Genomic DNA, 51,512 nt, shown 5'->3' with positions numbered 1-51,512 from the left:
ATAATTAAGCAAAAAGATTAATCAATAGTCTTTTCTAAAGTATGTATTTAATGTTATAAATTTCCCCCTAAGCACTGCTTTTACTGCATCCCCCAAATTTGATAATTGTATTTGCACTTTCGTTTAGCTCAAAATATTTTAAAATTTCTCAAGACTTCTTTGAGCCATGTGCGATTTAGAAGTATATTGTTTAATATCTAAATAGTTTGAGATTTTCTAGTTGTCTTTCTGTTATTGATTTCTAACTAATTCCATTGTGGTCTATAAGCAAACTTTGTATGATTTCTATTCTTTCAAAATTTTAAGGTGTGTTTATGGCCCAGAATGTAGTCTGTCTTGGTGAATGTTCCATGTGAACTTCACAAGGATGTGAATTCCGCTGCTGTTAAGTATTTTGTAAACATCAGTAAGATCTAGTCGATCATTGGTGCTATTCAGTTCAACTATATCCTTACTGATTTTCTGCCTGCTGGATCTGTCAATTACTGATTGAGAGGTGTTGATATCTCCAACTCTAACAGTGGACTCATCTGTTTCTCTTTACAGTCCTATCAGTTTTTGCCTTGCATATTCTTTCTTGCTCTGTTGTTAAGTGCATACAAATTAAGGATTTTTATTGCTTCTTATAGAATGACTCCATCATTATGTAATGCCCCTCTCTATCCCTGATAATTTTCCTTGCTCTGGTCTGCTTTGTCTGAAATTAATATAGCTACTCCAGATTTCCTTTGATTGATGTTGGCATGGTATATCCTTCTCCATCCCTTTACTTTTTAATCCATGTGTGTCTTTATAAAGTGGGTTTCCCGTAGAAAACATAGTTGGGTCTTGTTTTTTTCATACACGCTGACAATGGATTTGAATTGATCTTTTAGTTAGTGTATTTAAACCATTCACATTTAAAGTAATTATTGCTATTACTGTTTTGTAACTGTTTTCTATTCATTCGGCTTTTCTTTGTTTTCTTTTTTCTTTTAAAAATGTCCCCTCGGGCTTCCCTGGTGGCGCAGTGGTTGAGAGTCCGCCTGCCGATGCAGGGGACACGGGTTCGTGCCCCGGTCCGGGAGGATCCCACATGCCGCGGAGCGGCTGTGCCCGTGAGCCGTGGCCGCTGAGCCTGTGCGTCCGGAGCTTGTGCTCCACAACGGGAGAGGCCACAGCAGTGAGAGGCCCGCGTACCGTTAAAAAAAAAAAAAAAAAAAAAAAAGTCCCCTCTTTTCCTGACTTTCTCTGGGTTTTAATTTTATGATTCCATTTTCTCCTCTCAATTACGTCTTTAAAAAAGTTGTTAACGGTTTCCGTAGAGTGTGCAATATATGTTTGCAAATAATCTAAGTCCACTTTCTTTTATGTTTTTAATTAGTGAGGTACAACTGACATATAACATTATATTACCTGAAAGGTGTATAACATAATGATTTGATATTTTTTTATAAGTCCACTTTCAAATAACACTATACCACTTCATGGGTATACAGTACAGGTGCCTTATAACAGTGTATTCCCAATTCCTCCCTCTCATCCCTTGTAACATTGCTGCCATTCATCTCACTTTCCATATGCTATAATCACCCAGTTCATTCTTGCTATTATTACTTTGGACAAATGATTATCTCTAAGATTAGGTAGGTATACAAGCAACAAAGATTTTATTTTACCTTCATTTCTTCCTTCTCTGATACTCTTCCTTCCTTAGGTAGATCTGAGTTTCCAACCTGTATCATTTTCCTTCTCTCTGAAGAACTTCTTTTAACATTTCTTGCAAGGCAGGTCTACTTAGCACAAATTCCTTCACTTTTTTGTTTGAGAAAGAATTTGTTTTTCCATTTTTGAATAATTTTGCTGGATACAACATTCTAGGTTGGTGGTTATTTTCTTTCAGCACTTGGATATCTCACTCCACTCTATTCTTGTTTGCATGGTTTCTGATGAGAAAGTCCAGTGTAATTTTCATCCTTGTTCCTCTGCAAGTAAGATGTCCCCCTGACCCTATGGCTTCTTTCAAGGTTTTCTCTTGTCTTTGGTTTCCTGTAGTTTGAATATGACATGCTTAGTTGTAGATTTTTTGGTATTTATCCTGCTTGGTATTTTTTGAGCTTCCTGGCTTTGTAGACTGGTGTCTATCATTAATTTTGGAAAATGGTAAGTCATTACTACTTCAGATATGTCTTCTGCTTCTTTCTCTCTTCTTCTCGTTTTCTCATTATGTGTATGTTATACCTTTTGTAAATGTCCCACAATTCATAGATATTCTGTTCTAGATTTTTTCCACTTTGCATTTTTTCCAGCTTTATTGAGATATAGTTGATGTATAACATTGTGTAAGTTTAAGGTATACAATGTGATGATTTGATACACTTATGTATTGCAAAATGATTACCACAGTAGCATTAGTTAATACCTCCATCACTTCACAGAACTACCATTTCTTTTTTTTGTGGTGAAAACATTCTTAGTAACTTTCAAGTACATAATACAGTATTGTTAACTATAGTCACCATGCAGTACTTTAGATCTCAAAATTTATTCATCTTACAACTGGAAGTTTGCACCCTTTGACCAGTATCTCCCAGTTTCCTCCATCTCCAGCCCCTGGAATCCACCATTCTACTGTCTGTCTCTATGAATTTGGCTTTTAGTGCATACTATTTTTGGACTGTTATGTCTTCTCAGTTTGGGGTTCACTCAGCTTCTTAAATCTGAAGGTTATTATGTTCTTTTGCCAAATTTGGGGATTTTCCAGTTATTATTTGTTTGTATGTTTTCTGCACTGCACTCTTTCTCTTCTCCTCTGGGACTCCAATGATGTAAGTATTGGCGGATTGGGTATTGTTCCACAGGCTCCTAAAGTTCTGTTTGTTTTTCTCATCTATTATTTCTTTGTTCAGGTTATATAATTTGTATTGGTACATCTTCAGGTTCACTGCTTCTTTCCTCTGTCATCTCCATTCTGCCACTGTGTCCATCCAACGAGTTTTTTATTTTTGTATTTTTTAGTTCTAAAATTTCCATTTGGTTTTCCTTTATATCTTGTATTTCTGTTTCAAGGGTGTTAATAGTTGCTTGTTGATCCTTATCCTTTTCCTTTTCCTTTCTCCCCCTCCCCTCTTCCTTTTTTCTTATGATGGCTGCTTTAAAATCCTTGTCAGATGACCCCAACATCTGTGTCATCTTGATATTGGCATCTGTTGATTGCCTTTTCTCATTCCAGTTCAGACTGGTAATATTTGATTTTATCCTGGACTTTTTGGGTATTATGTTACAAGACTCTGTTCCCTTTTAAAACCTTCCATTTTAGCATGCATTCAACCTGTTTCAGTTCAGAATGCATATCACGGCTCACTTTTGTGGTCTGTGTGTTTGAAGGTCAATTTAGTTACAAATTCAGGGCTATTTTGGTCTGCCTCGCTTGTGTGCTACCCAGAGGCCAATCTGAAACCACGCAGTATTCCACTTCACAGTTCAGTTCTCAGCGATTTCAGTATGTTAATTCTGGTGGGTTTCACGCATAAGACACTTTAGTGTGTGCCCAGGACTTCATACACCAACTGAAAGAATCTCTTTCTGCAGCTCCCCCTTCTCTGTAACCCTCCCCACACACTCTGGCTGTGAGGGGGTGGGTGCTGCCCCTTTGTCACCTTTGCTTAGTGCAGAGCATGGAGAATGACAGGGCTCCACCCTGCACTGTCCATAGCACAATGTGGAGTGTGTGTGTGGGGGAGGGGTGTCCCCCTGCCCCCCCCCCCCATCACATTAGTGCAGGGTGGAGCTGAGACCACCATGCCGTGAAGAGGCCTGGGCATGTCTACTGGAGGACAAGAGGCCACATGAGAAGATATCTAAAAGTGATAGGTCGAGACACAGCAATGTAATGTAAAATTCTTAGAGTAGCTTAATGTTATTTTCTACTAAATTGCCTTTTTCTTTAGAATTATTTATATATTTAGGGTATGAGGTTTTTGTTATATTTTGCAAAAATTTTCTCTCCATTATGGCTCTCTTGCTTATGGTATTCTTTATGATGCAGAAGTTTTGTTCTTTATTTCATTTTTAGGTGGTCACATCTGTCAATAATTTCCCTTGTGTCTCTGAGATTCTGTTTCTTGATTAAGCAGGCTCTTTCCAAAGATTTACTTTAATCTTATATTCTTCAACAACAACAACAGTATAAGCAATTGGTGCAACATGGTGGTAACTGTAGAAGAGAGAGTGAGGAGTTTGAACTAGTTGTCTCTATGGACTGGCTGGGGTAAGGGCCAGGCAGGAAAGGAGGACTCCTTCCCTCACAGTCCAGCCTGAAAATCACACTGATAAAGTGTGTCCTGAACCTGACCGCTTCCTTACTACCCTCGCTCCTACCAGTCGGGTCAAGGCCTCCTTCATCTCTGGCTGAAGCAACCCCAACAGCCAGCTCCTTGGTGTGTGCTTCCCTCCTTACCCCCGTTTCAATTATCCATGGCTGTGAAATAAACCACTTTGAAACCCGGGTCTTAAGTCTCACAGTTCTGTGGTTTCCCTGAGCTGAGGTGGTTGTTCGTTTATGTGCTGTTCCATTATCCTAGAACAGTTTTCCTCCCAGCCTTCAGCTGGCTACTTCGCCACTCTCCTCACTGCCATCACACTCTGGATACCTGACATTATTTATTTGTGCATGTTTTGGAACTCCACTAGAACGGAAGGTCCTTGCGGGTGGCACCTTTCTCTTTCCTATCCTGTGCTCACTTCTAACACCTAGAACAGCACTGATCACAGGGATGGCATACCATAATATATATACTCTGTGGTTAACTGAATTTATTTCCCTAAATCTTGGGAATCTATTGCTTTGAGAAATATACAAATTAATTCTAAACTAGGAAAAACTACAGTGGCATTTGGCAGACAGATCCAACAATATATCAGACCTACACACTCACTAGCAAATATTTCCACCTTCCTAATAAAAGCTGACAGCTGTTTTCCCGTGTACTCTAAAGGGCAGCTGCTGCAAAGCCTGGCTTCTGATGGTTTGTAATCAATCTGCCCGATGCATGTAGGGAACTCGGGGAACTCAGAAGACCCACTCTGGGCAGAAGCCAGGGGAGTGCTGCCCTTGGCATTTTAATTTTAATGCATTTTTGCTGTCAGCTGTCTCTTATTAATTCACTGAATTTAATTAGAGAGCTGAACAAGAATCCCTCAACTCTGCTTTCTCGGTGGTTCCTAAGAACACGGTTCAGTCCAAGGCTGTCAACCAAAGTGAACCCACATTTATCCAGGAAGCAGGTGCATGCTGAGGGCAGAATTCTTACAGACACACATCCCACATGTGTCAAAGACAAATCTAAGTTCAAGATAAAGTTAATAAAGCCTGTTTATTCAGAAACTTGCAGCATGGGAACTCTTTTGCTGTCACCTTTGCTTCAGCAGCAGTTCAAAGGTGTCAGGGAGTATATTTTATTGAATAAAAAGGAAATACCGACGCGGTATCTCATTGGAAAACGTTCCCGTAAGGCAGGATTTGTGGAACGAGGGACAGACTAACCAGTCAAGTACATTTGGCCATCCTCGGTTAGCTGCAAGGGGCCAGGCAGTTTCGGGACATTTCAAAAGAGGAAGGGGCAGAGGGTGTGTGGCCAGCCCTTTCCTGGAACAAACAGGGGTCAGTAGAACGCTTTTTTGTAGTCAAAACTGTCATCCTGGTTATTGGGGGGCAGGGGAGGTGTGTGGCCACATGATAATTACAGTTTTAGAGCTGGAAGTTATCTTAAAGTTCACCTGGTCACTCTGACCTACGATGCATGCCCCAGCCCCCACCCCGAATCCATTCAACAAATGGAAACACTCAGAAACAGGGTAGTTCAGTGCCTAAGCTGTAGCAAAGGTCAGAAGCAGAATTAGAGTTCTCCTGAATCTTAGGACTGTGAATATAACTGTCATGCTTCTCAAAAATAAAACAAAAACGAAGAAAAGGAAAATAAAGTCAGTAGATCCTGGATACCGTTCTGGGGCTCAGAGGCGCTGGGCTTCAGGGGAGCCAGCACTGGGGAAGGGGTGATGTATCTCTGGTCCAGATCAGTCAATTCTCCACAGATTTAATTCTGACCAAGGACCATGAGGGAAAAGTGGGTGGGTGGATGGGTGGGTGGGTGTCTCGAAAAAGAAAGTGCTTGTTTTTTAAGGAGACCATGGAAGAGACAACCCATTTTCTACCATGCGACGTAGGTGGGGTTTGTTTTCGGTGTGTGGGAAGAGGCTTATACAACTTGGCAACACGAACTGAAAGTCATAAAAATCTTTTGACCCTACAGCCCTCCTTCTAGTGTTTTATCCTATAGAATCAAGATATTTAGGAAAGAAAAAAACTACATGTTTAAAGATGTATACTGACTTTTTAATAAAAGCAAAAGATTGGAAATAACCTAAGTAACCAACAATAGGGTGTCAGGAAACGTGAAAGACTTTGAAAGAGCTTCCCTCCCTCCCCATTTACCCATCCACCCTCCACCCTTCTGGGTTGTCTCCACCTTTCACTCTCTTTAAGCTACCTTACAATGATGTACATTGAGGGAAACTGATAATGCAGACGATTCTTGTGCAGAGAAATGCAGATTTCATCCAGTGGAATTTAACTGATTGTCTGTGGATACTGGCCAATTTTGCCAGTTTTGTATATATTAAGCAAATTCATTTCAGCATTCCTACTGGACTTAATTATTAAAACGTCTTACTGGTTCTCTCATTAATTAATGAGTTAACTAAAGTCTTTAACATGTTCATTTTGTATTTGAGTCATGGTTTTACTTCCTAAAAACATTTGTCCTTTAACAAGGTGGTTAAGGGAAATTCCCTGGCGGTCCAGTGGTTAGGACTTGGCGCTTTCACTGCCGGGGCCCAGGTTCAAACCCTGGTCGGGGAACTAAGATCCTGCAAGCCATGGACAAAAAAAAAAGGCAGTTAAATTTAGTGTATTCATTTGATTTTATTTACAGCCCTCTTAAGATAGTTATAAAGACCTTACAGCAACAAGAACAAATATTCTTAATCAAAAACATTCAGTGGAGAAAAAACCAGAATGCAAAATTTATACTAGGCTGTGTGACTAAAACTAAAAATGGCAGGTGCCTAGGGCAAGAACTAGAGGGGAAGAAGCAGAAAAAAACTGAAGTCTGATTTGTTAGAGCTGTAGAATCCTGGAGATTTTTAAAAAATCCTGATCTGTTATTTTTCTGTTCTGTTATACATTAAAAGAAACAAAGACTCTGTACCAGTTTCCTCTTGCTCAAATTGCCACTGTAACAAATCGCCACAAACTTAGTGGCTTAAAATAACACAGATTTATCATCTTACAGTTCTGGAGGTCAGAAGTCCAAAATGGCTCTCACAGGGCTAAAATCCAAGTGTTGGCAGGGTTGGTTCTTTCAGGCCCTAGGGGAGGATTCTTCTCCTCACCTTGTCCAGCTCCTAGAGACTGCCAGCATTCCTTGGCTCGTGGCCCCTTCCTCCATCTTCAAAGGCAGCAGCATGGCATCTTCAGATGTCTTTCCGTCCTCACATCTCTGACTCATTTAAGGACCCTTGTGATTACACTAGACCCACCAATGTCATCCATGACAGTCTCCCCACATCAAGGTCCTTAATGTAATGACATCTGCAAAATCTCTTTTGCCATGTAAGGTTCTCACAGGCTCTGGGAATCAGGATGTGTGCATCTTTGGGGCCCATGGTTCTGCCTGTCAGATACCTGACCCTGATCCAGACGATTTCTTTGAACTTTTAAGTTCAGTGAGAACTAAAAGCTTCCCTATGTGTCTGAGTGAAGGAAGACATAGCATTTAAGATTATACTGAAATTAAATTCTGTAACAGGCAACACTATGGTAGAAAAAGCAAAACAACTGTTGCCTCTGGGGGTGGGCTGGGGACTGACTGGGAAAGGGCATAAGGGAACTTTCTGAGATGATTTTCTGTATTTTGATAGGGTTTTAGGGTACAAAAGTGTAAACAAATATTAAATTCTAATGGTATCTAGGGGAAATTGTAGCGATGTCTGCTGTTTATTCTGAAATGTAACATAAAGGGACAGAGGGATGAATAAATATGTGATAAATAGGTGTACAGTAACATGTTTATGGCAGAATCTAGGTGGTGGGTATATGGATATTCATGAGAAAAATCTTTTATTTGTTGCTTGGCAATTTTTATAAAAGAATTTTGGGGAAAATAAGGCATAACCCTGAAATGATACTCTGGTGACTTAAATTAATAGAAGGATGGATTTGGAAAATCATTAAGCAAGTCTTTAAACCATCTCTCTATTTAAAATCAAAGGCTCTCAACCAGGGAAATTGTGGAAGGTGTCTAGAAAGGTGTGGGACACCACAATTTTTGGTGTCCGTGACCAGAGGAGGGGAATATGACTAGCATATACAGGGTAGGGCCAGGGAAGCTACTGCAACCAAACCGTCCACGTGACAAAAAGCCTCCACACCAAGTGTCACCAAGGAACACGTATTTAAAACCCAAATCTTCCCCTTCGTAACATTTCATCAATTTGCTGGTAACACATCCCCAAATGGGTGGTGGCTCGGTTCTGCTGCTGGTTGCATCCCCGACTTCTTGGCAACCACAGAGAACCCAGCATAGAACTCTACCCAGACCACACATTTAGTGAACATCTGACGGTGGGCAAGGGGGTGGGGCTCCCTGACGACCCCAGCCTGACCTCCACAAAGTTCCCTCCATGGGTGAAGATGCAGATCTACTGCCCCCCATCCCATCTCCCAAGAGGGCAACGGGGAAGGACGTTCCTGCTGCAGTTCTTCTGCTAAGACACAGCCTCCAGCACTGCACCCCCACTGCCACGCCCCAACCCCATCCCCTTGCACCAAAGGGCAGGGGGAGGCACCTGAAAGTAACCACCATCACACAGAGCTGAGAAAAGCCAGCATAAAGCACTTTTATTGCAATAATAAAACTTGAAACTCATATGTAGTGCAGGGGGTGGGGTGGGGGTGGGCGAGAAGGCAGCAATTTCTCTCACCAAATCACTACACAGGACAGCAGAGGGTGAGAGGGAGGAAGGAGAAGCCAGGAAACTCTGAGATCAGCAGGGGGAGCTGAGCATCAAAAAACAGGAGATGCTGAAGCTGTGATGACCAGCATCATTTTCTTAAGACAACACTCAGGGATTTGTCATGATGGCTGGGCTTTCATGGGTGTTAAGTGTCTACAAACAGCACCTTCAATTTAACTTTCGATTAAAGTTCTTAAAATTTAGGAAGTGGGGCCTGGATAGCTATGAGATTACAAAAGTCCTAAATATCCATTAGAAAAACCACAGGATGGAAAAAAAAAAAAAAAAAAAAAAAAGCCAGGCCATGAAGAAGGCTTCAGAGGTCCCTGCTGGCCCGGTGACACACACCTGTAGTGTCCAACATCTCAGTGAAAATGATCTGCTTTCAAAAGGCAGAGGGTTAAGGGGAGGGTGGGGGTGGGGCAGTGGAGGCAAAGGCTCTCCCCTTCCCACTTTAGTTTTGGGTAGGGCTTTTAATTCAACCCGAGGACATCTCTCAACTTGGAGAATAATTCGGCCCTCAAAAGCGCCTCAAATCTGCTATGGCTTTGCAGCGCAGCAGCAAGAATGTTTAATATATAATAGATAAAACTTTCATCCAAAAAAAAAATAAAATAAAATAAAGATTCTTGCACTCCCCCCAACACCAATTCCTATTCTAAAGTTAACCCATTATTTGTGCTGTTAATACTTGACTAGTACTTAACTGGAAACCTAGATCCAAAGGATTGAAACTCAATCTTCACCCCAAAACGAAAACAAACTAAAATGGGTAACTTGAGGTTTATGGCATATAGTTCAGGTCAACACACATACGAGGAGAAAGGGGAAGAGCAAAGCCGGTGACAGAACACATTCAGTCAGGGAAGATGTTTATACAAAGAGTGTAGTGGAACATCAGGAAAAGCTCCGTACGGACTCGCTGTGCGCATCTGGAGGCGCCAGATCCTTCCATGGCACATCTGTTGGGGACAGAAAGTTGGTGAGTTCCAGCAACTCAGTGCTTTTTGGGTGCAGTAGGGACAGCCACAGGCTGCTGCCACACCAAGTCCCTTCCCTAACAGCTGTGAGGTCTGACTTGGCCCTCGCCCCTTCTGCTCCAGCTGGGGAGGGCCCACTGGGCTCGGGCTGGATTCCCAGGTGAGCAGCCTCTTTCTGCTCACCTTGGTTGTGTTTTTTTAAACCTAAGGTCACATTTCTGTTGCTGAGGATAGCAGGAGAGGCAAAGTCCACCAATGCAGCTGACAATACGGTTTCCCATTATCAATGAGTCTCCAACCTGGCTGCATATAGGAATCACCTGGGGGCTTTAAAAAACCTGAACACTTGGACCCCACTCCCAGTGGTGGCGGTTAACTGGTCTGGGGGGTAGCCTGAGCATCAAGAGAGTCTTTAAAGCTTCCCAGGGGCTTTAATGTGCACAGCCCGAAGCTGGTTTTCCTCATGTTGAACAGACCGAGAAAATGTCTGCAGTCTTCATTCACTCACTCGAACCTGTAACTTTCTGGGTTTGCCCTTGGGCTTTCCCTCAAGACCCTTTCGAGAAGCTCTGAGCTGTGCTTTGGCAGTGTAGGGGGAGGCTTAGGCCAGGGTGACTCATAGCCATTCAGCCCTCTCTCCCCTCTTTCTCCCCTTCCTCTGTCCTTCCAGATTTCCAGAAAGCCTGTTCCCAAATCAGGGTAACTCCAAGGCTTCCTCAAGTACATTATGTTCAAAGGACTCAGCTTTCCAGGGTGAGGACTAGGTGTAGACCTCTGGGCAGAGAGAGGCTCTATAAAGTGTCAGAATTCCCTCCCGGCAGGAATGACAAGTGGAGCAGCCAGCGTCCTCAAACCTGACCAGGCCTGGATGACCCAGGTGTTTAGGGATCAAACCACTGGGAGGAAATAGCTAATAATAAAAAAGGCTCCTCTATTTTAAAAAGTCCATAGTAGGACAAAGGTACTCCATAACAGGCTGGCTGCCACTTGCTACCATTTTCAAACAAAAGCATTCTCACCCAGCCCCTGGCTGTGACCCTCTGGTTCCAGGGGCGGGAGGGGAGCAAATGCAGAGGTCTGGGGCCATGTGGAAAGAAGATGACAGACATTCATGTGTTTTATGATTCTAATACCCACATGAAAAGTTAGACGCCATTAGGATATTGAGTTTGGTTGCCTAGAAATGAGGGTAGAGGAAGGAAAAAAAGGTCCAGGAAGGAGATGCAGAAAAGGGTTCTGTCCTAATTTGCCACTGTCTGGATGTGACCTTGAGTAAGACCTCTCTCTCTCTGGGCCTCAGTCTCCTCACCTGTTGCATAGAAAGGCTTAGGTCCCTAAGAGCCTCTCCTAGACTGAGAGCATCCTTTACACTTCATAAGCATCCTTAGGCCTCACCTTTCAACCCACTGATAACAAGCTGGCCTGCTGTCTGTCCTCGTGTGTCCTGGGCTTGCTCCCCGAGGCAGGTGGCCCAGGTGGTAATGCCTCTCTCATATCCTCTAACAGGCAGTAACCACAGACTGTATGGATGAGGGAGCTGCAGAAACTAGGCAGGGCAAACAAAGTCAGTCATCCCAATCTTACCTCTAAAGAACTAAAATGCTGGCACTAAAAATCTGGCCTATATTTCCAGTTCCCAACTCAGTTTTAGTTTATAGGCTACATATAAAAATGCTTAATTTAAACAGCTACCATCAGCTCCCCATCCCCACGAGTTCTTTCAAGAGCACATGCCATTCCTTTCCAAGGTGTACACTTAAAACTGAAAGGATAGCCAATAGAGGAAGAATGTAAAGGGAAAAAAACCCATGGCATTTTTGGTTCTCTCCGATGCTCATCAAACACTGTGCCTGACTTGGGAGGAGCAAAGGGAGTTAAAGGAAGGTCCTTCAGCACTAAGATCCTTACCCAAGAATGGGGAGATCAGGGAGGAGGCCATTCCTGTCATTCCAGTTTTAGAAGCTCCACATCAAAGACGAGAGTGGCATTTGGTGGGATGATGCCTGGGTGCCCAGTGGCGCCATAGGCATAGTCTGGGGAGATAGTCAGCTTGGCTCTCTGACCCACACTCATCTGTGAAAAGAGCAAGGAAGAATGAATGAGCTGAGGCACCCCCCAAATATCTCCTTAAGAAGCAGAGCTGTGGTTACCTGCCAGGACGGTGTGACTAGGACATTCCAGTGACTGCACGGCTGCCTGGGCAGCGGGCACACCCTCTATGGGATGTGGAGGTAGGCGATCAGGCTGGATGAGCCCTATATCTGGCTCCAAGGTAGCCGACAGCAGATAAAATTCCCTCTCGCCTCCCAGAACCATCAGGCTCTCAAGCTTTCTGTCCAGGTCCCACCGATCTGACTCTGGGCAGCCATCACTCTAGAAGTGTCACCACCTAATCCTTCAGTGGCCTGTCACTAGAGGCATCTATACTCTTCAAAAAGGAGTGCTTTGATCAAAACTTTGCTTTAAAAGAAAACACACAGAAAGTAATATTTGAGGCAGTATACTTTTCTATACTTTCTAGATTTATACTTGTACTCAGAAATACAGAAAAACTAAAAAGGACAGTATGATTTTCTGGGGTACCAACTACACTGTACAAAGCAGCATGCTACCAACTGTGTGGAAAAGAGGAAAGTATATATTTATACCTGCCTGTATAAACAGAAAACATCTTTGGAAGGACACAAATAATACCATCATTTCTCTATGGGGAGAACAGAGGGTGGAGGGAAATTTTTCACTTATTAAAATGTATTTGTAGTTTTTCATTTTCTAATCAAATACACAAGCTTAAGTACTTATTTTCTGAACAGTGAACAGGTTCTCTGCTCTATTCCCACCCTTTACCTATCTTTTTTAAGTCTCCATGTGTGCGTTCCTGGCTCTCTGACCCAGAACAAGAGATGGTGACTGAAGAGAAAGCTTCAGGCTTACTTCCTACAGCTCCCTTCAGAAACTGGGACATGTTGGACCAAGGTAGTAAGGATAGTTGAAAGCATATGGCTTAATCTAATAAAATTCAAAACAATCATATCCTTTTACCCAGCAATTCCACTTCCAGAATCTGCTAGCAACCCAAATGCCCACTGCAAGGGGAGTGGTTTCACAGCACATGTGCACCACGGGTTAGCCAACAGAAAGAATACAGTGGCCTTAATTATACTAACATGGAAAGACGTCCAAGACACATCGTTAGATGAAAAAAGCAAGCTGCCAAAATAGTACATGTGGCAGGATTGCAGACCTGTAAACACAGAAAACCAGAACACAACATCAAGAGAATAGGAAAAGGGGCACAAGACAACCTCCCTTCTTCCTGTGCTTTTAACTTAGTTGCTAAATAAATATTCTACAGAGGCATTTAAAAGAAGATGCTCTATGTAGGTCTCAGACCACCCAGACTTCTCACAAGTAACAGAGCTGTGACTGACCCAAAGAACCCTGGGTGCAGGGGGAGACTGGGCATCTCCCCAACACCCCACCATGCCTCACCAAGCCTGGGATGTGAAATAGACTGGTAACACTATCTTGGTGGCAGCTATGGCTCCTGGAACACACAACACAATGATTGTTCCAGTGCTGGAACAGCCACAGAAGATGAGTTGTGGGGTGGACAATGGTTGGCATGGGAGATGGGGGATGGGCTACAGACGCAAGAGCCTGCCAGACTTCTGGGGTGGGAACAGGACAGGACAGAAAGGTATAGTTGAAGAGGTTTCCAAAGGGAAGTAAGCCACAAAGATCCTCTCCTTTTTGTACTGCCAACCCTCAGTCATGCTGGAACAAAAATCTAGACACCTGGGAATAGGATAGCTTAAAGTTTCTGAAAGTTAAGCAGTTTATTTGGAGATAAATCAGTGATATTTTATAGAGGAAGTAGAGCAAAGTGTATTCTGGAAAAGAGAAAGACAAATCCTTCTCTCCACACTGGTTAAATCTCCAATTCTCTTTGGTGAGAGGAAATAGACTAATTTATCCATCGTGGCAGGGCCTATTATAAAGCTCGCTGGGTCTTATGCCACCGTAAACATCCCTTTACCTGGTTAGTGCCAAGAAGAAAATTCCTGGGCTTAGTGGAAGGATAAAATCCAACTGAAATTTGGCAACCCTGGGTCCCCTACTATCTACTGGGAATTTTGAAGAGTTGGCAGAACAAAAGCTGTTTACACAAATTGGGAGGTGAGAGGTGAAGAAACACACTTAAGACAAGCAAAATGACTTTCTCCGTGAGTCTGACCTCTCAGAAGTGGTCCGACACAACATGGTCAATAGTAAGACAAACACAAATTAAAATGATACCGAGATAACATTTTTCACTCATTATATTGTCCTGAAGCCAAAAGTTTTTAACAACACACTGTGCTGGAGGGCCTGGGAGGAGCAGGCACCTTCACAGCCCGCTGGTGGCAACTCAGTGTAATCCCCACAGATGGCAACCTGGCAGTAGGTCAAAATCCAGTGCGCACAGCCACTGAACCACTCACTCCACTTTTAAGAATCTGCCTATGGCAACACTTGCACAAATGTAAAATAAAGTCCATTCAAGATTAGTCACTGAAGTATTGTTTACAATATCGAAATACTGGAAATGACCCAAATGGCCATCAATAGGGTACTTGTCAAATAAATTACAGCACACCCAAGGGAATCCAGGGAATACAGGCATACCTCATTTTACTGTGCTTCACAGATACTGTGTTTTTTACAGATTGAAGGTTTGTGGCAACCCTCTGTTGAGTAAATCTACTGGTGCCATTTTTTCCATAGCATTTGCTCACTTCATGTCTGCCACATTTTGGTAATTCACTCAGTATTTCCAACCTTTTCATTATTATTATTTGGATGGCGATCTGTGATCTTTGATGTTACTACTGCAAAAAGATTATGACTTGTTGAAGGCTCAGATGATGGTTAGCATTTTTGTGCAATAAAGTATTTTTAAATTAAGGTATGTACAGTTGACCCTTGAACAACACGGGTTTGAACTATGTGGGTTCACTTACACGTGAATTTTTTTCAATACTAAATACTACGTGATCCGTGGTTGGCTGAGTCCCTGGATGAGGAACTGCAGACACAGAGGGCCGACTGTAAAGTTATACGTGGATTTTCAACTGTTCAGGGGGCGGGGGAGGGATGCCCCTACCCCCACATTGTTCAAAGGTAAACTGTCCATTGTTTTTTTAGACATGATGCTATTGCACACTTAACAGACTATAGTACAGTGTAAACATAACTTTAATATGCCCTCGGAAACCAAAAACTTCACGTGACTTGTTTTATTGCAAGATTTGCTTTATTGTGGTGGTCTGGAACCGAACCTGCAATATCTCTGAGGTCTGCCTACACTGTGTAGCTCTATGAGGAGGAGAGCTTCCTCCTCTTTTATATCCTGCTATATAAAGTATCAGATATGGATTAAGTGAAAAAGCAAAGCACAGAACAATGTGTGTGTGTGTCTAAGAGAAAAAAGGGGGGGCACTTAAAGAAATTCTACAAGAAACATTAATAAAAGGAGTTACTTGGGTGACAGAGCTAGGAGTGAAATTTTTCCCACCTATAAACGTAATTTAAGAAATAGACACTAGGAAACACAAAGAAACAACGGAGAGCATACCTGGGCAACCCCTTCTTCCCAGCCTCGGATCACCTCCTGCTTACCCAGCACAAACTTAAAGGGCTTGTTTCTGTCCCGGGAGGAATCGAATTTCTTTCCATCTTCAAGCATCCCTGTGGAAAAGGGCAGTTGTAACATGAGCAACGAGGAGTAATGACATGAGGCAAGTCAGAGTCAGCAGCAGAGTGCCAGTCCCACGGGCCAGCACTGGAGGGCCTGGCAGGGTGTCCTAGGAGGATTTCCTGTGTCCTCAGTGGGCCTCTGAGGAGCTGGGGTAGTCCTTCTACTCCAGGCTTGTGAACGCTCTTCCCCAGCTCCAAGCAGTAAGTTGATACAGAGGCAGGCAGTAGTCTACCTTGTTCTGGAGAATGGGGAAGTGGACACACTCCTAGCAGGAATTCCCAGCACCCTGTGGGTTTCCTCCCAGACAGAGTAACTGTGGGCCCTTTAGGCACACAGAACAGCTCAAAGTCACTCCATGTGCAAGAAGCCATATTCCTTCCTCAATTCATTCGTCACCTTTTACAGAGATGTGGGTAGTGTCAGAACTTAACTGAACTGGAGGATACCAGTTGGTGTCGGAGAATCAGAGAAGTGGCACTGGAAGACACCAAAAACCTTTCACCAGTGAACTGCTAACGACTCTGAACTGTGGGCAGTGTTTCTACTACGAGTCAGAGACTGGGCTAGGCACTCTCCACATATGAACTTATTCAATCCTTCTCACAGCACTGTCCCCATTTCACAGAACGGAGGCAGAGAGAAGTGAACTTGTAAAGCTAGGCTATAAATCCAGAAACCATGTTCATTCTACTATTCCAGCTTCCCAGAAGCGAGACAACCCATAATGGCAACCTCAACTAAATGGGGGCATTCCAGAGATGGAGATGCCAGAGGGTGAGTGCCACGACAAAAGACGAATAGACACCTGCAACTCCTTGCTCAAAAAAGACCATCACATTGGTTTCTCCGGAAGCCAGTATCAGCCAATTGTGATAGCTGTCACTGAGGTCCTGAAAACTCACACCAGGATCCTAGACTGGAAGGGGCCAGCCAGTTGCTGACATGTAACTAACACAAAGCTGATTTCATCGGAGGCGGAGATTGGGCAGCCACCATGGTTCTAAGTTAAGCAACACTCAGAAGACCCAGCAAAACACAGAAGTCTGTTGTGTTTGTATGTTTTCAGAGGTGGAGGGAAATCCCAGCCTAAAAAACAATGTCAACACTGGTAGGTGGAATGGGGAAGCAGAGACCAATTGACAGCTTTATCACAGCCACCAGACTTTCTGTATTTTGACAAAATAGGAAACGGGGTGGGGGAGGCGGGAAGGAACTGCTGTCCTAACAGAATAGGAGGGAGAGACAGATGTCCTGGGCGCAGAGTGGGTGCTGACACTGCCTGAAGCCTGGAGCTGAGGGCTGAGAGGGAGACGGGAGGATGGAGATCTACCCATGCCAAGTCAGTGCAGAGCTAGGAACTGGCACCCCAGAACTAACAAGCTGGGGTGTGCATGTAGCTCCTCCTTTACCAGAACACAATCACTACCTGATAAAAGGAATGATAAACGGCAGGACTTGAATAGTTTTTTATAAATGAGAAACTGGGAGAAGACTAGGTCTCCACCTTCCATAATACTACGGACGTTCCCTTTAACCCATTTCAGGTTCTTCATACACTGAACCCACCCCAACTGAACTCAGCCATTAAGGGTGAGAGGAGACTGAAGACCAGAACTAGTCTCTTCCTGGTCTATGCTCTTTAGAGCAGACCCTGAGTAGAGCCCCAGGGCTTCCTGAGCAACCACGGTAGACAGGTAACTACTAGGTGAGGAAGCCACGTGGGAAAAGAGCCGAGGATGGGAGGGTGGTCCCTGGCCTCTAAGTCCTGACTATCTGCAAAGGCTGGCTGGACAAAACTCAAAGAGAAAACCTGCCCAGAGGGGCACCTGAAACACAGGCTGTAGCACATTCCAGACCTTTGGAAAACCCAGACGCAGCACCCCCACCCCCCATTCTAACAACATCAAATTTCCAGGAGCAGCAACAGCCTGGCCCAGGAGACGAACTGGAATCAATCCAAGCCTTCCTCCTATGCCAGAGTTGGTGTGAGGTGGCTGTATGGGCCAGTATGGGCACTTGGACCAACTGTGAAATCTACTAGAATCTTGCAGGAAAGACCTGCCTCATTGGTTAAAAAAAGAAACACATCCAGGAGGAAAGCTCCTGCCCTCCCTTCCTGTTGCATGCTGTCATGTAAGGATGTGATGTCTGGAGCCATGGCAGCCACCTTGTAACCACAAAGTCAGCCAGGAACCCCAGAATGGTAGTCCCATTGCTCTGAACCAGCCCCAAACCACCTCCTTTAAGACCTGCATTCTGAGGTGATTAAAAATCTGCTTTGCCTTAAGTCAGATTTCTAGTTACTTGCAACTGAAAGTAACCTAATTGGAATGAGGTAAATATTTTATTTGACATTTACTTAGTACACCCCACTGCAGCGCTGCCATGAGAGAAGTAACAAAGAAATGGAACTCAACAACCCACATCAGTAAGAGCTATCACTGTGACAACAGACCAGTGTGTTATTGCAGGAACCAGTACACACATAAATGTGTATAAATGAAGCAAAATTTACATGTAAGTTACTATGTGGCATGCACTTCTCATTTTTAAAAAGACTGCTGATTTTGACTGCCTAGATTTATTTCATGATACATTAATGGGTTGCAACTCACAGTTTAAAAAAATACAGTATACCTACAAAAGAATTATACTATTTCCTACCAAATTTGAACATGCACCCAATCAGAGCAAGATCGTATTTTAACTGCAATAAAAACCACTGGGTACTGAGACAGACTCCCTACACTTTCCTTTTATTCCTGATCAAACGTATTGCCAAGCAACTTCTAGATGTTACATGCATCCATCCTGCTTTGCCTGAAGGTGAGATGTTTCAACTGTCTGACTGGTACCAGGCTGGAGGCACAGGTGAGACTCAGCCTCTACCTGCTGCTGAGCCAAACTGGAGAAGTGGATGCTCTTCAGTGCAGAGACTGTGGGTCTGGGAAAACGTCCCCCTTAAGCTTTTCTGGGACACTGAGGGGCAAAAAGAAAACATTAAAGCCAAGATACAGGATTTCTAAGTAAAGGGGCTTTAAGCAGGAGCTTTGCCAAGGATCCTTATTCTCCTACCCTATTTCAGATGAGCTGTTGTCCCTGGGAAGAGGACATGAGCCTCTCTCCAGAACTTGAGAGCATGGTCATCCTCTGTCAATCTCACCTACTTCCTCGGAGAAGAAATCTTCACAGTGACGGTTAGGTGGTGGTGTTGGTAATGGGTTCCTTATATGTGAAGAGGGAATTTCCTATAATCTAAGTCCAAAGGGTAAACGATATCCAAAGATCTGAGCAGGATGTCACACAACTGGCAAAGGCTAAAGGGGCCAGGAGGTGCTAGAAAAAAGACTTCTCCAACGCGGAGGAAGAGACCACCTTCTATATGGCTATAATTTGCAGGGTGAGGAAGGAGGTGATGCAAGAGAGGAAGCAATGTCCATTAAGAAGCAGGAATGAATGTGCATACAATGCTTTCTGGAGTGGGAATTAGGTTTGTCGGTACTGAATACAGAACGTAAGAGAAGCTGTAACATCAAAACCAGTAGTTTTGGCCAAGATGGAGGAAAAGGGATCAGATTTACCCTCCTAACTAAACAACCAAAAATTAAAACAAAAACAAAAAGACAACAAACTAACAAAAGAAAATAAGCGAAATGAAATGAAAAGAAGAGAGAGAAACAACCCTGACAATAGTTAAACACTTAAGACACTGGACACTGCAATGAAAAACTGTGATCCCTGAGAGATGGGAAACTAACAAGGCGAGCCCTATGACTGCCCCAGCTTATATCCTTGGGAGTTTCCAGGGAGAAGAAAGTGGGACGGAGCTCAAGCCCACAGGACAAGTACCAGGGAGGAGAGAGCTGTAGAGGAAGACCCCCAGAGGTATACAGAGGGTCCCCCTTGGGTATTCGGTATAGTAAGTACTAATCAATGCATGTGTTTGAGGAAGCTTCTCAAGGCCTGGAAGAGCATCCAAAGGTTTAGAAGAAACAGTGCTCAGAGCTTACACAGGGCTGGGATCAGTGTCTGTTCCCATCAGCCAGACTGAAGAAAGTAATGGTTCATGAGGCACTGGGTAGGAAACCCAGGAAGATATTGCCTCATCAGTGAGGAATAATCAGCCCCAAACTGAGCACTGCTCGGGAGCCCCCTAACAAATCGTAAAAGCAAGACCCCAGGGACTTCCCTGATAGGCCAGTGATTAAGACTCCGTGCTTCCACTGAAGGGGGCATGAGTTTGATCCCTGATGGGCAACTAAGATCCCGCATGCCGCGTGGTGCGGCCAAAAAATGAAGGAAGAAAGGAAGAATTAAAAAAAAAAAAAAAAAAAAAGCAAGACCCCAAAGGATCAAACTATTTCCAAGTAACTTAAGTGTTTCCCAGTACAAAGCTCAAGAATATTTTTAGGAATAAAAACATGCAGCACCCCAAAACATAAAATTCACAACGTCTAGCATCCAAAGATTACCAAGCATGCAAAGAGGCAGGAAAACACAACCCACAATGCAACTAATCAATCAATTGAAAACAACTCAGAACTGATACAGAGGTTAGAATTAGCAGAGAAGGACAATAAGATTTAAGTCAAACTTCCAGGGATGAAAACTACAATGCCTGAGATGAAAACTACAGTGGGCTTTTAGAACAACTGGATATCCGTAGGCAAAAAGTAAAAACCTGGATCAACTTCACATCATAATCAAATATCAACTAAAAATCAACTCTAAATGAACACTATAAAACTTCTAGATGAAAACATAGGGAAATAATCTTTGTGACTGTGGGTTAGGCAAAGATTTCTTAGATATGAGGTTAAAAAGCACAATCCATAAAGGATAAAATGAACTTCATCAAAAATGAAAACTTCTTCACTTTAAAAAATACTTTTAAGAGAATGAAAAGTCAAGCCACAGACTGGGAGAAAATCTTTATGAAGCATGTATCTCATAAAGGACTTGTTTCCAGAATATATAAAGAGCCCTCAAAACTTAACAAGAAAACAACTTAATTAAAAAAGGGCAAAAGATTTGAATAGATTTCACTGAAAAAGATAAAGAAATGGCAAGTAAGCACATGAAGATGTTCAACCTTATCATCATTACAAAAACGCAAGTTAAAACCACTAGGAGGTATGACTACTACCGATTAGAATGAGTACAACTAAGAAGACTCATCATATCATGTATGTACTGGTGAGGATGTGGAGGAACTGGAATTCTCACACATGGCTGGTGGCAACTTAAAACAGAACAACCACTTTGTAAAACAGTTTGGCCGTTTAAGTTAAACATACACCTCCCATCTGACCCAGCCATTCTACTCCTGGATATTTAGAGAAATGACACTTATGGCTATACAAAAAGACTTATATACACAAACATTCACAGCAGACTTACCTGTAACAGCCAATAATTGGAACAACCCAAACATCTGCCAACTGATGAACAGATAACCAAATATATCCATACAACAGAAAATTATTTGGCATTAAAAACGAATGAATTATTGAGTGCAAGAAGCCAGACAAAACAGTACATACTATATAATTCCACTTATATAAAACTTCAGAAAAGTGCAAACTGACCTATGCTGACAGAAAAGCATATCAGGGGTTGTTGGCGATGGGAAGAAGGGGGAGGTTTCAAAGAGGAACAAAGAAACATACCAAAACTTATGAAGCTGTACACGCTAAGTAGCAGCAGTTTACTGCATGTCAATTATGCCTCTGTAAAACTGTTATTTTAAAAAAACAGGGAGAAAGGGAAAAAAGTGAGATTTACTAAAATCCTACATATGTTTACCTCCTACACCCAACCTGGCAGTGGATGGCAGGTGCTTCCTCTGTCTGGGAAGGAGCAGGTAAAGCAGGCAGCAAGTCAAGCCTCAGCAGTTGTTCCCATTTTAACTCTGGACATCTCCGTGTCAGGACCTGGAGCCCTTGAACAGTGAAACCACCTGCCAAGATAGCACTGTAATTTCCTAGAGAAAGCACGCTCTGCTGAGAGAAGGCAACTGAGGTTACAGTTCAGACGTGACAGCCACTCTTAGCAAAAACCTGGATCACCAGCATGAACTTCTATCTGCAGAACTGACTGATTCCACTTCTGATTCCACACAAATCTATACCTCATGACCCAGAAATTGCCTAGGAGAGCCAAGTATTCTCGATTTCAAGAATTCTTGTCTCTCCTGACTGAACGCAGCTCAAGGTCACAGACCGGGACTCAGAGTTCTATGTCCCTGTGGCACTCAGCTCAACCCCTGGCACTTACAACACTGGCACTCATGAGCACTTTTCAATTTGCTTCATTTGCATGATTTTTAAGAACTAGCAGGACAAGTGTGAGGCTTCCATTTCTGGACGTCTTCCCTATATGGTGAGAAGAATCTGAGGGGTAGTCCCAGAATGGCAGTTTTTACTTTTGGCACTTTTAAATTACTAGTCAGTAAGAAAAATGTGAAAATTTGGGGGGTCTCCAGTTAAATGCACAAGGTCATGAAAAGAGTGAAAGCTATGGCTGCCTGAGGGACTGTTAAAGCAGCCTCTGGCTGGAAGGCAGTTGACATCACCTTCGCCTGGGTCTCCTCCCAAACTGTTTTAGCTGTTCTTTGGGGGAAGAACTAGACTCAAATCCCTGGAGAGGGAGCAGGAGGGCTTTAAAAAAACAGAGAGCGCATGCGCATGAGCGTGGGGAAGTCTCCAGGTCCTCTTCCCCCAGCACTCCTCCCACGGCTCGGCTCTTTCTGCTGCTCATCTGTTAGGGAGGGTTCTTTCTTGCTCCAAATGAACCAGCAGAGGCAGACTTGGCCAGCAGCTCCTGTGCAAAGGTCCCTCGGACTGTGTCTCTGATGCTCAGCCCATGTCATAGAAGCAGTGGTTAAGACCCCAGGCCAGGGAATTCCCTGCCTGTCCAGTGGTTAGGACTCCAGGCTCTCATTGCTCTCTTATTCATGTCCAATGTTTGCTTATTAATCCTATTTTTTCTGTTTTCCAGAAAACACAGAGGCAGGAGCTGTCAGGTACAATGGTTAAAGGCATGAATCCTGGAGGCTGGCTCCAGATTACTACAGTAAGTCCCTGCTGGTCTCCCTGTTTCTGCCCTTGCTCTCCTACAGTTTAAATTTGACATGGCAGCCAGAGTGACATTCTTTTAAAATACAGGTCAGACCCTATTACCCTTGTGTTCAAAACCCTCCCCTAGTTCATTTCACTCAGAATAGAAGCTGAAGTCCTTATGTCTCTCATTGCCAAGGGCCCGGGTTGGATCCCTGGTCAGGGAACTAATATCCCACATGCTGCGCAGCCAAAAAGTAGAAGAAAATTTAAAAATAAAAAATAAATAAATAAATAATAAAATAAACAAAAAAAATGTTTAAAAAAAAAAAGACAAGACCCAAGGAGCACCCCTAGCTTATCATTTCACTTACAATCCAACAGAAAAGGAGCCACCTCTCGGGCACCCTGCTTTGTGGAAGGAACAGTCCGCAAACACCCTCTACCGGGTAAAGGAAGATGACTTAAGAAGGCACTGAAGCTATGGCCTCACCACTTGTTGTAGTTAAAGCTCATGACTCACAATGTGGTTTTCAGTAGCTGATGAATTTCTGCAGGTGGTTTTCACAGGCAGCATTCTACAGGGCCCCAAATATGGCAAGTTTTAAAACTAAAAAACAAAAAACCCAAACCTAAACCAAACAATGACAACAACAACAAAACAGAATATCCCAAACCCCAAACTTCCCAAACTATATTAAAATTCTTGCCACTTTACAGTTGGGAGACAGAGAAAGGACTTCTACTTTTAACTCAATACCAGGTAGTTTCTTGAGTACAAAAAAGTGCAATGGTTGAATGGTGGTGGGGGAACCAAACTGAAAATCACCAATTTTTCTGAAGATTTGCCTTTGAAGCTACTTGGAACATCCCCAAATGGATGTACTGACCTAGGCACAGATGGGCACACTGACCTAGGCTGAGCTGCCTCCCTTCCTCCTTACTATATACAGAAGCTCTCTCAACTACCGTTTACTGAGCTGCCTGGCCAGAGACTCTTATAGAAACCACAGCCTGCACAGCCTCGGGCTGTGAAAGCTCCTTCATGCCCCAGTCTCTAGCTCATCCTCACTCCATCTTTCCCATGTGAGTTTTATGCTTTCCAAGGGTCAATCAGCTATGTTTATTCCCAAATCCATTTATGTCAGTTATACTTACTGAAGATAGATAATATAACTAAATAGTGTGTAAATAAATGAAATATGAGTGTGAACAGAAAAAGTACAGTCCTAGCTGATATTTTGGAAATACTCAATAAGGCAATTCACTAAAAAATATTGCTAGTGAATAACTGTGTGTGGATGAGACTAAATGTATGTTCAGAGAAAGAAGTCTTAAAAACCTGGAAAGGTTTGGCACTTAGATGACCTCACAACAGTCCTTGCTCTACTTTAAAGAAGCCAAAATTAGTTTTTGCAAGAACCTTGATAGGAAACTCCACCAGAAGACCCACCCTAAAAGAAAGACACGGCCCTTTAGTAAATGATTTATGTTTGGATTTAAATAAAATGTTTAGAGGAACCAAGTCACTTTTATGATTAAAATATCAACTATCCCCTTGTCCCAATCATGATGGGTGAGATTCTACACAATGAGGCATTAATTCAAAGCTTATGTCTTTGTTCCACTTCCAGGCCTCTGCAGTTGAACTCAGGGTAGCCTTCCTGAACTGGAATTCTGAGAACCCCATGCACGTGCTATGATCACAAGTCAAATTCCGACCCAAAGAGAGAACCAGCTTCTGCTTCCCCATCACACAAAGTGCAAGAACATTTCTTATCTGTTTTCTGAAAATGCTTCTAACCTTTGGTTAAATTCCTTTAGGTTCTATGACCAAAAGTGTATTTTCAAAGGAGGGCCCATGCACAGAATTGCAGGATGCAAACCAGAATGCAAGCTCTGGTGGGCATGCCTTTCCATTTTCTATTTTATCACAATATAAGAAGACTGCCACATTATGTCTCATAGGGGTAGGGAAGAGATGCACAAAAGGAAACACTACTTAACAGTGGCTATCTGGAAATGGTAGAAATATGCATGATCTTGAATTTTTTCTTTTTTCTGTTTTCTAGAAAACACAGAGGCAGGAGCTGTCAGGTACAATGGTTCAAGGCATGAATCCTGGAGGCTGGCTCCAGATTATTACAGTAAGTCCCTGCTGGTCTCCCTGTTTCTGCCCTTGCTCTCCTACAGTTTAAATTTGACATGGCAGCCAGAGTGACATTCTTTTAAAATACAGGTCAGACCCTATTACCCTTGTGTTCAAAACCTTCCCCTAGTTCTTCATTTCACTCAGAATAGAAGCTGAAGTCCTTAAAATGGCCTACAAGGCCCTGTAGGAGCTGCCACCCCACAGCACCACCTCTCTGACTTCATCTCTGATTCCTCTCACACTTCTCCACTCGAGAACACTGTTTTCTTATGTTCTGTATACACACACCAGGAATACTCCCACCATAGGGCCTCTGAGCTTGCTGTTTCCTCTGCCTAAAATGCTCTTACCCAGTCACACGGATTACTCCCTTACCTCCTTCAGGTCTTTGTTCAATCTAAAGTTGTTCTATCTAAAGTTTCAACCTTCTCCTGTTCCCTCAGCACTACTGGCTGATGTCCAATGTTTGCTTATTAATCCTATTTATCATCTGTCTTTCCCGTTACAGTTTAAGATCTATGAAGGCAGGGACTCTGGCTTCTTCACGCCTCTATTCCTGGTTCCCAGAACAGTGCCTTGCATACAACAGATGGTCAACAACACTTGGAGAAAAATCAAAGGCACCTTTGCCCCTACCAGGCCTTGCACACACTTGGCAAGCCCCTGAGCCACACACATCCAAGACCACGTCGCACTTCTAGCCCCAAGTGTGGGCTGCTCAAGGCACTTCCCTTATAATGTTAAGCACAAGGGAAGGCACTCCTTACAATGTAGGCACCTCCAGGGCAAGGTTGAGGCTTCCCCCCCTGCCCAGCTCCTAATACATTTGTTGAATGACTGAGGGAAAGGTTTGGTGTGCTGACCTGTGTGTGTGGGTGAGAGAGGAAGGAGTGGTTACAACTGTATCAATCCACAGGGATTGGGCAAAGTCCAAAATGTTGTAAATATTCTCTTTCTTATTCTAACCCAAAGGCAACAGAAGTATGATACCAATCATAACAGGAACGTGGGCTTTCCACACTCCAGCTGGAGTCTAATGCCAGGTCCTAACTGACCACTCAAAATGGTCACTGAGTACCTACTCCACGCCAGGCACCAACGGGGAGAGAACCTGGAGAACACCACTTGTGTGGGTCTGGCCTCCTGCAGCCTGCCGTCTCCTGAGGAAAGGGCAGATATAACTACACACAGCCTGACTGTGGGGAAAGCAAAGGACGGGAGCCTTGCTGGAGACAGAGGCGTGAGTGTGTGTGCATGTGTGAAGACACACATTAGTCAAGGGTCAGGGGAGACCCACTGAGGGGGTGTCACTTAAGCTGCAAGAAGAGCCTGCCACGTGGTGGGAAGTGGGGGCAGTGTGGCTGCACCTAAGCACAGGGGCAGAGACCTTCCTGGGGGGAAAGCTTGGTGTGTTTGGGGAACTGAATGCAGGCCAGGATGGCCTGAGCTCCTGGGAAGGGAAAAGTAAAGGCAATGAGAGCAGAGACAGCAGCATCCAGGAGCTGATTATTCCCCCTTTTCTCTCCGTTTCCTCCTCCTGCTCTTTATACTGCTAGAATTTATCAGGCCAAAGTTAAAGGGGCCTGAGAGAAGAAATGCAAGGAATCAGTTGAGTTCCTCAGTAGGTAAAAAAAAAAATAGGAAAAACAGAAATATGAATCAACAAGTACTGCCATGAGCACCAAAGGGAGAACTGGATAATACATGCCTAAGTTATCCAAAACACCCCTGGCCTTTTCCATGGGAAACAGCAGGTGACAGTACTATTTTTAAAGAAAACTCCAAGGCAGACAAATGAGTTTATAGATACAATGAACTCAATCAGTACTTTATAAAAATCAGTTTTTAACCACCAAACATGTTCAAGTTAAAATTTTTATGGTATAAATTATACCCAATAAAGTTGTTAATGAAAAAAAAAAAAGTCTATGAGACCCACTGAAAGGAACCAGAGCTCTTTGCAGAGGTGACTGATGCCAGTATCAGAGAAGTAAAACAAGGAAATGATTAAAAATAGTGGGAGCATGTCAAAAAGGTACTGGAGCCTGCCTGAAGGGGCTCCTACTGGCCAATTTTGGGGCAATGTGAGCACCAAAAAGAATAATGAATATCTATGATTTTAAGGCTCCAAGTAAAATATGAGCTCCTAGTATACTAAAAACAAACAAACAAACAGAGGGGGGAAGTCCCTTGTCACCATGGGGGATGACTATAAAGCCAACTCCTGACCTTGGTGATTGGTGATTAAAGAATTAAGTTTTACCCTGTGTAATAGTAGAATGGTAGTTAATAAATGTAGAAGATATGAAGAAAAAATTTTAAATTACCACTTTGTAAATGCCAATGAAATAGTTTCTTCTGGTAAGAATCATCAATTGATGTAAAACCCAGTAGGTGAAAGGTTGATGAGGAGCAGAGCACATGGAGGATGTCCAAGCACTTCACAGACCGCCCACTAATTGCAAAGGGTAAAATGCACCTTCATAAAAAAGATCAAATTTAGCATTACAAATAGTGATGTTCCCCACGGTGTGCTGAGTACAAAGTGCACAACATTCTGTAAGAAGTCTTCACGTTAAAATGTTTTAACCAGAAACTGTTTAGACATTTCAACTCCTAGTTTACTGGAAATCAAGGCAGTGGAAGGAGTCAGACAACAGCCAAGAGAAAACAATGAGACAGACATGGGGTATTCTATAAGATAATAAGCCTTCTCTCTTTGGAAAAGGAGTGTGAGGTATAAAGACTCTTCTAGATTGTTACTATAGACATAATACCCAACTGAACCTCAACTGAATTCTGGTTTTCACTTTGAAGACAACTGGGGTAGATTCAATATGAATTTGGCTTTAGATACTACTGAATCATTTAAAATTTTCTCAGATGTGACCAGTAGCAGGATAGGGAGAATACTCTCATTCTTACAGCATGCTCAAGAACTTAGAGGAGAAGTATCATGATGTCTCCAACTTACATGGCTCAGCAAAAAACCCGACATAGATATCTACCTACATATACCTATAAGTAGACAGAAATGGCAAATATGACAAAATGTCAACCATCGTGGAATCTAGGTAGTGAGCACATGGTATTTAATATTCTTTTTTTTTTTTTTTTGTGGTACGCGGGCCTCTCACTGCTGTGGCCTCTCCCGTTGCGGAGCACAGGCTCCGGACACGCAGGCCCAGCGGCCACGGCTCACGGGCCCAGCCGCTCCGCGGCACGTGGGATCCTCCCGCACCGGAGCACGAACCCGTGTCCCCTGCATCGGCAGGCGGATTCCCAACCACTGCGCCACTAGCGAAGACCTATTATTCTTTTTTGATTTTTCTCTATGTCTGACAACTTCACAAATAAGAGTTGCACGTAGATGCAACAATACCAGGAGGTCTTTGGTTCACTTAAAGTGAGCCTTCTGCTCTCACCTGTGGAAGAAGAGAGCTCGGCATCCGTGTGATTCTGTTTTTTGGTAATCACAGTTCCAGAGGAAAGAAAATAATGCTTCCATAGCAAGGTCTATTTTCAAAATGTTAAAATCCAGTTATGTTAAGGAAACTTGAGGAGAAAAAGGACTGACACCTTAACTTGCTCACACAGCCAAGCTGATGTAGCCCAACCCTGCCCCTCTCATACCCACCAAGAAACAACAACGAACACTAAAAACCTCCCTTGGTCCCCAAATTGAAGAGAACAACTGCAGCTTTCTTAGCCAGTATATTCTGTAGGCAACGTGTAGGCCTGCTTTGAGGTGAATCCTCACTCAGATTCATCTCTTTTTTATAATTACCTATTTCCCCATCTGTGAAATGGAAGGGTGATAAGGTCTCAGCCTATCCAACTCTGCCAATGCTAAACTGCAGGGACAATACACCACTTAGCGCCTAAGACGCAGGGACCTTTAATGAGATTATGTGCAATAACAGCGTCACTGTTGCTGCTGCCCATCCCAGAATGCACCTGCCCCCAGCAACTCCTCATAGCAGGCACTGTTACTCCCATTTTACAGATGGCACATGGAAGCTGAGAAAAGCGGATCAATTCATCCAAGCTAAGATCTGAACCCAGCAAAGGACTCACATCTTCTTTGGGGATCACTGTCCACCTGGTACAACCTCTGCACACTCTATACACCCAGGACACAACCGGGGCCCTGTTTCTGCACTTGCCACCAAGAGCCCACATAGTAGCCAGAATGCAGTGTGTCCTGTTAAAGCCCAAATCAGCTCACGACCCTCTAATGGTTCATCTCAGAGAGAAAGCCAGTGTTTTGATAATAACCTACAAGGCCCCACCATCACCTCATCTCCTGTCACTTTCTCCCTCACACAATCCACTCCAGCCATGCTGGCCTCCTCACTGTCCCTCTCATACACCAAGCATGCTCCAGCCTCAGGGCCTCTGCAGTAGCTCCTCCCTCTGCCTGGAACACTCTTCCCTAGACAGCCACACTGCTCACTCCCCAGCTTCCTTCGGGCAAATATTAACATGTCATTTTGTCAGAGGCCTCTTCCAACCACCCTCACTAAAAGCAGCAAATCCCCTTCCCAGGTCCTCTGCTTTAATCTCTCTCCACAGAGCTTCTCACCACCTGATGTGTCACACCTTCGTGCTATTACTCTCATCCCCACCAGATCAGGTCTTTGTTTAGTTCACTGGCTGTGTCCCTGTGCCTGGCTGGTTTCTGTTGCTCAATCTGCTATAGGAAGGAAAAGGGTCCTGTTGTGGCCCCGCCCAAACAGTTACAGCCTGTCTGCCTGAAGCCGCCACACATCGCAGAATCCATCTGAGCAGTCTCTGCTGGGGGCGAGCCTTCCTCCAGACATCAGATCATCAGCCAAGAAACACCCAGCAGGGGAGTGGGTGGAGTAAAGCAGAGGAGAGGGGAGACAGAGGCTAAAGAAAAGCAAGGGGCTGGGCTGGGGAGGGGGGCTGCAGGAAAGGGACCACACCTGCCCTGGGAGCTGCATCGTCCCTCCAAGTGGACCTCCTGAGGAGATGAAGCCAAGAGACCCTTGGTTTTCCTCAGTCAGAAGCCAGGCTATAGACACCTTAAACCCGATCCCAAGGACAAGATGTCAACTATAAAAACAGAATTCTTCAATCTGCTTGAGGCTGCTCTGACAATGGCAGGCATGTGGCCTGCTGATGTGAGTAAAAGGGACGTAAGCCTAGCTGTGTGTCAGGACAAGCTCAACTATAAAGATGACGAAGCTACCGGAGGCAAGGAGAGAGCCATGAGGATCCACTTGATCCTCAAGGCACATATCTGGCAGATCACCATTCCACCTCCTTCCTCCCACCTCAATGCCTGCCTGTCATGCTACTAGGAGGTGCTTGGCTGGTGACAGTACAGTTTGCATTTTCCCTTCTGGCACTACGATGAGGCGGCACAGGCCTTTTTTGGGTCGGTGCCCATGCTGTGCTCTGCTAGAGGCCACAGAAGGTATCAGAGGGAGCCCAGAGAGTAGCATCCAGGATACAACTGGCAGCCACCAGTAGCATTTAAAACATCCATGTGGTCAAAGTCAGTCTGTGATGATCACATCTCTGGTGATTGAGAGAAGATTTTGACTTCCTTACTTCCAATGCTGATTCTTAGAAGCTGCCCCCAAATCAGCTGTAGCAGACACCTGACCAGAGCGGACTGGATCTAGAGTATTCACCCGACCTGAACCTGGGTCAATGAGATTCTCCCTCCTAGGAACTGTAACCACTGGAGCCACACAGCCAAGCAATCTGAGCTAGATCTGCAAAAGAAGACAGAAACGGGGCACGGGGGTGGGAGGAGGCTGGGTGGGCAGGCAGGAACGTCCACCATCTACAACTTGGGAGAAGCAGGAAAACAGAGAGCTGTAACAGGAGACTACTGAGGCAGGCAGGTAGAGAAAAACACAGATGAAAAGTAGGAGCATCATGAGAATTTCTCCGTTCTCGAGGTCCAGTGGGCCTCTTGCCTTTGAGGACCCCCAGATTTTTATGATACTCCCCACCATGTTCCATCGAGATGGATTCTGTTCCCAGTGCCTTAAAAGCCATAACTGCTCTAGATGAAATCTCAAAGCGCCTACCCATTCCTCTCACGCCCCCACAGGTCTCAAATGGGTTCTTTCTGGGAGGCTGGTGGCAAAGACCCACAGGAACAAAGCCGCTTGCCCAAGAACAGCCTATTCTGTGAGTGTGAGAGGCAGAGCTGGCTTCTCACCAGGGCGTCTCTGTAGGGCTTATCAAAAATGAAATAAAAAAGAAAGCTTTTGTCCTAATGCATGCCAGGGTCCTGCTGCTGTTCTGGGAACGTGTGGGTGGGTGCCGCCCTCGAGGAAAACACAGACTTGGAGAAGAGGCAATGGGAGCCCTGATGGTGCTCTGGGTCCCACGACCATCTGTTCTCTTAGGAAAAGGCTCCAGACATGCTGTGCGGGGACACTTCACCAAGAGGCACAGTGAAATGTTGTTCTGCCTACATGTGGGTGTCCAGTCCTACCATCAGCACCAGAAGATGGGTGATTCAAGGACAAGAGGCACAGACTTGGGAGTGGGACAGGTGTAGCCAATTATCCTAATGTGTCTACCTACAAACTGGGGGAAGGGGTCAGAAGTCACCTCATCATCTCTCTGAGTCCCAGTCTCTGCCCCAGTTGTCTGTGGGAACTGAATGAACTGCCCACTCACCCAGCACTGTAAAAGGCAACTGTTACCCTTCTCATCCTGCAGATCAAAAACAACCAAACTGGCAGGTTCTCCAGCGGACCTCCTAGGTGCTGACTGTGGTCCACAAAGACAGCCATTTAAAACATCAAAACCACTTTCCAGCTTCGTTTGCAGGCACGAGATCTTCCCGTGAAGACAGGTTTCAGTACCTCCTCCTTTGGTAGCCTTTTTAAAAGTTCAAGTCCCTAACTCCCTCCACCCCCGGCCCCCTTTTCTACACATGGAGAAGGGCCAGAGAAATAAAAAAGCCAGAGAAATAAAAGAGCACGGGAGGAGGGAATGTTAGTTGCTTTTTTTTCCTTCCCAAAGAAAGTCATTTCCCTCAACAGGGGGCTCCCCCCATGATCTGGAAGAGAAGGGTAGAGCTAATCCCTGAGCAGCGGGGTCAGAACTGCCTACAGAAGACTATCCAGGAGGAGGAGGAAAAGGGAGGGAAGGAGAAGAAACAGAGGAAGGAGGAGGAGGAACAGAGGAAAGGGTGGGAAAGCGGAGAAAGGGGAAGGAGGAAAGGGAGGGAAGGTTGTTCATATGAACAGCTGGGGCTACACCAATCACCAGCACACCCCTACAGCTAAGAAGTCTCCGCCTGTTCAGCCTCCTCCCTCCCTTCCCCCACCAAGTACAACCCAGGAGGACCTTGTAAGGGCATGGAGTAAAAGATGGTCTCAAGGCATATGACTGTCATGTTAGAATTGTGGCTGAGAGTCTAATATTTCCTTTGGCTTACAGTACTGTCTGTTTCCCTAACTGGGCCTCAGTTTCCTTATTTTTAGAATGGGGATAGGTCTCTACTCTTAGAAGGGTTGGGGGGGCTAAATTACATGTTCTGTCAGCCTGGGCCATCACTGCCACTGAGGCATAGATTTGTGAAGTGGCTCAAAAGTAAGAAGAGGAAAAAGACCGTGCAGATCTGGTTCTTCCAAGGCCGGGCTGGGCCAGAGCAATGACTTAGAAAATGGGACGTCTCCCCACCCGCAGCGCAGGGTCGAGTTCCTCGGGAAAGAGGCTGAATTCCCACGGACTAAGAATTACTTCGCCCTTCTTATCTCCATCGAAGGGCGGGGAGGAAGCGGGGATACGGTGTCAACCGGGACACAGAAATGATATAAATCCTCTCTGATGGTCCTTGGCCAGTGCTCTGCCCATTACTGAGCGTGTGACTTGGAAAAGTGACTTCGCCTCCCCGAGCCTCAGTTTCCCCATCCGCGCTGTGGGCAAAACGGCAGCATTTGAGGCACAGAACCGCTTTCGAAGTGCAGGATAACGTCGGGCACGCGGTCAGCGCTCGCACACGCCGGCTCAGACCGTCCGGGGTTCCGCAGGCCCGACGCTGTCCCCTCGGGGGCGCTGCCACCGCCCAGGCCTCGGCCTCGGGCCACGCGGGCCCGCCGCCGCCACGCCCCGGGCCTTTGCCCCCAGGCCGCGCTGGCCGCCCCCCAACCCCATCCCGCGGGCCCGCCGACTCACCCGTGTAGTGCACCACGCAGGTCTGGCCGCGCTTCGGGAAGGTGCGCCCTGAGGAGACAGACGGGCGCGGTGAGCGGATGCGCGCGGCAGCCGGGGCACTCCGAGGCCGCTGGGCGCACCTACTCACCGTCTCCGGGGGAGATGGTCTCCACCTGCACTCCCATGGCGGCGGCGGCGGCGGCGGCGGCGGACGCGGGGCGGGCGGGCGGCGCGACGGCCGGCGCGACAGGCGGCGTGGACAGAGAGCGAATCTGGCGGCGGTTCCGCGGCTGTGCCTCGTCCCTCCGCGGAACGGCGGCGCACGCGCGCACCCCCGCAGCCCCGCCCTGCGTGCGCGCCCCACACGGCGCGCACGTCCCCGGAGCCCGGGCCGCGGGGCCGGGGGGCCGGAAGCCCGGAAGCCCCGAGGCCTCCGGATGCAGTCGTTCCGGGGGGCCGGGCTTCTTCCCTCACCTTTCCTTTCTCCGTTTTTCCAGCCGGGCAGGCATCTCTAGCCCAGTTTCCGGATCCGAGAAATGGAAATCAGAGTTGGGGGTCGGCCAGTTACCAGTTACTGACCAGGGGACTGATAAGTCCACACCTGCCCTGTGAAAAGGATGGTTGTGAGAGGTCCGAGCAAATGTGCGTTCGCGATAGCATTCAATCAGTGGGTCACGATTCTGAGTTCTGTTTTTCTGATTTGGAGGAGGCGTCAGCATTTACACTGCCCTGCATGAAGCCTGTCCTCTCTTGTCCGAATTCATTCATTCATTCATTCATCCATTCACAGCTTGCATACATATATTCTTATTGAGCACCTACTCTGTGCCATGCACTGTGTTAGGTGCTGGGGAAACGTGGGTAAAGGAAACTCCGTACCTGACCTTACAGAACTTAACGGTCTCGCGAGGAAGAGACAATCAACCACGCAGGTAAATGTAAAGTTTCAAATCTGTAAGTACTGTGAGAGCGGTTCATGGCATTGTGCTGTGAGGGACATATAATAGAGATGCCTGACTTAACGTGGACTGTGGTGACATGCTTCCCTGGGGTAGCCAGGTTTAGTCTAGGTCGGAACGTGTTGACCAGCTGTGTGTGTGTTGGGGCAGGTGAGGCAGAAGGAACAGGTAGAGGCATTGCAGCCAGAAGGAGCATTGTGACACAGTCTAGGACCTGAGGGAGACAGATGTGGACCAGTCCACATCCCTGCATGTGCTCCTGAGGTGTTTTAAACATGGCCCCAAAGTTCTTTAACACTCTTCTCAGCATCTGTGTCCCCTCTTTCCCTAGAATCTCAGGGAGCCTTGTGACTGCTTTGGCAATTTTCGCATTATTTAGGATATGGGCTGTAACGGAAACCAAATTAACTGGCTGAAATGAGGCAGAAGTTGGTGTCTCTCTCTTATAACAGTCTAGAGGCAGGTAGGACAGCTTGGCTTCACAGGCTGTCCAGGAACCCGTGCTCTTTCTACTTGTGCTTCTCCATTCTTAAGATCCTGCTGTCATACGCATGGTCCAAGACGGCTCTCCAACATATTTGCATTCCAACCAGTGGAAAGGGGGAAAGGTGGAATATGACGGCATATCCCCCTCTCTTTAAGTGCATGACCTAGAAGTTACATACATCTCTTCCTCTTACACCTCATTAGCAACAACCTATTGTATGGCCAAATGTAGCTGCATGGAAGGCTGAGGAATATAATCTTCATTTTGGGTGGCCATTTGCCCAACGGAAAATCAGGCATTCTGAAGAAGAGAAAAATGAATATTAAGAGACAAAGTTTAAAAGGGAGATCCCAGCAGTTGCCAGGACACTATGCCACACATACCCTCTTCACTGTACCACTACCTAGAGAAAGTCAGACTGCAGAGAGTTCTTGGGTCCAATATAAGACTTTGTTTACCTTTTCCTGTGGGGATTCACCAAGGACCTCATGTTTGCACCACCTCTTCTTCACTGCTTTGAGGAAAGGAAAGAAAACATGTGGTGCCCATTTGAGCCACCAGTGTTGATGTACTGGGTAGGCCTGAGGTGAATTGAACGCCAGAACTGATGCATGCTGTGCAACACAAGGAACACTTATTAAACATTTGTAAGATTTTTATAATAACTGGAAGAGTTCGTTTCCAAATTGGTTTTGACTCTATGTTCATAATCTATAGCCTTAGTTATTAATTTTTCCACAAAAATGTGGTTTATTTTCTTACGTGACTTAATATGTTATTGTCGATTAACAACAAAATTGTTAATTTGTTAGTTGTTATTTTAAGCCTAGTTATTAGTTAATAAAAATGTTAAGTGTTCAAATCTTTTAAAATCACCTATTTAGCAACCAGAAGAACTTAGAAATAGTGAGTGACCCTAAGAGGTGGGACTGGGAGAAAGAACAGGAGATTTCACTTTTCCTTTAATATCATTCTTAACTGATTGACTTTATTTTTACTCTGTGTGTGTATTATTTTTATGGTTTATAAAGGAGACAGGGAGTAATTTGAATCTCAAAGTGTAAGCATCCCTGATGACAGGGTGAGTGATTCCTTCCTTGCAGCTCCAAAATCTGAAAAACGGGGGCTTAGATTTCTTTGGGTTTATCTTGTTTGTGTTTCATTCAGCTCCTTGACCGTGTGTTTATATCTTTCAACAAATATGAAAAGTTTCAGCCATTATTTCTTTAAAAATTTTTTTCTGTACCACTCTGTTTCTCCTGTTCTTCTCAGATTCTGATGACACAATCATTAGCTCTTCTGGAATTGTCCTACAGATCCCTGAAATTCTGTTCATTTTTCCAATCTTTTTTCTCCTTGATGTTCAGATTGGATAATTTTTATTTTTCTGTCTTCACTGACTTGTTTCTCTGACATCTCTATTCTGCTACACACCCATCCAAGGAGTTTTAAAATCTTTGGTTATTTTTATTTTTCAGTTCTAAGATTTCCATTTTGTTCTTTATATGTTCTATTTATTTGTTTAAACTTTCTATCTTTCTGTTTGTTTCTAGATGGTTTGCTGTACTTGCTGAAGCATTTTTATAGTAGCTGCTTTAAAGACTTTGTCAGATAATTCCAACAGCTGTGTTGTCTCAGCATTGGCATCTGTTGATTGTCTTCCCATAAAATTTGAGATTTCCATGTTTCTTCATATGTCAAGTGATTTGGAATATACCCTGGACATTTTGAATATCATATTATAATACTTGAGTCTTTTAAAAATCCTATAAAGAATGTTGATATTTCTGTTTTAGCAGGAAATTGACCAGATTGGGCTTAGACTGTGAGTTTCAACCAGCCTTCTGTGGCTTTAATGTTATTTTTATTTCCAGAGCCTTTCCAATGTCATTTGGATCTTTCCCGGGTATGCACCACTCAGTGGTCTATCTGGGACTTGGGCAGTAGTTTATCCTGTAATAAATTCTCAAAGTCCGTGTGAGCTGTTTAGTACTTAACTCACACATGCAAAACAGGGGGAGGAGCCCAGAAGTTCATAAACAATGCTATTGGGTAGCTTTCCTGAACTCTTCCCTGTGATTGCCTCAATAATGTTTGGTTCACTGGGGCTTCCCTTTTTGGTCCTCTAACCAGAAGTCTGGGATGTTATTTACCCTGTTATGTCAGTCAATTCCCATGACTGCACCTGTATTCAGGACCAAGCAGTGAGTGAAGAGAGAGAAAGAAAAAGCAGCAGGAGTTTGCCCTATGCTCTTGGGGCCATCGCTCCTCTGACTGGAGAGGAAGGTTCCCATCTTTCAGAGTTTTAGCCTCCTACAGGTACAGGCCATCGTTGCTGTTGCTTTAGCTGCCACCCTCATCATAGGATTTCCTGGGGGCTGCAGTGAACGTGAACAGAAAAAAGAAAGAAAAAGCTGGGAGATTGCCCTTACGCTGAGAATTAGGAGACTTTTTCTTGCTCCTCAAATCAGAATTAGAGGGCTTCTCCTAGAGCTTCTCTGTCTGCCCTGGTGTATACTTCCAGTCTTTTGTTTGTTTGTTTGGTTTTGGTTGTGCAGCGAGGCTTGTGGGATCTTAGTTCTCTGACCAGGGATCAAACCTGGGCCCTTGGCAGTGAAAGTGTAGAGTCCTAACCACTGGACCTTCAGGGAATTCCTATACTTCTAGTTTTCAAGCTGCACTGAGTCCAGGCTGGGAAGTACTGGAAGAAAAAAATGGTTAACTCACGGCTGGATTGGTAGTACCTCAAATTCTGGTCTGGTTCCTCAATCTACCTGCTACTACTTATTCTTCAGAGTTCTTAAATGGCTACTCTCTGCATTTTGTACGGGTTTTATAGTTGCATTCATTGGAATAAATAAAGTGCAGAGTGCTTACTCTGTCCTACCTGAGCCAGACCCAGTCCTGTTTGATTCTAGAAAGAGCTTTTTCCAGAGACAGAGAGGGAGAGTGATAAAGCAAGTGTAAAATGTTAACAGTTGGGGAATCTGAATGACTATAATGCGAAATCTTCATACCACTTTTGCAACTTTTTTGTAAGTTTGAAATTATTTTCAAAAAAAATGTTAAACTGGATAAATGTGGCTGGTATGGAAAGTCCTCATTAAAAATGGTAATAAAAAATAACAACAACAACAGAACCATTTCTTTTTATTTAAAACAATCAGTCTGGGGGTAAATATTGAGACAACTCCTCAAAGCTATTTCTTGCCTCCCTATCCCCCTTCCCAAGATGGTGTCTGGGAAGGTAAAGGCTTAAGATCCTCTTGGAACTAGAGGCAGGGGGTGCTGCCTTGGGTGTTCATGTGTAGTACCCATGGAGAGGTGGCCAGTCTGATGTTCCTCTGGGCATCTATGGCTAAAGATGTTTCTGGTTGTCTCTTGACCCCGAATGCAGTCCAATTTGAGCAGGGCTTGATGGGGAAAGCTAGTCTGTGTTCCATGCATTGTCATCTGGGGCAGCTTGAAGGCTGAGGCTGAAATCATCAGAAGGTTCACTCACTCATATGTCTGGTAGTTGATGTAGACTGTTGCTGGGATCTCAGCTTGGTCTCTTGGCCAGGGTCTTAGTCAGCTTGAGCTACCGTAACAAAATACCATAGACCGGGTGGCTTAAAAGACATTTATTTCTCATAGTTCTGGAGGCTGGGAGATCTAAGATCAAGGTGCTAGCCAATTCTGTTCTTGGTGAGGGCCCTCTTCCTGGCTTGCAGACAGCTGCCTTTCTGCTGTATCCTCACATGGTGGAGAGAGGAAGCTCTGGTGTCTCCTCCTTTTCTAATAAGGCATTAATCCTTTCGTGGGGGCTCCACCCTCATAACCTCATCTAAACCTAATTACCTCCCGGGGGCCCCCTCCAAACACCATCACATCAGGGGTTAGGGCTTCAACATATGAATTTCAGAGAGGACACGGATACTCAATCCATGACAGCCAGAATACCTATGTGTGGACTTTCTGTATGGTTGTTTGGCTTCCTCACAGCATGGTGGCTGGGTTCCCATAGGGAGTGTCCCAAGAGAACCAGGTGGAAGCTATATCACATTTTATGACCTAATCTTGGAACTCACATCACATTACTTACTCCATAGTTAACCCCCTTCCTCAGATTAAAGGAAAGGGAAATTAGACCCCACTTCTCAATGGAAGGAGTGTCAAAGTCACATCATTAAGAAGAATGGATGTGGATGGTGGATCTTGTTCTGGCCCTTTTGGGATGTACAATCTGCCACAAAGATCTCAATGATTATTCACATACTGAAATACCTCCAAAACAGTTACTACATAGCAGCAGGGCCCCAGCCCGACCAGATGTGTGGGAAACTTCAGGAAACATTGTATGCCTCACCTAAGATGTAGGGCTTTACTTCCTGGTGTGACTTTTCTCCGGTGCTTTTGATTTCCCCCTTATCCTAACTAACACTGCCCTCCCCAAGATTTGTGAGGAAGCCAGGACACACAGATGTCTACCCACCTGCCTCCCACCCTTAGTGACCCCCACGCTTCTCCCATAGTGGAATCTTTCTTCCCCTCTAGCAAGGCAACAGGTAGCTGACCTGATTGCAAGAAATGCATTGATAGGTGCTTTGCATATAGTGGTTTATACAATCCCCATCCCAATATCACTTTTACCAAAAGGAAAGCTGAGGCTTAGTGACATTGGGTAAGTTGCCTATAGGTAGCCTGAAAAGTGGCCTCCCAAAGAAATCAGGTCGTAATGCCTGGAAACTGTAAATGTTACCTTACATGAAAACAGAACGTTTGCAGGTTAGGCTAATGTTCTTGAGATGGGGAGATTATCCTGGATTATCAGGGTGGGCCCTAAATGTAATCACACATATGTGAGAGGCAAGCAGAGGGAGACTTCACACACACACACACACACACACACACACACACACACGAAGGGGATGGGATCATGGAGCTAAGAGATTTGAAGATGCTGGCTTTGAAAACTGGAGTGATGCCATCACAAGCCAAGGATTAACAGCCAGAAGCTGGAAGAGCCAAAGAACAGTTTCTCCCCTAGAGCCTCCAGAAGAAGCATGGCCCTGTCGACACCTTGGTTTTACCCCAGTGATACTGATTTTGGACTTCTGGCCTCCAGAACTGAGAGAATAAATTCCTGTTGTTTCAAGCCACCAAGTCTGTGGCCATTTGCTACCACAGCCTCAGGAAACTAATACATCACATAAGGCCAGAAATGTGCCCAGGTCTGTCTGGCCCCAACAGCTCCGCTGCTTCCCGTGCACCGTGGAGCCACAGTGGAGAAAACAAATGCTCCCCTCCACCATGGTGGCACTAATGGAGGTAGAGTGGGTGTGGAGAACCCATTTGGGACCATTATTTGGCTTGGGGAGCATGGTGTGCTTCTAAAAAACTATTGTTAAGTAGATCGACTTTGCTACATGTGGTAGTCTGAAAAATGCTCAGGCTTCTGAATCACTGGGGATCCTAATGTGGGTCCCCAGGCTGGTGGGCAGGGACAACCCAGGATGAGGGATGTGCCACAGATGCTCCTCAGAGGGGACAGCCATGCTGACCTGAAAGTAATATGGTCAGACATGCTAATAGATTCCAAGTGTTAGGTTAGCATGGATGTAGCAGATGGGAGCACATCAAGCCCTGATGGATGGCAGTTGTTTATCGTTTACATAAGCAGCAGAAGCAAGATCAGCCGTGCTGTCAGCTCCCTGCCTCCCTTGTCCACAGGATGACTTTGAAATGAAAGGGGCCAGACGACGTGCACCAGGACCCACGGGGTTTTACAGCCTGAGCTGTACCCTGCGGGGAGGAGGGCGCGCGGAAGCCCCACCTCATCAGAACCAGGGTAGCCAAGACAGCAGAACGGGCCTCGTGGCAGCTCCTCACAAGACTGCCTGACTTCCCACGTTCCGGCAGATCTCGCGGGTTCCACCAAGGCTTAGGTCAGCTGTGGTTAAGCCTTTCCTCTGTGGTCTAGGTGGATGCGTGCAATGCTGTCGGGGCACCAGCACAGAGCATTTCCCTACAAATACGAGCCCTTCACAGGGAACAAGGATCCCTGTGAAAGTTTTCAGCGTGAAGTGGGAAGAGCTGTGGGCAGGCGGGGGGGAGTGCTGGGTTCTAGATCCAGCACTGCCAGTGACTTGACGTGTGACTTGGGTAAGTCCATCCCCCTCTGTGGGCTTCTGTAAAGAGAAGGGGTTTGTCTAGATGACCGCCAAGGCCCAGGAAGGCTGTAACGATCTGTGACTCTAGGACAGTTCCTGGCACATAGTAGAGGCTCAAATGTGAGTTGCTGAATGAAGTATAAGGTCGTGATCGGTGAGGGGGTGGGGGAAATGGTATGCATTGAGGCCTCCCCTCTGTTGGTGGTGAGATGGGGGCAACAGAGGAAGAAGCAGAATGTGTTCACCCCTCTAAAAAGCCCAGTGGTGCCCGAACGCTCTTGGGAAGGGCTTAGGGACATTCCTCAGCCAGTGTGGGCTGCTGTTGATGACAGGAGAGCCGAAGTTTGGTCCACAGTTAATTTCCAAACTCTCTGTGAAAGACACAAGTTGCAGAAAGTGGACATCACTCTTGACAGTTCCTTGGAGACTGCCCTGTTGGAGGTGTCTGGCTCTCACTGAGTCCTCCAGGACCATTTTATCCTTCAGCCGCCTTTTCCTTGGATGAGCTCCAGACAAGTCTACTGTGTTTGTGTGAAAGGCAGACCCGGTCACCCCCAGTGCATAAATTCCCTCCCTCTAAGAGGTGAGGGATGGAACCTGCCTCTCTCCTGATGCCCATTTGGGGAATTCTCCACTGTCTTTATGAATTAGTATAGTAAAATGCACTGATCTTAAGTGTACAGATAGAGTTTTGGAAAATGTATGCACAGTTGTAGCCAACACCCCAAACAAGATATGGACCATTGCCATCTCCTTCGAAAGTTCCCTTATGGCCACTTTCCTGTCAACCACCCCACAAGAGGCAATCACCGCTCTGATTTTTATGCCTGCAGATTAGTTCTAGAACAGCACTATTCCATAGAGCTTTCTGCAATGATGGAAATGTTCTATAACTGATACACACACACACATACATTTACAGTACACACTGGCCACATATGGTTATTAGGCGCTTAAAATGTGGCAAGTGCAACTGAAGACTGAATCTTTTATTCTATTTAATTTTAATTAGTTTAAATGTATAGTGGATAACACTGTATTCTTTGTTTCAACATAACATCTTTGAGATTTGTTCATGTTGTCATGTACCTCAGGAGTAAGTTTAAAAATTTTTTTGAAATTTATTTATTTATTTGCGGTATGCGGGCCTCTCACTGTTGTGGCCTCTCCCGTTGCGGAGCACAGGCTCCGGACGCGCAGGCTCAGTGGCCATGGCTCACAGGCCCAGCCGCTCCGCGGCATGTGGGATCTGCCCGGACCGGGACATGAACCCGTGTCCCCTGCATCGGCAGGTGGACTCTCAACCACTGTGCCACCAGGGAAGCCCTGAAATTTATTTTTAATTGTGGTAAAATATACATAACATAAAATTTACCATTTTAACCAGTTTTAAGTGTACACTTCAGTGGCATTACGTACGTTCACATTGTTGTGCAACCATTATCCACATCCACCTCCAGAACTTTTTTGTAAAACTGAAACTCTGCACCCATTAAACAAAACTCCCTGTTCTCCCCTCTCCCCAGTCCCTGGCAACCACCATTCTATTTTCTGTTGTTCAGCAAGTTTTTTTTCCTGCTGAGTTAGCCTTTTACTGCTGAGTAGTATCTCTCCCTCCCTCTCCTTCTCCCTCTTCCTCTCTCTCTCTCTCTGCTTTGTGTATGAGTTCAATCCCTGACAGTTAAACGTGCGCGTGATACAATTCAACCACAGCCCTTGGGTTTTGCACGTTCTCTGTGATTAGAGGAGGCTTGTGGTGGCAGAGCCATGGCTCCTATTCCTCTGACTCCCACACTCTGGGTGCCCTGCTGGGTAGCTGGTAGTGATACGATGTCTGCTCTTTGTGAGCTCCTGATGGGGAACTTGGGTAAGGGCACCCACACTGGCTGAATTCCCATGGGGTGTCCAAATCGCACGCATGTCCTCTCCATCATGTCAGCAAGTTCTCCGATAGCCCAGGGTCTTCTTAACCCAGCTCGTCAGTAAAGAACCGGGCCTAGAACTCAGACTGGGGTGTGCTCTCCTGGCCGGCTGTGAGCTTCCCGGGGCACTGGGGAGGGTGCTGAGCATGTCGGGGTGTCAGGGGAAGAACACAGGGTTTGGGCAGGACTCCGCATTGCTTCTGTGCTCCTGTGTGACACTGGGCAGGTGACCTTATTCTGAGTGCCAGTTTCCTTCTCTGTGACAGGAGAACAGTAGGCACTCTCATGCATCGTTTGTGGGGACATATATATTAGAATGGCCTTGCAAGAAAGCAGTTCGGCCACACAAATCAATAGCCTTAAATATGTGCTTACAGGACTTGTGGTCGGACAAGTTGACATTGACCCATTTCTCCCTGCTCCTGCTTGTTGAGGAAGACCATAAAGCAAGGGGCAACCAGAGGAGCAACTCTGACAGGTAGTAGAGGAAGGTGAACCGGTTTGGAACCCCAGCACTGGAGGAACAACACAGAGGCAGGGCACCTTATGTCCCCCTACCCAACAGAGGAAGGTGACCTGGACCTATCATTTCCCGACCCCCAACCTAGCAACAGAAGGCAGCCCAACAGAAGGCAGCCCAGGTAGGCAGCCCTGGATGAAAGGGGAGCCCCTCTGCCAACATCAGGTGATCCCAACACCACTGGCAAGGGGGGTTGATGGGGAGTCCCACTAACAATAAGCACACAGGGGAAGCACCCCCCTTCCCCACAGGGAGACATGGGGTGAGCAGGTGGGGCAGGCAGGAGGGATCCTGCCATAGCAAGCAACCACAGCAGGTCTGACACTTCCCTCCCCAGCAAGAGACACACAGCGGCCAGGCCCAAGGAAACCCCTTCCACCCTCTTGGCAGCATAAGCTGAGGCCACTGGGAAACCCAGGAGCACCAGATAAACCAAGCAGAATAAAATAATACCACCAGAGGCTCTGAAAATGAAACTGAACCACAGCCTGCAAAAGTAGTCCAGGACCTGCACGTTCAGCCTAAACAGGGGGATTGGCTGCTAAAATAAAGACTATAACTAGGACCCAGAGTTTCCGAACATACTAGACAAGCAACTGACTCCAACACTGAGTTGAATCCGATGTTAGAATTATCTGACAAGGATTTTAAAGCAGCCATCATAAAAATGTTTCAGTAATCAATGACAGAAACAAGGGGGGGAGAATAGAAAAAATCTCAGCAAGGTAATAGACCTTATAAAAAAGAGGCTTCAGTAGAAACTCATGTTTAATTTAATAGAGATACAGATGGTTACCGATAGAAACATTCATAGGTATGTGTATATTATGCGTTAGTATGCATGCATGTATTTCTTTGCTCTGTTAGCTGAGATGGCCTAAAAGACAGACACCCAAAGAGCAAAGAGCATACCTAACACCCGGATCTTGGTTTCTAATACCATTCTCCAATAAAAGAAATTGGGGCTCCTTGGATAAATAGTTGATTCTCGAATGAGGGTAGAAATATACAGGATGAGGCTGGAGCATCTTGTAGTGATAGAAAGTTGAAAAGTGCTCAGGCACCCCCCACCCCCCGGAGAATCTAGCAAAGGAGGCTGGGAGGGGCCAGGTGCGTGAGACTGGGGTATCCTAGAAGCCTCAAGGGGCCAGTGGGCCCTATGTGGAGGCTCCCAGGAGGACAAAGGCTCAGAGCAGTGGCCATTGGACTTGGCAGTAGAGGTGTTGATGAATGTGACAGAGCAGAAAGGTGGGACAAAATGACCATCACACCTGGGCTGCACCGTCTTCACCAGGGCCAAGTGGCTCTGGCCAGGCTGGTCTCCAGTCTGCCACCCTACTGGGGCTCAACCAGGTTCAGGGGTGGATGAAGCCTCATTTAATACTTTGGTGACAAGTCTCCTCTGTCTGGATGTCACCACAGCCTCATGCTCACAGTCCCCAGGGCAGGAGAGGCATCTGGGGGCGCCATCAGGAACGCATGGCCTCCTCTAAGCAACAAGAGGAAGGAGCGAGAGGCACACTTGGGCCTGGGTGCTCAGTCCCACCTCCGCACCTCTGTTTGTACATGACTCTCGCCTGGAGGGTCTTTTCTCCCCATCTCCTGCCTCTTCAAATCCCACCGCCTCTTTGAGTCCTGGCTCAAGGCCTGCTTTCTCTCGAATGCCTTCTCTGCCCCCACTGATCTCTCCATCTGCCCTGAAAAACTTCTGTGACACAGGGTCATCTCCTAGGTGTCCTTCCCGACTTCCTAACTCAGCTGCCACCTCGTTGATGGAGGAAATAGTGACTACTTCTTCTGCCTCCCTACAGAGCCTAGTGATGCTAACAAAAACCACAATAATAATTGCTAACAATTATTGAACAGTTCCTATTATATTAACTCATTTCATCCCAGCAACATCTCTCAAAGGCGGGCTCTATGATTCGTCCCACTTTACAGGCGAGAGGACTGAGGCTCAGAAAAGTTAAGAAGCTGCCCAAGCCACACAGCTCATACATGGAGCCAAGAAATAGGCCAGCTGTTAGGAACCAATGGGAAAAGGTGTACGGTGCACTTAGAACTGTGCCTGGGGTATAGAAAGTGCTCAGCCATCCAGAGAGCATTTACTGAGCGCCTACCATGTGCCAGGCGCTGTGCTGGGTGCTGTGGATTCAGCTCTGAGCAGAGCAAAGTCCCTGCTCTCCTGGTGCTCATAAGCTGTTCCTGCCTAAGCCCTCCCACTGCTGTTCCCTGGACCTGGAACATTCTTCCTCCAGGTACCTGCATGACTCGCCCCCTTGCCTCCTTCAGCCCTCTGCTCAAATGTCACCTTATCAGTGAGGCTTCCCCCTGAGCTCACGACTTAAAAGTGCAACTTGATCTCCCCTTCCCTGCTTCCCCACAGCACACACTTCGGGTCCCTCCTGTGCTCTGCTTACCACTCACCTATGTGTAATGTCTGTTTCCCCCACAGACATCAGTTCTGCGCGGGTGGAGCTTGTGTCTGTCTTTTCCCTGCTGCAGCCCCAGTGCACAGAACTGTGCCCGGCACACAGTAGGGCCTCAATAAATATATGCTGAATGGATGATTAATGTGGCAGGTGGAGGAAATTGTTATGAAGCAAAACGAAGCTGGTTGAAGTTGGGGGTCGAGGAGGCCACTTCCAGGAGGTGACGTTTGAAGAGACCTGAATACAGTGTGTGTGTGTGTGTGTGTGTGTGTGTGTGTGTGTGTGTGTGTGTGTGTGTATGTGTCTATGTGGAGAACAGGCCATGTAAAGATCTGGGCGGAGTGTGTTCCAGGCAGAGAGAAAAGCATGTGCAAAGGTGGGAGGGTGCTGGGTGCATCTGAGGAACAGCAGGGAGGCCCAGCGTGGGGGGCAGGGCTGGGGGGGCCCTCAGTCCCCCTCGCTGTGCCCCAGTTTCGTCATCTGCAAAACTGAGGAGACAATGGTACACCCTTCATAAGGTTGTTGTCAGGATTTAATTTCTCATTCTGCTGTGGAAAATTTTCATTTAAGCACTCAGAAGAGTGTTTGGCAGGAAGTAAGCACTCAGTGAATATTAGCTGTCATTATAGAAAAATGTCGGGGAGTATCTACATTAAATGACACATTGCCCCTATCTTGGATGGTGATAGTGGATTATGGAGGCCAGTAACTTTATCTGTGTTTTTTTTTTATGTTTCAAATGATTAGGTATACCCAGAAAAAATAGCTATTAATATATTTCCTTAAAAAAAGCGTCCTTGTGCAGTGGGGGCATTCTCAGATAGCTTAGGTTTGGAAGAAATAGGGATGATGGTTGTGGAAATGGAGGGTGGAGGAGGGGGAGATGGAGGAAGGAGGGGGAGGGGGAGATGGTGGAGGAGGGGGAGGTACAGATAATTGTGGGGATGGTGGTAAAGGTGATGGCTGCCGGGGGAGGAGTGGTGGAAGACGGTGGTGCAGGCAGTGGTGCATGTGGCTTGGAGCGCTTCGTCTTGTGACCACTTGGAAATAGATACCTTGTAGTGGGATCCTCCGACCTCTCTAAGGAGGGAGCATATTTCACTTTCCATCGAGAGACTACATTGAGTTTCTTTGTGAAACATCAGTTTCCTGTGTCCACCCCCTTGATTGTGGTACAGATGGGCCCCGGTGGCCCACACCAGAACCACCTGGCAATGGCCCGCTGTTACTATAACTCAGCCCGCCCTTGACCTAACTTCTCCTAAAGCAAAGGGCTGTGGCCCCGGAGGACATCTATTCCACCCCTTCTCATTCACTGACCTTCCTGAGGCCCAGCTCCAGAGCCCTGACCACTGAGAAAGGCAGGATCTGTCCCCACTCTGCCCCCAACCAGCTAGACCTGCCAGGTTCCATAAAGCCACCAGGGCTCCAGTGACAAATCTCAGAGGCACAAGGCTGTGTTTCTCTAGACCAGATAGGCTCCCAGTGAGTAGAATTCCTCCTGGATTGAGCTCCAGGTTGGGCTTTGTGAAATGAAAGATTCCAGATCTTTCTTGTGAATCCAGACCCCTCCAGCCACTTCTCTGCATGACGTTTTTCCTGCACATCTCGCAGGCAAGGCCTGTGTCTCCCACCAGCTTCTCCATGTCTCTGGTGGCACCACCACAAGCAGCGGCCAGAAGCGGGGCGCCCTCCTGGCTTCTCATGCCCCCTTCACCAACTGAGAAAATCCTACTCCCTCCCCACCCCTCAAATCACCCACTTCTCCCCACCCCACTGCCAGCTCTGCAGGCCAGGTTCCATCACTCTCTCATCTCCCACCCTGCCGATTGCAAACCCCTCCATGCTTTTCTCTTTTTCATTTTAAAGTCGTTTACTCATGTGTAACATACATATAGACAATTGCAAAATGAAAAGTGTGCATCTTGATGAATTTTCACAAACTGAATACACTTGAGAAACCATCACCCAAACAAGAAATAGCATATGACCAGCCTCTAAGTAAGAAGTCCCCTTGGGCCCTTTCCTTGGCTCCTTTTCTTTTCCCAAGGGTACCCTCTATCCTGACTTCCAACACCACAGATTAGTTTTATATAAATGCAATCATGGGGTATTTGCTCTTTTGTGTCTGGATTATTTTGATTAACTTTATGTTTGTGAAATTCATCAGTTATTTGCAGGTAGCAGTCATCGGTTCCCTTGCACTGTTCAGAGTATTCCACTGTGTAAACATACCACGTTTATTTATATATTCTACCATTAATGGAAACTTTGGCTGTTTCTGTAAAAAAAATTAATAAACAGAAACCGCAATTAAACAGAGTGGGGAGACCAGTAGGGGGAGCTCTCACACCCTGCAATGACAGCAGAGCCCAACAGGAAGAAGAAGGACTCCTCTTCTCTCCTGGCAAGGACTCAGCCAATGAAAAGCCATTGACTCTTTGTTTACTACAGCCCTCCAACTTCCTTTTCCCCTCTATAAAAGCGATCTCCTTTCCTTGCAGTGCAGGGACTTGCACGTGGCTCACCATGGTTGCAGACCCTGAGTTGCAATTCTCTGCTGATCCTGAATAAATCTATCTTTGCTGGAGAAATATCTGGCAGTCTATTTGTTTCATGTCAACATTTCCAGTTTGGGGCTATTGAAATGCCTTTTTTACACAAATGTGCTCATTTCTCTTGGGTACACACCTAGGAGAATTTGTTTTCCAAGGTGATCCTAACAATTTACACTCTCATCCACAGTGTATGTGTTACCAATCCATTCCCTTCCCCCAGCCAGCATGATCTTTAATAGACAATAAAAGTGCACAGTTCAAAATTCTAAAGTTTAAAAAAAAAAAAAACAAAAACAGTGTAACATAAGTCCTCCTACTCTGTCCCTGAGCCACACAGGTGCCTCCTCTCCCCACAATCACCATTTGGTGTGTCTTTCCAGCGTGTGTGTGGTGTCTATACAGATACAAGCAAATACATATTTGTATCGATTTTATTTTATATGGATGGAAGTGAAGGAAAGCAGAATATGTCATCCCAAAATGTGCCTCTTTGACATAAAAATTATTTTAAACTGAAGACAATTAAGGAGCAGCAAACCCAGAAGAAGCTTCCCCCATTTTTCCCCCTAAAGGCAGGATATTCTCCTTTTATTAGAGACAGACTTTTCAGCCCAGAGGTGACACCAGAGGAATCTGCGAACAAACCTTCTTCCATTTGTTCCCTCCCATTTATTTACTTTCCCACAATCTGCCATCTTTGGAAGACTAAAACTGCTTTCCTCTGTCCTGTCATTTCTCTACAAACTTACTGTTCTTTGTTGAAGATCCTGGAATTCTAAGCTGCCATTTTGAATTATAGTAAGTTCCCTACATACGAACCTTCAAGTTTCGAACTTTCAAAGATGCAAATGTGCGTTCACATGTCTGGCATACATTGTCATGTGTGTGCATCCTCTACAAGTGGTTGTACTTTTGTGTACTTTACTGTACAGTACTGTATAGAGTATAGTAGTACAGTATCTTTTTTCTTTTTTTGGCTGTGCTGGGTCTTCGTTTCGGTACACAGGTTCTTCATTGCAGTGTGCGGGCTTCTCTAATTGCGGTGCGCAGGCTCCAGGGTGCGCAGGCTCCAGAGTGCGCAGGCTCGGTAGTTGCGGCGCGCAGGCTTAGTTGCCCCGTGGCTTGTGGGATCTTAGTTCCCCTACCAGGGCTCGAACCTGTGTCCCCTGCATTGGAAGGTGGATTCTTAACCACTGGACCACCAGGGAAGTCCCTGTACAGTATCTTTATTTCAAGTCCAAGATGTCTGGAAGCAAGCATAAAACCAGCAGTGATGTAGCTGGTACTAATAAGAAGAACCAAGCTATAACGATGGAAACAAAAGTGAAAATAATTGAGAGAATGGAGCGAGGCGAAAAGATGGTAGTCGTCGCTTGTTCTTGTAACATGAATCGTTCAACCATTGCCAGGATTCTAAAGAACAAGGACAAGATCATGGAACATGTGAAGTCTGCTGTGCCAATGATGTCAACAAAAATATTGAAGAAGCGTAGAAAAGTGATGGAGAAGGTGGAGAAACTTCTCAGTCTGTGGATGCAGGATCAGCACCAGTGTCAAGTCCCACGCAGCTTAATGCTGATTCAAGAGAAAGCTAAAAGCCCTTATGAAGACTTGAAGAAGAAACACAGTGAAGAAATCAGAGGGTGCATCTTTTACTGTCAGCCATGGCTGGGTTCATCAGTTCAAGCCTAGAGCCAACCTTCAAAACATAAAACTAAGTGGCGAGGCAGAGAGCACAGATACGGTAGCTGCCAGGGAATTTCCTGAAATGCTTTGAGAAATTATTGATGGAGGCGTGGTTTTACCTGAGTAGGTTTTTAATGTGCATGAGACAGGACTGTACGGGAAGAGGATGTCAGACTGAAGTTACATCAGTAAGGAGGAAAAGTTGATGCCAGGTTATAAAGCAGCAAAGGATAGGCTAACTCTGTTGTTTGGTGGCAATGCTTCTGGTGATATGAAGCTGAAGTCTCTCTTAGTTTATCATTCAGAGAACCCAAGAGCCCTTAAAGACATACCCAAGGGCTCTCTTCCTGTTGGGTGGAAGAGTAACTTCAATGCATGGGTTACACAGGCCATTTTCCAGGACTGGTTTTTCCACCACTTTATCCCAGAGGTAGAGAAATATTGCTTGGAGAAGGACGTCCCATTCAACATTCTTTTGCTGCTCGACAGTGCTCCAGGCCACCCCCCATTCATGGACGACTTTCATCCCAATGTCAAAGTCAAATACTATGTCGCTTATCCAACCTACGGACAAGGGAGTTATAGCGACTTTCAAGACATTATTTACATCACACTTTTCGTCAGGCTGTAAAGGCGAGTGACAATTCAGGAACAACATTTTGACAATTTTGGAAAGACTATAACATCTACAAGGCCATAAAAACATTGACTTTGCTTGGCATGTGTTTATGGCCATCACCATGAATGGGGTTTGGAAGAACTTTGCCCACAGTTTGTTCATGATTTTTGTGGATTTGAGAAGGTGGATGAGGAGTCCAAAGAGGTCTTCATCCACTTAGTGACCCTCAGCGAGAAGCTGGAGCTAGATCTGCAGGAGGACGACTTCACTGAACTCCTTGCTGTGCAACACGAGGGGCTTACTAATGAAGACTTGATGGAATTGGAGGCCCAGAGAAAGGACCAAGAGAGACAAGAGGGAGAAGAAGTAACTGAAGAACCGAAGAGATTCATGAGGTGGGAAATGGCAAGGGGATTTTCTTTATCTGAGGAGACACTGTTAGTTTTTGAGGCATAGGACCCGAATGTAGAACGGTACACGAAGCGGTTCAGAATGCAATCCAGTGCTACCATGTCATCTATGATGAGAAAAAAAGAGCTAGTACCCAGACATCACTGGATCGTTTTTTTCAAGAGGTTAGATAGGATTGAATACAGCAAGGAACCAGAACCTGTGCCATCAGCGTCACGTGTGAGTGAAATTGCAGCTTGCCCTCCGTCTCTTATTGCTGACGATCCTTCAGCTCTACCATCTCCCACCTCCTCTCCCTCCTCCAGTCAGTGACTCTTCTTGCCTGTTCACTAGATGCCAGCCCCTGTATGTATGCCAGCTGTTGTACTGTACTACTGTACTTTTAAGGTACTGTACTGTAAGATTAAAAATGTTCTCTTTATTTTTTGTGTTTGTTTTTATGTATTATTTGTGTGACAAGTATTATAAACCTATTAAAGTACTATACAGCCAATTGTGTTAGTTGGGTAACTAAGCTAACCTGTTGGACTTAACGAACAAAGTGGACTTACAAATGTGCTCTCGGAACAGAACTCGTTCATATGTAGGATGAGCTACTGTACTATTTGTTAGGTTTCTTCTGTGTGAT

General features: G+C 45.4%; 1 protein-coding gene across 1 annotated transcript; it reads right to left on the bottom strand.

Moving 5' to 3' along the window:
- Nucleotides 1-8,913: 8,913 nt before the first annotated feature.
- Nucleotides 8,914-33,450, bottom strand: FKBP1A (FKBP prolyl isomerase 1A). The gene is made up of 5 exons (XM_067707691.1): nucleotides 33,287-33,450; nucleotides 33,160-33,207; nucleotides 15,652-15,764; nucleotides 11,943-12,107; nucleotides 8,914-10,016 (listed from the first exon to the last, which is right to left on the bottom strand). Exons 1-4 carry the CDS (start codon nucleotides 33,321-33,323, stop codon nucleotides 11,979-11,981), a joined length of 327 nt encoding a protein of 108 aa, XP_067563792.1. The 5' UTR covers nucleotides 33,324-33,450; the 3' UTR covers nucleotides 8,914-10,016; nucleotides 11,943-11,978.
- Nucleotides 33,451-51,512: the final 18,062 nt, after the last annotated feature.

This window comes from Pseudorca crassidens, chromosome 15, assembly GCF_039906515.1.
Source record: "Pseudorca crassidens isolate mPseCra1 chromosome 15, mPseCra1.hap1, whole genome shotgun sequence".
NCBI lineage: Eukaryota > Metazoa > Chordata > Mammalia > Artiodactyla > Delphinidae > Pseudorca > Pseudorca crassidens.
Note: the sequence above shows the minus strand (reverse complement) of the source record. Positions and strands in the feature narration are given on the sequence as shown.

What these genes read in the sequence shown, in the direction of transcription:
- FKBP1A (XM_067707691.1), bottom strand. Translation starts at nt 33,323, where the DNA reads ATGGGAGTGCAGGTGGAGACCATCTCCCCCGGAGACG. An exon ending in GACCATCTCCCCCGGAGACG is followed by an intron (nt 33,208 to 33,286) that starts GTGAGTAGGTGC and finishes CTGTCTCCTCAG; the next exon opens with GGCGCACCTTCCCGAAGCGC. An exon ending in GGGAAGAAGGGGTTGCCCAG is followed by an intron (nt 12,108 to 15,651) that starts GTATGCTCTCCG and finishes CTCTTTTCACAG; the next exon opens with ATGAGTGTGGGTCAGAGAGC.